This window comes from Lissotriton vulgaris, chromosome 1_1 (assembly GCF_964263255.1).
Source record: "Lissotriton vulgaris chromosome 1_1, aLisVul1.2, whole genome shotgun sequence".
NCBI lineage: Eukaryota > Metazoa > Chordata > Amphibia > Caudata > Salamandridae > Lissotriton > Lissotriton vulgaris.
This window is the reverse complement of record NC_141685.1, coordinates 252,396,081-252,468,169: the sequence shown is the minus strand read 5'-3', so window position 1 is coordinate 252,468,169 and position 72,089 is coordinate 252,396,081. Positions and strand designations below refer to the sequence as shown.

Below are 72,089 nucleotides of genomic sequence, written 5' to 3'. Positions count from 1 at the left end.
TCAAAACGAAATCCTACAAAACAATATACTACTGGCCGGCAGCAATTCATACCCGGACAACGTAGGGACGGGCTACTAGTACTAATATAATAAAGAGAGAGCCCAAACCTTTGAGGCGGGTAATCTCAGGAACCACAGCACCAATCACAACACCCAATACAGCGTTGGAAAGGGCAGTTGCAGCACCAGTACATAGGCTATGCAGAGCCCCAACATATACATTTAAAAGGTAAAAGAACTGTGCCAGCACGGTAGTCCCTTGTGGGCGTGTCTGCGTTGTGCTGTGGGCATGTGCTGGGGGCGTGATAAACGCTGGGGGCGTGTGGTACATTCCGCCCTTCATGCCATGTCTCATATTGTGTGCTAATCTCACCCTGTTCCCTTTAAATACCCCTGCACCACATAATCATAACCCACCCTTACTCGTTAAAATACCCCAACACCCTTAAACACTAACCCATCTTAACCCTATCAATACCCCTGTACCTCAAAACCCAAACCTACCCCTGAACCCTAAAAATACCCCTGTACCCCAAAACTCAAACCTAGCCCTGAACCCTAAAAATACCCCTGTACCCCAAAACGCAAACCTACCCCTGAACCCTAAAAATACCCCTGTACCCCAAAACCCAAACCTAACCCTGAACCCTAAAAATACCCAGGTACCCCAAAACCCAAACCTACCCCTGAACCCTAAAATACCCATGTACCCCAAAACGCAAACCTAGCCCTGAACCCTAAAAATACCCTTGTACCTCAAAACCCAAACCTAGCCCTGAACCCTTAAAATACCCCTTTTCCCCTAAAACCCAAACCTACCCCGTAACCCTAAAAATACCCCTATACCCCAAAACCCTAACCTAGCCCTGAACCCTAAAAATACCCCTGTACCCCAAAACCCATACCTATCCCTAAACCCTAAAACTACCCCTGTACCCCATAACCCAAAACTATATCTCAACCCTTAAAATACCCAAACACCCCACAACATATACCTCAGTACCCCAAAACATATACCCCTATACCTATACTTACCTTATCCAAACATTAAAAAAACATGCTATTACCATTCATGCATTTACAATGAATTTCGTTGTAAATGTATGCGTGGTAAAAGCATATAAAATGTAATGCTATACGTTATAATGGCATTGCGGAGTCATGGTACTTTCGTAATTAAAGTATGCGGAGTGATGGTATGCGGAAAGAAAGTTGCGGAATAATGGGTGTTTACCCTCCCCGGGTAGGTACATTGGTGGCACGGCGGCACACATCTCCAGCAACGTACTCATATTTTTTCACCACCCATTTGAAAAATGCACAGGTCTCTCTCATTGAAGGCCACCACCGACATACACTTTTAGACACACCTCCCGCCACAAGTTCTAGAATTGTGAACTTTAGAGCTGGGGAGCTACGTTCGACTCTTGGCATCAGCTCAACATCATGTGATTCCAGGCAAATCACTTCGTCTTCTCGTGCATACCACAAATGAATGTCTTCTTCTGTAATGTAAATTGTGCTCATGCCATGTTGTCGAGTTCGCGCTATATAAAATTGCAAGGAAAAATAAATTTGGGAAACTCGAGTTCACACACTACTGAATGCACACTCTTAAGTGCATCAGCAGTGCACTGTGAATCGGAGCATTTCACAGGCCTGTCACAGATAAGAAATGCTATCAAAACGAAATCCTACAAAACAATATACTACTGGCCGGCAGCATTCATACCCGGACAACGTCGGGACGGGCTGTTAGGTATCCATATAAAATAATTGCGCGAGGCAGTTTCAGTGACAGTTCAGTTGTGAGTCTGAAAACATCCCTTTTCAAAATGGAGGGATGAGGAGTTACAGTTAAAACGCACTTCCTCTCTCAAGATGACGCACACACTGAACTGCTTCAGCTATACAATCAATCTATCAGACAATTTGTAAAGCACGCTACTCACCCAGTAGGGTCTAAAGGCGCTGGGGGGGGGGTCCGTTATTGCGCGAAAAGCCAGGTCTTGAGTTGCTCCCTGAAGGAGAGGTGGTCCTGGGTCAGCCGTAGGTGGGTGGGGAGGGAGTTCCATGTCTTGGCCGCCAGGTAGGAGAAGGATCTTCCTCCAGCGGTGGCTCTGCGAATGTGTGGTAAAGCGGCGAGGGCGAGGCTGGCGGATCGTAGCTGGCGGGTGGGGGTGTAGACGGTGAGGCGGCTGTTGCGGTACTTCGGGCCCATGCCGTGGAGAGCCTTGTGTGCGTGGGTGAGGAGTCTGAACGTGATCCTCTTATTGACAAGGAGCCAGTGCAGGTCTCTCAGGTGAGTCGAGATGTGGCTGTGGCGAGGGATATCCAGGATGAGTCGTGCGGAGGCGTTCTGTATGCGCTGGAGTCTTTCCTGTAGTTTGGCCGTGGTTCCCGCGTAGAGGGTGTTGCCGTAGTCCAGTTGGCTGGTGGCGAGTGCCTGGGTGACTGTCTTCCTGGTTTTGGTGGGGATCCAGCGGAAGATCTTACGGAGCATGCGCAGGGTGTTGAAGCACGATGATGATACGGCGTTGACTTGTCTGGTCGTTGAGATGGAGGATTCAAAGATAAAGCCCAGGTTTCGTGCGTGGTCCGTTGGCTTGCGGGTGGTGGCCAGGGCAGGGGGCCACCAGGAGTCGTCCCAGGCAGAGGGTGATGATCTCAGGATGAGGACTTCTGTCTTGTCTGAGTTCAGTTTCAGGCGGCTGTTCTTCGTCCACTCGGCGACGTCTTTCATCGCTTAGTGAAGGCTGGCTCTGGCGGTGGCGGGTCGGTGGTGAGGGAGAGGATCGGCTGGGTGTCGTCGGCATAGGAGATGATGTTGAGGTTGTGTTGGCGTGCGACAGCTGCGAGGGGGCTCATGTAGACGTTGAAGAGGGTGGGGCTGAGTGAGGATCCTAGTGGTACGCCGCAGATGACCTCGGTGGCCTCGGACCTGTAAGCGGGGAGGCGGACTCTCTGGGCTCTTCCGGCGAGGAACGAGATGATCCACTCCAGAGCCTTCCCTTGTATCCCAATGTTGTTGAGGCGCTGTACTAGGGTGCAGTGGCAGACAGTGTCGAACGCCGCAGATAGGTCCAGGAGGATGAGGGCCGCTGTTTCGCCGTTGTCGAGCAGGGATCTGATGTCGTCAGTGGCTGCGATGAGGGCGGTCTCGGTGCTGTGGTTGGCTCGGAAGCCTGACAGCGAAGGGTCGAGGGATCCGTTTGTCTCGAGGAAGGCGGCGAGCTGTCTGTTGATGATCTTCTTGATGACTTTGGCAGGAAAAGGGAGGAGCCAGATGGGGCGGAAGTTCTTGAGGTCGTGGGGTCCGCTGTTGGTTTCTTCAGGAGGGCGCTGAGTTCGGCGTGCTTCCAGCTCCAGTTGGGGTGCGATGATGGAGTTGGCCTTGTTGAAGATGTGGTGGGGGCAGGGTTCGGTTGGTGATCCGGAGTGGATGGTGTCTTCGGTGCTGGCCGGGGTCTAGTTGCAGAGGGTGGTGGTGGGGGGCGTGGTTCGGTGGTTGGGTGCGTGGTCTGTGCGCCGAAGCTCTTGTGTATGTCGGCAATCTTGCGGTGGCAGAAGGTGGCGAGTGAGTCGCAGAGGTCTTGCGAGGGTGTGATGTCGTTGTTTCCGACGTTGGGGTTGGAGAACTCTTTGACGATGCTGAAGAGTTCCTTGTTGTTGCGGGTTGTTGCGGGTGTTGTTGTCCAGTCGTTCTTTGAATGTTGTCCTTTTGGTGGTGCGGATCAGCTGGTGGTGTTTGCGGGTGGCGTTCTTGAGGGCAGTCATGTTTTCTGTGATCTGGTCGTGGCGCCAGGCTTTTTCAAGGGTGCAGTAGTTTTTTTTGGATGTCTTGAGTTCGTCGGTGAACTAGGAGGCTTTCTTGCTGCCTGGTCTGCTGGGAGGGTTCTTCAGTGGAGCGAGGTCATCGGCGCAGTTGGTGAGCCACTGTGTGAAGTTGCGGGCTGCTTTGATGGGGTCTGTTGCGCTGGCGGAAGGGTTCAGGCTGAGGGAGGTGGTGAGCTGGTCAGCGGTGATCTTGCTCCAGCTCCTGCGAGGAACCTGTTGCAGGTGGTGGTGGGTCGTGGTTCTTCTGAAACTGAAGTGGACGCAGCTGTGATCCGTCCAATGGAGTCCGGTGGAGTGGCTGAAGGAGATGTGCTTGCTGGAGGAGAAGACGAGGTCCAGCGTGTGGCCGGCATAGTGGGTGGAGGTGTTCACCAGTTGCTTGAGTCCGAGGTTGGCGAGGTTGTTCAGCAGGGAGGTGGTGTTGGTGTTGTTGTTTTTTTCCAGTTGGAAGTTAAGGTCCCCTAGGAGGATGTAGGAGGATGTGGAGGGAGTTCTTTCTATCACTTTGCTCTCTTTGCTCACTTCCGGCGGAACGGGGAGCGCTCTAGTTTACAGACTGCCGCCTCCCTACTTAACGCAGGAGCCAGCGCAGGCTTCAGTCCTACTGATTGAGGGTACGTGTGCTGCAGCACTATTGAGACCACAGCCATTATTGCGCCAGTTTATCTTTTCCAAGGGGCACGAGTTAGGTGTTCACACTGCTGCGTGTATTTTAAAAATTGTTATTTGCTACTGGCAGGGGGCACGAGTTAGGTGCTCACACTGCTGCATGTACTGTAAAAAAAGTATTTGCTACTGGCAGGGGGCACGAGCTAGGTGCTCGTACTGCGGCTAAACTTTTAAACTGTTCCCTTGTGCAATACCTGTTCCTGTCTCTGGCGCTGCTGCTGTGAGAGAGCAGTAAGCACGATCTCAGGTGCCCGCACTGCGCTTATTTTAAAAAAACCTCACTTGCCCGAAATTCAACTCACCTATCAGTCACTGGATTCGCCTGTGTACCTCCCACTCCCCGTTCCACCCCAAGCCGAGCTCGTTGTGTGGAGGGAGTTATTTCTATCACTTTGCTCTCTTTGCTCACTTCCGGCGGAAGGGGGGAGCGCTCTAGTTTCCAGACTGCCGCCTCCCTACTTAACGATGTGTTGGGCGACGTGCAGCAGGCGCGACGGTGGCGCGCCGGAGTCGTGCCAGAGTCCTGCCCGTCTGCGCCCGTCCGCGACAGGCCGGGAACAGGGGCCAATCCCTCGCCCGTTAAACATCTTATGGTAACTCTTACATACTCTAGAGATGCTCTATTAAGCCTTAGGCCACCACATTGCCTACGGAGCCCACCCCTGTGTTGTTATCAGGCTCCAACCACTTGCCCAGACTGCAACCTTTCCCTCTTATCTCTCCCTTCCCAAATCAACATAGCCACATGTGACTTTCCGCAGCGTCAGTTAATGTTTAAACATCTAGATCCCCTTCAAGAATTTTCTTTTGTCAGCTTAAATTGTAGGTCATTACCCAAACATAAGAGAGACATCTTTGACCTACTCACTTCCTCCCAACCAGCTGCTCTATTTCTCACAGAGACTTGGCTAAATGACAGCTCCGGCCCCTACATAGCATCTGCCCTCCCAGATAACTATACCTATATAGGTAAAAATCGAGTGGGAAAAGAGGGTGGTGGGATAGCTATAGTCTTCAACAGAACATATTCTTGTAAATGGGAGGATCTGGATATGCCAAACAGTGAAGCTGGCTTGTTTAAACTCTTCATATCTCCTAACTTCACCCTCTCTGGTGTTCTCATCTACCGCCCACCTGGCCCAGCCTGTACCTGGGCCACTGCCTTCCCTGAGCACATAGCACCTTTACTCCTGAATGCCAGCAACTTCTTGATAGTAGGGGATTTGAATATACATTTGAACGATACATCCTGCTCCATTAGCATCAATCTTATGCAGGACTTAGCAGCACTGAACATCACTCTACATAACTCTGGCCCTTCTCACAAGGCTGGGAACCTACTGGACCCTATATTCTCCAACTTAGAAACCATAACATGTAGGCCGTCCTTACCCATCTCATGGTCAGAAAACTATAGGGTAGATTTTTCCGTTACTACTGATCGTTTTTCTAAAAACACAGTAATCCCCACTGAACCAAAAATATCCAGAAACTGGAAAAAATTGGATGTTACTAAATTTAACTCCTGTCTTGAGGACACTAGGCCCCTCACAAATGTTACCAGTATCAAGGAGGAGGCTGTCATTCATGATTGGTTAACTTCTGCTGCTAACGCGTGTCTACCTCAGCGTAAGCATAAGTATAATCTGCACCACCCACCTGCCCCATGGTTTACAGACTCGCTGACAAAGGAGAAAACCACCTGCAAAAACCTTGAGCGCAAGTGGCGTATACATTATGACGCAGATTCTAAGCAGATTTATAAAACTGCCTTAGCCAAATATCACTCACTCTGCTATACAGCCAAAGCCGAATATGTTAACTTAACTATACTCAAGGCACAAAATCGCCCAAAAGCGCTTTTTAAGGTTGTACAGGAACTTTCGGGCACATCATGTCAACCCAAAGCCCCATGCCTTGACAAATCACAATGCAACTCCATGGCAGAATTTTTCATTTCCAAAATTGACACCATTTATACTGATTTTGGAGGCCCGATCCCCCTCCACCCTTCCTTTTTGTCGCCGGATCCTGCAATCTCCTCTGTATCCGAGTCATCAGAGAACACACACCCCTCAGAGCAGATATGTACCTGGGACCCCCTTACTAGCATTACACTTCTTGACATTATTGGTAATATCAAATCTGGCTCCCCACTGGATCCTTTCCCCCCACAAATTCTACAAATCTTGGACACTTCCTCTTTTAACCTCATCCTGGAAATACTCAATACCTCTCTCAGCGAAGCCATAGTGCCCTCTGCATGGAAACATGCGATGATAGTGCCCCTATTAAAAAAGGCGAATGCTGACCCTAATAATCCATTCAACTTTCGTCCCATTTCACTCCTTTCGATTTTCTCAAAAATTTTGGAGAAACACATTAACACACAGCTTACTCATCATGTGGAATCTAATAACTTTCTTCACTACTCCCAGTCCGGCTTTAGGTCTGGCTTCTCGACAGAATCAACTTTGTTGGGGGTCTCTGAGACCATTCGATGCCGAGTGGACAAAGGGGAAACCGTGGCACTTATATTGCTAGACTTAAGTGCCGCGTTTGACACGGTTTCCCATCCCATCCCTTTGAAAGCTCATCTGGCATCAATGGCTCAGCCCTCAACTGGCTTGCGAGCTTTCTTTCATACCGCACTTTTCAAGTTTTTTCTTCTTCATCGGCTTCTCAAATTCATAAATCTGCTCATGGCGTCCCTCAAGGCTCTATTTTGAGCCCCTTACTTTTTAACCTATATGTCAGACCACTGGCCACCATCGCGGAGCAAGCTGGGCTCTCCATTTACTCGTATGCCGATGACACTCAGATCATCTACTCTCTTTCTATGGGTCATCACTCCTCTTCATCATCCCTCTGTGTAGGACTCAGCAACATCGCCACATGGATGCATGAAAACAAATTAAAATTGAACGGGGGTAAAACAGAGCTTCTTCTGTTTGGCCACAATACTTCCTTATGGGGTCCCCACCACTGGCCGGCGCAAATGGGCCCACCACCTGTCCCTTCTAGAACAGTACGAAATCTCGGCATCATCTTTGACGATCAACTGTCCATGAAGCAGCATGTGATCAAAACCTCTTCTACTTGCGTCACTATCATCAAGTGAATTAGAAAGATTATCTGGATGCTCCCTCAGGAGACTCAGAAAACCGTGGTCCAGGCCTTAATTACTTCCAGACCGAACTACAGCAACGTTCTCTTCCTGGGGGCATGTAAGGAAGTGACCCGTAAACTACAGACAGTCCAGAATATGGCGGTCCGACTGCTCTGCAAACTTCCTAACAAATTTCCCACTTCCACTTCTCTTCGAAGCCTGCATTGGCTCCGTATAGAAAGCCGCTCCAAATTTAAGGCCCTCTGTTTTATGCATAGAATCAATGCTGGCAGGGCTCCACTCTATCTGAGATTACTAGTTCACCAGTACTGCCCGCCCCGCACCCTTCGTTCATCCAATCAGCAAAGATTCCAGGTCCCTCGGATAAAAAGAGTCAGAATGGGTGGCCGCTCCTTCTCCTGCTTGGCCCCTTCCTTATGGAACTCCCTTCCTCTTGCCCTGCGAACTGAACTCTGCTATCTTAAGTTTCGCAGGGACGTTAAAACTTGGCTATTTAACCAATAATCTGCTCTCTTCTTGAGTCTCTTGGCTGGTACACTCACCTATTAGGTCCCTAGCGCCGGGAAACCTCCGGGTAACTGTGCGCTCTATAAATTTAAATATAATAATAATAATAATAATAATAGTCAGCGGAGTGGAGGGCATGCTGGCTGATGAAGCCTGCGATGTCTTCGCTGAATTGGGTGTGTGGTCACGGGGGTCTGTAGATGAGGGTGCCTCTGAGGGTGGTTTTGGGGTCGGTGTGTATCTGGAAGTGAAGGTGCTCGGTGGCGGTGAAGGTGTCGTCGGAATTGGTCGTGATGCGGATGGTGTTCCTGTGGACGATGGCGATGCCTCCTCCGGTCTGGTTGACGTGGTCCCTCCGGGTGATCTTGTATCCGTCCAGGATGGCTAAGGCGATGTCGGGCACTGAGGAGGCGTTCATCCAGGTTTCCGTGAGGAAGGCGTCGTCTGGTGATGTTGTGTCAAGCAGGTCCCAGAGTTCAACGGCGTGTCTGTGGACGGAACGGGTGTTGAGCAGGATGCTCTTGAGGTGGTTGTTGCTGGGGCCTGGCCTTTTGGGTGCGGTGCAGGTCCGGAGGCAGGTGAACTTGCAGGCTTGGCAGGTGAAGGGTCCGTGGGTGCGTTTCGGGGTGGCTTGGTAGCAGGCGGGGTTCCGGTCGGGTTTAAGTGCGTTGATGGTGGTGGCGTCGTAGGTACATCGTGTGGGCTGACATTGTCGGGAGCCAGGGGTCCTGGCGCTGGGCGCGGTCCAGGCGCGGACGGGCGCAGACGGGCTTGCCTTTGGTGTGCCTTCGGTGCACAATCGGCACGCCCACTGCGCGTGACCACTGCGCGTGCGCGCAGGCTCCATATGAGGCGAAGTGGGAGGGAGGAGCAGCTGGGAGGCGGGAGAGGGGGGCCAATGGGGTAGCGGAGGCGAACAGGGGGCGGGGCTGCGAGAGATCGGCGGCGAGAAGCAGGAGGGGTCGCACCAGGGGGGTAAGCTAGCGGGCACAACTAGGACCTAAATGGCAGAGTAACAAAAAACACAGTTACAAGGCAGCAAAACACAGTCACAAGGCAGCATAACAAGAATACAAGGGGCGACATGAGAGAACAGCGGAATCACGTGGGCAACAGCGGGGAAAGAAGGGCAGCAGCGAGGGGCACCAGGCGGCACCAGGCGTGGCGATGGGCTACTGCTGGAGAGCCGTGCGGCGTGGGGGGTGTCCTGGGACACAGAGTGGTTTTACGCCGTAAGTCAGCTAATCCTCGTTAGTATAGTGGTCAGTATCCCCGCCTGTCACGCGGGAGACCGGAGTTCAATTCCCCGACGGGGAGAGCAATGTTTTATTTTTTAAAATCTCATGTACGTTTTAAAAGTGCTCTTGTATATATTACTAGCAGCCCGTCCCGACATTGTCCGGGTATGAATTGCTGCCGGCCTGTAGTATATTGTTTTGTAGGATTTCGTTTTGATAGCATTTCTTATCTGTGACAGGCCTGTGAAACGCTCCGATTCACAGTGCACTGCTGATGCACTTAAGAGTGCGCGTTCAGTCGTGTGTGAACTCGAGTTTCCCTACTTTATTTTCCTTGCAATATTATATAGCGCGAACTCGACAACATGGCATGAGCACAATTTACATTACAGAAGAACACATTAATTTGTGGTAGGCACGGGGAGACAAAGCAATTTGCCTGGAATCACAGGATGTTGACCTGATGCCGAGATTCGAACGTAGCTCCCCAGCTCTAAAGTTCGCAATTCTAGAACTTGTGGCGGGAGGTGTCTAAAAGTGTACGTCGGTGCTGGCCATCAATGAGAGGGACCTGTGCATTTTTCAAATCGGTGGTGAAAAAATATGAGTATGTTGCTGGAGATGTGGGCCACCGTGCCACCAATGTACTTACCGGGGAAGGGTAAACACCCATTATTCCGCAACTCTCTTTCCGCAGACCATCACTCCGCATACTTTCATTATGAAAGTACCATGACTCCGCAATGCCATTATAACGCATGGCATTACATTGTATATGCTTTTACCACACATACATTTACAACGAAATTCATTGTAAATGCATGAATGGTAAAAGCATGTTTTTTTAATGTTTGGATAAGGTAAGTATGGGTATAGGGGTAAATGTTTTGGGGTACTGAGGCATATGTTTTGGGGTGTGTGGGTATTTTAAGGGTTCAGATATAGTTTTGGGTTATGGGGTACAGGGGTAGTTTCAGGGTTTAGGGATAGGTATGGGTTTTGGGGTACAGGTGTATTTTTAGGGCTCAGGGCTAGGTTTTAGTTTTGTGGTGTAGGGGTGTTTTTAGGGTTCAGGGGTAGTTTTGGGTTTTGGGGTACAGGGGTATTTTAAGGGTTTAGGGCTAGGTTTGGGTTTTGGGGTACAGGGGTATTTTTAGGGGTCAGGGCTAGGTTTGGGTTTTGGGGTACAGGGGTATTTTAGGGTTCAGGGGTAGGTTTGGGTTTGGGGGTACAGGGTTATTTTTATGGTTCAGGGCTAGGTTTGGGTTTTGGGGTGCAGGGGTATTTTTAGGGTTCAGGGGTAGGTTTGGGTTTTGGGGTACAGGGGTATTTTAAGGGTTCAGGGCTAGGTTTTGGTTTTGAGGATACAGGGGTATTTTAGGGTTCAGGGGTAGGTTTGGTTTTTGGGGTATGGGGGTATTTTTAGGATTTAGGTATAGGTTTGGATTTTGGGGTATAGGGTATATTTATAGGGTTAAGATGGGTTAGTGTTTAAGGGTGTTGGGGTATTTTAAGGAGTAAGGGTGGGTTTTGATTATGGGGTGCAGGGGTATTTAAAGGGAGCAGGGTGGAAACCCCGAACTGGAATATACAGAAACTGGAAAGAAAAAACAATTAAATATTTGACACAACGCGCGCCCGCACACGTCCACAACCCCAGCAGACGTTATGAGACATGTCATGAAGGGCAGAATTTGAAAACAACAGTTGATGGACAGAATGCAGAACAATGTCATACATTCACCCCAATTCAGAGATCTGGGTCTAAATCCATCAATATTTTTTGCACTCCACACCACTGCAGTTCAGACATGGCCATATGCAAATCAGCCTTGGCTCTGTGCCTCATGGGAACATTCCAGGCTGAACTGCCAAGCCATGCCTTTCCTGGACCGGACTCAAGCATCCTAGGACCGATTTGTGGCTATCAACCGTCTTCACCCAGGATAGCTTGACTCCAGTGGTGTGAAGAGCATGGGACTCACGTCTGAGCATATCCATCCCACTCGGGGTGACAAATGCAAAAACAACAGTTGATGGACAGAATGCGGAACAATGTCATACATTGACCCCAGTACAGAAATCTGGGCATGAATACATCTTTTTGTGCACTCCACACCACCCCATTTCAGACATGGCCATATGCAAATCAGCCTTGACCCTGTGCCGCATGGGAACAGTCCAGCCCGAAGGGTGGGACGTACCACACGCCCCCAGCATTTGTCCCCCCCCCAGCACAAACCCACAGCACAACGCAGACACGCCCACAAGGGACTACTTTTCTGGCATGGATCTTTTACTTTTTAAATGTATATGGTGGGCGTCTGCATAGCCTATGCCCTTCTGCTGCAACTGCCCTTTCCAACGCTGTATTGGGTGTTGTGATTGGTGCTGTGGTTCCTGAGATTACCCGCCTCAAAGGTTTGGTCTCTCTCTTTATTATATTAGTATAGATTTTAAACACACTCTATAATATGAAAAGTAGAAATTGGTATAGGAATATCAGAATTTGCAGTTCCAATCGAAATGAATTCCTCATCCAAACATGATTTAAGGTTTGTTTATTGGTTTAGTTACAGACATTAGAAGAATCCAGCGGAGAAACACAAGCCCTGGAAAGTGTTGAGATCTTCTGTGGTTATATTTTTGTGTTCTTGTGTGTTCATCTGCTTAGCATGTTTTTTTAATATGAAGTTGTATTCTTGCACCAATTGTTGAAGTGTCTGACTGCTGTTCACCGATCACCTCTTCATACCTGCGGTGACTTGTTCGTTTAATTCCTAGTTTATTTTGGTGGTTGTGTTTGTCGCACCTGCTTTCCTTATTTTTAATCACTCTGAGTATGTCTCTGCCCACGGCTTGTGTTGTTCTTCTCTCATGGAAGATTCCAACAGGTTGGTTCCCACTGATCAGTGGACCTGCATTGACAAGACAATTTAACCTTTACTTGCTACAAAACATGTAACCACTTCACAAAAATCAGCTCTGTGCCAGCTACACTCTCTTTTAGTTGTCAGCTTGCCCCAGCCACTCTCTCACACCCATCCATTACATGCACCTGGGTGTATTATTTATGCATGGTGGCCTAGGGCACTACCACATCACATTCCCCACAGCTGGAGGTGATGTTACAGCTTCTGCACCACTTGCATTGCACAGACTTGGTGGCACAGAATACACTGCGTCTTTCGGTTCACTGAGGTAGGGGCACCTTAAGTGCAGAGCAGGTTTGCGGCCTGCGATGATGCGCTGTCCTGACGGTCTAGACTGCTAAGGATTTGTGTGTGCCCTGCTGGACCGCAGTGCAGGCCTGAGCCAGCAGGCTGCACATGCTAACCGCCACAGAGTTAGTGGCACCTATAGGGCTGAGCGGCTGTGCAGCCTGCGATGATGCCGCCTGTACTGATATGTTCTCTGCCATTGCGGAATCAAGTCCCAGAATCACGTGTGTGACCTTGTGGCCCACGGTGCAGTGCTGCATGATGTGGAGGGTGCCAAGGTCACGGGCCACGGGCTTCGTGCTTTCAGCGCATGTGGTGGGCCCTCTTGGAGACACGCCAGTGGCAAAAGGTGAGCAGTGAGGCCTGTGTGCGCAGGGGTGGGCAATCACCGCTGGGCGGCGGGAGGAGCTGGGATGCACCAGCTTGCGTGCGCTGGGGCGGGCAAGCGATGATGGCGGGTGCAATTATGTGAACTCTGCCATTCATATATCTGGACTCTGCTTCAGGTGAGGGGCCTGGTGGACTGCAGTGTATCCCGGCACAAGGTTGGAGACATACCGGTGGCAGCAGGTGAGCAGTGCGGCCTGGGTCTGCAGTGTCGGCACTCTCTTTCTTTCTCCCTCTCTTCCTCTTCCGCTCACTCTTCCTCTCAATCTCTCTTTCTTTCTTTCTTTCTTTCTTTCTTTCTTTCTTTTTTCTTTCTTTCTTTTTCTTTCTTTCTTTCTTTCTTTCTCTCTCTCTCTCCCTCGCCCTCTCTTCCTTTCCCTCTCTCTCTCCCCCTCTCTTCCTTTGCCCCTCTCTCTCTCTCTCCATTTCGTTCTCTCTTTCTCTCTCTCTTTCTCTCTCTCACTCTCTCCCTTTCTTTCTCCCTTTCACCCTACTTTTTTTTCTATTTCTCTCTCTCTCTGTCCTTTGATGGGCGCATGACACACCTTCTTTTCTTGTATTTTGTCTTGCAGGCTGTGACTTACAGATTGTCTAGTGAAGACCCGTCATGACTCTTCGAAATATTTGTTTTGAGTTGAATTTCAATAAAATGATTTGTTTGGAAATTAAAAGTTGAATGAATTGTTCTCCTTGTTCTGATCACACATGAATGTTGATTTTTGTCATTGTGCGATATCATGTGAATTCTTTTGTTCATGATTCTGTAAGGTAAAGGCAAAATATTTTTGTCCTTGTGCCCATGGGAGGGCCCCAGGGGGGTGGTCCTGTGGGTGTTGTGGCCCTCTTTGGTGTTCGAGCTGCATGATCAGTAGCTCCATGGCATCTGTTGTTCTTCTGGTGTGGCTCTGGGCTGGGCTCCCTTTCATGGTGCAAGTTGTCGTCCGACTTTACACCAGGTGGTCAGAGCAGGTGTTAAATCCCTGCTGTTTTGGGATCCTATCACCAATCGGGCTGGTTGTTGAGAATGTTGCGAAGTGGTGTTGTCGTGGCTTTTTGCACGGGAATGCCTACTTATTAGCGTTAGTTGCCGGTGTCATCTGTGGCGATGTTTTTTGCGGCTGCTATCGCAGAGAAAATGGTGAAATCGGCTTTTAGCACTGGTTTGTGAATGAGGCGCAGCATAGGGCTAATCCCCCTGACTCAAACAGGCTTTCGCCCAGGAATGGGCACCCTCACCAACTTATCTGCAATAACCCTACTAGAAAAAGGGCAATCGACAACTCTAACTCGCTGTATACTTATTTTTTGGACTTAAAAGCGGCCTTTGATAAAGTGCCAAGATCCAAACTCTGGGCCAAAATGAAAGCCTAGGGCGCGCCGCCAAAGCTAATGGGAGCAATCATAGAGCTGTATTCAAAGACCTGGGTCCAAGTGAAAAAAGGAGACGGCCGATGCCTGACAAAGAAATTCTGCACACTCAACGGCTTAAAACAAGGCTGCTTATTGGCCCCCTGCCTTTTCAACATTTACACCGCGGATCTGGAAAGCGATCTACACTCTATTCAGGGAGATCCACCAAAATTGGGTAACTTACCCAGAATGAGTCTACAATACGCAGACGACATTGTCCTTTTGTCACAAACTCCTCTCGCCTACAACGTATGATCTCTAAGCTTGCGTCATACCTCTCGAATGCACAACTGACAATAAACCTTAAAAAACAAATGTTTTATGCTTCTCTGGCTCTCGCAAGAAAAGAAAAAAATTTGTCTGGAAGATAAACTCCAGCATACTAACTCAGGTAGACCAATACAAATACCTGGGCATCCCACTGGATCATCAATTAAAATATAAACAGCACTTGGAACAGGGGAAATCAAAAGTCAAACAGCTCCATTCGCCTTTAAAACAGTCCAAAAACATCTATGCGGAAATTCCACTGCCCACATTTTAAAGATCGTAGCCGCCAAATTCTTGCCTTCCCTCACATATGGTTCTGAGATGATGGCAACCCGGGACTCCACAGCGCTAAACCTCGCCCAATCTCGCCTCTTTAAAAATCTTTTTTCAATCCTGCGCTATATTTCGCAATCTCAAATACGTTTGGAATACGGTCTCACAAATCAGCTCCCGGCAAGACAAGGAGCCCTTGTCAAATACTACTGGCGAATGAGGGATGCAGAAGATCACTCCCAGGCTCATCTGCCCTCAGGCAAGCGCTTCAATCATTAGCACTGGAAGAATCCTGGCTTGCACCCATGACTTACACTGCTTTCAAACTGCGAACTAACAATGCAATCAAACAAGCGTCACTATTAATGGACAAAGCTGCAGTGGCGGGCAAAAGCCACGCCTGGATTGTTCTGCCATCATACATCCACATGAAGCCCCATCCATATTTGCAAGACTGCTTCAGGGACCATTACAAAAGGAAATTAAGCTTGTTAAGGTTGGGCTGCTTTGTGAGTAAAGATCTCACTCCCAAATGGCTACAGTCGTGGTCAACTTCCGACTGCCGCCTTTGTAACAACGGCGCAGAGTCATTACTGCATCTAATATGTATATGCCCTGCACTGCAGAAACTAAGGAAAGTGCTTCTACTATCACTCTTAAGAGTCGCCCAGGTGAGAACCTGCAGGGCGGCCGTCATCACATGCCTCAGTGGGACTTGGATAAAACTATCTTGCAACACTATAACATTTCTGGAGCATGATGCTCAAGAGCTGGGAAACAAGGCAGCAACCGAAGAGAACTCAGGATAACAGGCCTGCACACAGCCAGCCATGGACTCACTTTTATTTTCCCAACGGACTCTCTTGTTTCCATCCCCTAGCACTTCATTTCATGTCATAAAAGTGTACCCTGATCCAATCCGCTTTGCTTCCCCAAGTTTTACTTTCCCCCTTACACCACTTTTTGAAAAGTCTGTGTAATTTCATGTCACAAAAGTGTCCCCTGACCAACTCATAACACCTTTCTAAGTTTTAATTTTCGCCTTAGACCACCTTCCTGAAAAGCTTGTGTAATTTAATATTCTCTTTGCTTTTCCTATTCTTTTTGTTTTATCTTGACCTGAAGTTGATTTTGTGTTGTTTTAAAGATGTAAATATTGACCAAATGGTGGTAAGCTCCACCCTTTTATGATTTTATTATAAATCAAATAAAAGTATTACTCTCTCTCTCTCTGTTGCTGCACTTTGGAAATGCCATTCATTCAGGAAGAAAGTACAGACCAGGCAGATCTTGCGATACTTCTGATGCAGTCCCTCAGTTAATGACTAGAGGTCCAGCGAAAGTAGGGTGATAGCATCATTACAATATACCAGGGTGCAGTACCACAGCTCATCACTGGGCGTCTCCAATCAAGTCAGCCAGGCACCACACTGTAAAGACACCAGGGGTCTCTCACCAACACAGCCAAGCACCTCATTGAATAGGCATCAGGGGTGCAGTACCACTGGTTGTCTATAGGGGTCCCTAATCACATCAGCCAGGCACCACACTGTATAGACAGTAGACACCTAGGGGCAGATTTATGAGGCCCTTGCGCCACGTTTACGCCGCTGTTGCGTCATGCAAGGCGGCTTAAACGTGGCGCATCCCTACGAACGATTTACAACGTGTTGCATCTAGGCAGATGCGTCACGTTGTAAAGCCCTGCGCCGGTTGTGGGCGTTCCAGTGCAGGGTGGGCGTTCCGGGGCAGGTGTGCCTCGCAAAAGTGGCTGAGTGAAATCTATGAGATTTCACTCAGTCACTTTTAAGCCAATGCTGCGTCAAAAGCCTGCGCCTGCTTGAAGCAGGCGTAGGTCTTGACGCACAAAAACAACAGAAGCCCCTGCTCTAGGATGAAAGTAATTAGAACTCAATGGTTTCTGTTAGGTGTAACAGTAGTGTTTAAAGCACATCAACCATGTTACAAAGTCAAAACGATGTGCCCAGAAAGAAATTTGCAATGAAGTAGAATCCTTGGTATGGAAAACACTTTATTGTTCCTCTTGTTGTGGCCAACACGTGTTTCATCGCAGGGAAACAAACTGCGAATCTTCAGGGCCTTTTCCGAGAAAAACCGGGATTTACTGATGTGGCCAAAAGCCCAGAAGGGCGGGAGTATGAAGAAAGCGCTTTAAGCGCGTGGTTTAGTTCGTACCTTGTTGGGCTCATAAGGGGGCCATAACCGGGAGGAGAAATGGATTGCAGCTGTTACGCTCAAAAAGAAAATCAGGCGGGTGCACCTGGTTAAGCTCGTTCCCCCTCTTGTGGTTCCCGGCGCCGTTTGTCGAAGACGGTGGCCGGGATGGTGACCGTCTTCGACAAACGACGCCGGGAACCACAAGAGGGGGAACGAGCTTAACCAGGTGCACCCGCCTGATTTTCTTTTTGAGCGTAACAGCTGCAATACATTCTCAAATATATGTGAATCAGATTGCATGCGGGAGAAAGCCACATGGAGTACCTGAATTGCAATGAAAGACATCCTAAACATAATGCTAAAGTGTACACATTATTCAAAGAATCATACTGATGCAAACAACATGCTCCATTGAGTTTGTTAGTATAGGTGTGTGTAAGTGTTCTTGGAAAAAGTAAGAATAACATGCTCATATACCACCCACAGATACAAAGCAATCTGTGAATGGTTAGTCACAAGTCTAGTCACCCAAGAAATACTGGAGCTCTTGATCAAAATTAAGACCATGCTCCACCGAACGGAGATGCGAAATCCACATGGCTTCTAGGCGTCTAAGCCTAAGTTCCCTGTTGCCACCCCGTACGTTAGATTGTGCAGTGTCAATTCCAAAAAAGGCAACCCTTTTATCCATGATCTGTTCTTGGCATGCATCCGCGTGCAACGCAACAGGATATTTGGGATCTTGCTTATGAATAGCCCTCATGTGTTCTGCTATTCTGTCCTTCAGTGGTCGATTTATGCTGCCCACGTAATACTTGCCACAGATACACTCAATAATATAGACCACGAAGTGTGTGGTGCAGTTGATGTTAGTCCTGATTGTGTAGAGGTCCCCTTTGGCACCATGAAACTGTTTAGTACCGTGTTCAGCCCATCTGCACATGGAGCAGAAACCACATTTGCAGAAACCCAGATTACGGGGTGTCAGCCAGGTAGTGGTCGTGACGCTCCGCGGAACTGTAGGGCTAAGTGTATTCTTTAGAGTTCTCCCCCTCCTGAACGTAATTTGCGGGAGCTCTGCAACGTATTCCTGAATGCTTTTATTCGCTCGAAAAATGCCCCAATGTTTGGTGAAGCTTTTACGAATAGAATGATGTAAACCATTAAAGTCAGTGATTATTCGTACTTGTGCAACATCTTGTTGTGTTTTAACGTGGGTTTTGAGTGTGTCTGACCTCTTGACCTTTTTAATTCTCTGGGTGGCCTTCTGTAGTGTGTTCTCTATGTAGCCCCTCTTACGGAATCTGTCTTTCATCTCCTGTAAGTTTTTTGTAAACTCTGCATCATCGCTGCAGTTTCTGCGTACTAAGAATTCACCATAGGGTATGGCACCTATCTGATGTGGAGGGTGCGAGCTGGTGGCGTGTAAAACAGCATTGCAAGCGGTATTTTTCCTAAATAGTTTGCTCTGTAAAATTCCATCTTTGACATAAATTTTCAAATCAAGAAATGTCACCTTAGTGGTGCTCGACTGCATCGTAAAGCTCATTTCCCATGTGTTATTGTTGAGGTGTGTGTAAAAATCCTGCAGATGTTCTTGGGTACCAGACCAGAGGAGAATGCAATCGTCAATATATCGACCCCAGAAAATTACGGAGTCAACAAAGGAGGCACCCTTGGGTCCCAATATCAAATCCCTTTCCAATGCACCCATGAATAGATTCGCGAATGATGGGGAGAATTTCGAACCAATGACCACATCCTTGATTTGCCTGTACCATGTACTATCAAACAAAAAATAGTTGTTTCTTAGGATAAGTTCCATCATTGATAGAAGCATATTCATGTGCTGCCACATAGTGGCCGGTCTGTTGTGTAGTGTTTTAGTAATCACCCGCATACCCAGATCAGTATTGATGCTGGTGTAAAGTGCTACAGAGTGGCTAAGATAGTCCCTGCTTGCCATTGTAAGTCGGCAAGTGTGTTCAGTATATGCTTCGTATCTTGAATGTAGGATGGAAGGTTCCATACAAGTGGACCCAGGAAGAGGTCTACGTATACGGCAAGTCTCTCCGTGGGTCCACCCATGCCTGATATAATAGGCCTGCCTGCTGGAAAGGGGAGGTGTTTGTGCACCTTAGGTAGTGTGTACAGCCATGGATTAGAGGGTCTAAACACTTTTAGATACAAATATTCTTCCTCATTGAGTAAACCTGCCTCCTTCCAAATGCCCAATTTCTTGTTGATCTGAGTGGCAGGCGTCTTTCTTGTTGTCAACAAGAAAGATCACAATACTTTTAAATACAAGGACAATCTCACTCAAGGTGAACGGGTGGCACTCAGCCTACTCACCAAAGATCATGACATCATCGTAAGGGAGGCGGATAACTCTAGCTCTAGACACATCTTACCTCAACTAGAAAAAGTAGCAGAATTTTATCTTGTTTAGGAACAGCTGCCACCCATTGTGTTGATCCCTAATCAAGTCAGCCAGGCACCTTTTGAATAGACACCAGGGGTGCAGTACCGTGAGCCGCCACTAGGGGTCCATAATTACATCACCCAGGCTCCACACTGTAACATACATGGGCGGGGGGTGCGGGGTCGAGGCTGCTACAGGTCCTGGTCCAGTCAAACTCCACGCTGTATGTGGACAGCGTATGACGGCAGCAAGATAAAGAGGAGTGAAATGGGCCTGCCTGTTTTATTTATTATTTTGTCTTAAGCGACGCTCTTTAGACAGGGTTTACCAGCAATCAGGGTTAAAAAATCTGAAGGACCTTCCGGCTACCCACAATGCATTGCAAAAACATACGCTACCAAAACCCAAAACAGAATACATTTCTTGTTAATAAGAGTTTATTCTAGTAGTTTGATGCGCAACATACATGTGCTTTTCCCTCCAACTTATAGTCTCAACCCCTGACAGATCGCCGCCTTAATATTCATAGATGTCTGAATTATAACAGAGTCAAGAATACATTCTGATGTTTTGTCGGAACAATTTGCTGTTAAGATCTGTCTCTGTCGTTAGTCGCGCTTTGTGTGGTGACTGATGTCAAGGATGTGAAATTTTTGGAAGATCTTTGCCAATGTGAAGATTAGAGTCTATGGTATTAAAACAGTTTCCTATTCGCGCTGTATTAGAACATTGGAATGTTGGGAGCTCCATTGAAAACAATGGAGTGCTCTGGGCTTACAATGGCTGGTATAAGCCTGGTGCTCCAACATTCCAATGTTTCTTTGTTCACAGCTCTAGCTGTGAACAAAAGCTTCAGGGAGCCTGAGGGGATTCCAATCCCTTCACGCTCCCAAAAGGCTTTGTTTTTTTTGTTAGAACATTCTGCCATCTAGTGACAGAATGTTCTAATAGCCCTTATAGCCCTTCGTAGCTCGCCTTTGGCTCTGGGCCTTTAATAGCCGGTATAGCCCTATACGGCGGGCTATAATAGATATTAGAGTTCCATTGAAAACAATGGAGTGCTCCGGGATTATAATGGCTGGTGTAAGCCTGGAACTCCAACATTCCAATCTTTCTTTGTTCACAGCTCTTGTTGTGAACTAAGGCTTCAGGGAGCCTGAGGGGATTCCAATCCCCTCACGCTTCCAAAAGGCTTTTGTCCTCTAGTGACAGAATGTTCTAATAGCCTTATAGCCCTTCATAGATGGGCTTTACCGCTATTAAAGTCCCTCTCCCTTGTTAAAGGCCCTCGCCTTTGGCTCGGGGCCTTTAACGCTGGAGAGGGCCTTTAATAGCCGATATAGCCCTCTACGGCAGGCTATAAGGCTTTATTACTTTTATAGGTACAGCTCAAAACATTTATGGGGTTGTGTTCTACAAGTGCAAAGGGTATAATTGAAAGGGCGTATTCATGTTTGATGCTTTAGTGGCGCTATTTTAATCACTTAAGGTGGATTCTAAGGCGGAATCCTCCTCTGCCTCTTAGCAAGCTTTACGCCTGCAGAGCGCTTCACAATAGAACCAAGGGGCATATTGACAAGGGGCGGCGATAATATTATCGCCGCATTAGAGCCTGTTTTCGGGTGAAAAGCGGCAATAATATTATCGCATTATCAACAAGGACACGCTAGAGTGTGTATCCTTGCAGTAGCGCCCCTTGTCAGCACGCCGCCCATCGCATCGCTAATGAGATGCAAAGGAGGTGTGCCTGACAACACTCCCTTGGGAAGATATCACTAACCCAGCTTCGTCATATTAACAACGAGGGTTAGCGATATTTAAAATCACATCAAGTATGCCTTATCGCAGGAATTTAACATCTGTTAAATTCCTGACTAAGGCATACCTAACATGGGGGTGGGGAGGGGTGGATTGTGTGGCTAAGACCACAGGCCCTATCACCAAGGATATCGCCATTTTCCATGGAACATTGCTGGAAAACCAGCGGTATTCCATGGAAAACATTGCTAACACTGGAATAATTATTGCCATTGCGCTATGCGTTGTTAAGACAGTGCTAGCATGGCGATAATTATCTGCGATAGCCGGCGATGAAAATCCTCGCGCTAAGAGCGGCTAGCGGTAATTATCGCTGCCGCTTGTTGATATGCCCCCGAGAACTTTCTGACTTTGATCTGGGGCTCTCAGCTCAGCATAAGACAGAATGACAAATAAACCCAGCAGAATAATCACCATGATGCAGCTGTGAGAAGGGGGCTAGAGGGTGCCAAAGTAGCCAAAAGCAGGGACAGAAGGAGAAGTGTACATTTGTCTCAACTTAATATAAACTTATTTTGACGTCAACTTGCGTTGGTTATATATTTATTTACTTCAGAGCCCCCAGGATATAGCTGCATGGATTCGCAAATTTAGCGGGACAAATATGGAAATTTAGCGGCACAAATATGGAAATTTAGCGGCATTTTTGCGGCACTTTCTTTTACTCATAATCATTAATTTTCAGCCTTAAATCAATGGAAACTGTTTTAGCAGAGTATTCCGCTTTGAATAGGCGACCTGGAGTATGAAACAGAGGAAGCAGCCCAAGGGTGAAGGATGTTATCCCTTGGAAATGCAATTCTCCATTTGCTTTAATATAGGTTGAGTATGTATTACAGTGATTAGAGGTACATGAGATGAATGTTTGGCTGAACCCCATAACATGGCTTGCATAGAAAATAGGCACAGAGTCAACGACTTAAACATAAGCTCTTTATCTCGCCACATGTCATTCGGGACAGGACGAGCATCGATAATAAGGATTAATGCTGAACATTTTAACTTGGCTGGCAGAGCTGCACTACAGTGCCGCAATATTGCCGTGGGCTGGGGGGCGTGGCTTGGACGCCGATCGGGATGGCGGCGTGAGCTCGCAGCTCCGCGTGGAATCCCGCTAATTCTCCTGATTCCTGCACCCTTGGCGACCCGTGGTCGACACTCCTGCCCTACGAAGTGTAGGGGGACCACTGGGCATCGGTAGGAAGTTGCTGGGGGACCGCTGGCCCCGAGGAGACCCCAATGTACGACGGCCGAGGTGTCGCCGAGAGTGAGAAGAAAATGGCGGCGGAGCGGACCGGCGGCTCCGGACATCGACATTGAGCAGCCTTGGTGCCGACTGGTGGGGGGTTCTGCAGCCGTGAGATCGATGCTGTGGGGACTGTGGCGACAGTCCTGAAGATCGGGGAACAGGGAACCCGGCACCGCTCGGACTTAGAGGACAATTGCTGGCCGCTATATCTCCTCCTTCCCTTCCTCCCCCAGACTCCTGAGGGGGCAGGCCGGACGGTGCTAACCCACTTGGCCCTTGGAGCTGCGGGCATCGGCGGTGGCACTTGATCCTGCACAATATTGGGAAGTTTGCGCCGTCCCACGAGTGCCGGGACCAGACGGGTTTCTTGGCCTGTGACGCAGTACCCTAAGATGGCGGCTACGGGAGGACCGGTGGCCGTGGAGCGCGGACAGGGGGACCTGGCTGCGCTGTCCCAGGTGGGCGAGACCCCCCCGCCGGTGTTGGACCAGGAGCAGCGACTGAATCGGCGCTTGGATGCCATACTGACGCAATCACCTCGACCAAGGAGGCGTTGCAGCAGGACATTGCGCAAGTAGCCACGGGGCTGGGGCTATTGCGAGCGGACCATGCGAAGCTGGCGGATAAGGTCAAGGACCATGATCAGCTACTATTGGACCTGAAACCGTCGGTGGTGACCGCGGAGCATAAGATCACGGACATCCTGGCCCGGTTGGATTCGCTGGAATGACGTGCGGAGGACGCCGAAGGCCGCAATAGGAGGAACAACGTGCGGGTCGTAGGCCTGCCGGAACGAATTGAGGGGGAGGATGCGGTGGCCTACATGGAGGACTGGTTTCGAACTGTGGTGGCACCGGAGGGGCTTACTCCTTTCTTTACCCTGGAACGAGCCCACAGGGTGCCGGCTCGCCCGCCAGGGCTTGGTCGCCCCCCCGACCGATGGTGGTGCGGCTCCTCCATTATAAGGACCGGGACCTCCTCATCCAGAGGGCTCGGACATCGGGCCCGTTTGAGGTGGAGAACAGCAGGGTTACGATCTTCCCGGACTACACCCAGGCGGTCAAAAAAAATAGGGCATCGTTTCTGGCGGTGAAGAAGGAGCTGCGAGAGGAGGGCATTCAATACTCCTTGCTCTTCCCGGCCAAGCTGCGGGTCATTTTGGATGAGACCACGCACTTCTTTCAGACTCCGGACGAAGCATGGCAGTGGCTGGAGTCGTACAGAGCGGGGACGGATAGGTCTCACAAAAGTAGGCGAGATCGGCCTAAACCGCCTCAGGTCAGACAATCGCAACGCATCCGGTCCCGCAATAGGCGCCAGCGGGAGAAACGGGAGGCCCAAATGGCTGCGGACAAGAGAGAAGCGCTCGCAGCGACGGCGGCCATTACGAGGTCGCAGCAGGAAAGTGAACTGGCGGAGACGGACTCTGGCGGCGAAGGCAGCAGGACGGGGGAGGACCTTTCGGAAGCGGAGAGCTCAAAGGGGCCGGTGGTGACCCCTCAGACTTCTGATGGGATATTTCACGGTTGAGGCTGTGTTGGGACTTGGACACGATCTGATGGTATGGTGGTATCCTGTTGGAGATGGGTGGGTTGCCGGGTAGGGTGCAGCGTTGGCAGGATGGGATGGGGTTCGCGGGGCGTGGGCTCCGCTAGCTGGGGTCGGCGATAACTCACCCCCCCAGGGCCCTTAAGGCCTTCTGTGGTGGCGACCACAGGTTAGGAGGATGTGTGGTTGGTTTGAGGTTTGGATCGGGGCTGACACTGGGTTTGTAGGCTCTGTCCTGGGGAGTGGGGTTTGGGGTGTTTTTCTTTTCAGAGTTTGTTTCGGGGGGGGCAACTGCTTTGGTGGGGATGTGAACTGGCATTGTTTGACCTGGACTGGTCTCTGCTGGTATGGGGACGTTACCTAGCTTAAAATGCCTAACGTGGAATGTCCGGGGGCTACGAACCATGGTCAAACGCCACAAGGTACACGCGTATCTGGTCCGAAGGGGGGTCCAGGTTGCCATGCTACAGGAGCCCCATCTGACAAAAAAGGAATGTGCTGCGTTGCAAAAAAGATGAAGGGGTCAGGTGTTCGGCACCACTTACTCAGCATATGCCAGGGGGGTATTGATATGGGTGAGAGCGGGGATACCGTTTCAGGTGCTGAACCAAGTGGTGGATCCTGAGGGCAGGTTTGTGGCGGTGGAGGGACGGTTGTATGGTAGGGATGTGGTTCTCTGCTGTGTGTATGCGCCAAATGCTGATCAGGCCCGATTCTTCAATGGCCTTTCCGGGTCCTTGGCCTCTTTCCTAGCGGGCCCGGTGATACTGGGGGGGGATTTTAACTCGATTACGGATGTGGTCTTGGACAGGTCTCACCCTCCCCTTGTTGATTCCCCGGTACGCAAGTTAGCCATGCACAGGAAGGATTGGCAGGACAGGTGGGGGTTGCTGGATGTGTGGCGGGAACAGCACAGGGACACCAGGGATTATTCCTTTTACTCAGCCCTCCATGCACTACACGTGGGAATTGATTCAGTGCTCTGTGGCGGGTCCCTGGCCCCATTGATCTCACACACGGAATACTTGGCCAGAACCATATCGGATCATAATCCCCTACTGGTACATGTCCAGTGGCAACGGGAGCGCTCGGCGATTCCAACATGGCGGCTCCGGCCAGACACGTTGGAGGACTCAGTGTTTAGTGAAGCTGTCCAGCAGGGCATCGATAATTATTTCGGTGAGAACGAGGGTACTGCCACGTGTAGGTCCACTGAGTGGGATGCGATGAAAGTGGTGGTGAGAGTGGTATGCCTGGGTCGGTTTTCGAATGCTCGTACGACTGTGTTGAATGCACTTGCGAAAGCGGAAGAGAAACTGAGAGATCTGGAGCGGCGCAGGCCGGCCAGACCGGACTTGCAGGCCCGGTTGCTGGAAGCGAAGGAGGTGGTCGCTACCGAAACGGAGCGGTTGAGGAGCTACGACTATAGGCAATACGCCATCAGAGCGCATGCTGAACGGGATAAGGTGGGCACGCTCCTGGCCAGACTTGCTAACCCTGAAATTAGGGGCTGCCCGGTCCTTAGCATCAACAACGCACTGGGGGAGACGGTATATTCTCAGGCAGCGGTGTTGGAGTGCTTTCGTGTGTACTATGAGGAATTGTACCAGAGTCAGTTGGGAGTGGAGGCCCAGGAAATTGCGGAGTACCTAGAGGCGAGGCAGCTTCCGGTCCTTGACGAGGAGGACGCGAAAGAGCTGGGCGGGCCGATCACGCTTACTGAAATAAGAGCGGCCATTAAAAATATGGCTCGGAATAAAACACCCGGTGTGGACGGGTTACCAATAGAGTTCTACCAGCAGTTTGTAGATAGCTTGGCACCCAGACTGCTGGTGGTGTACACGGAGGCTTATAAGTCAGGGGATTTGCCTGGTTCCATGAGGGAAGCTTTGATTGTGCCGCTCCTAAAACCCGGCAGGGATGCGACGGATGTGAGGTCCTATCGCCCGTTGTCCATGTTAACGGTGGACTACAAGATCCTGAGCCGGATTCTGGCCACCAGGCTGGCTCCACACATGACTGGCCTGGTGCACAGGGATCAGGCGGGGTTTATCCCCACGAGGAGCACGGCGTTGAATATCCGTCGACTGGTTGGGATAATGGACGCTGTCTTGGATGAGGATGGGACCCAGGCGGTCCTATCAGTGGACATTGAGAAGGCATTCGATAGTTTGGAGTGGGTTTTTCTGGATGGAGTGCTGAGGAGGTTTGGCATAGGTGAAGGGTTCCGCCGGTGGACGAAGGTTCTGTATTCCTCGGCGACGGCGCGAGTACGTTTGGGTGGCTTGGTGTCTGCGGCTTACCCGGTGGGTAGGGGCACGAGGCAGGGGTGCTCCCTTTCCCCCCTCCTGTTCGCCCTGGCGATGGAACCCTTGGCGGTCCATGCTATGTCGGGGGATAGATATGCGGGGATAGACAGCGGCGGGCGGCTACATCACATCTCGCTGTATGCGGATGATTTGTTGCTGTATTTCAGGTGGTGGGAGACCTGTATGTCGATGGGACTTTGGTGCCCTTCGGAGTACTTCAGGAACAGTTCGGGCTATCTGACGGGGGTTTTCTCTTGCATGCGGCGGTGGTAGCGGCTATACAGAAGCATTGGAAGGGAGGGCTCATTGAACCGGACACAACTATGGCATGCCAGTATGTGGTAATGGCAGCGGGCACCTTTAAGGCGGTGACCTGCCTCCATAACAGGATGTTGCACGAGGGACTGGAACCGCTCCAGGGGCTCAAAGCGAAATGGGAGGAGAGTGTGGGTAGGCCCATTCCGGACACGGCATGGAGCCATATTTTACGGCGCACGTGGAAAGGCACGAGGAATGCACGTTTCCAGCAAGTGCATTTCTTTGTGATACATAGGGCCTATCTGACTCCGGAAAAAATACGGCGGTACTTCCAGGTGCAGGACGCACAGTGCCCGAGGTGTTCGTCACCGGAGGCGGACATGGATCACTTGTTTTGGGGTTGCCCGCATCGGGAGTCCTATTGGGCAGAGGTGGGGGACCTTCTAAACGAAGTGACTGACAGGGAGGTGGACTTTGACATGGCGGCGTGTCTGCTACTCTGGTTCCCGCACACCAAACACACTAAGGTGACGAGCACATTTATTGACCTGGGTTTGATACTGGCACAAAGAGAGATTTCATGGCATTGGAAGTCCAGGGGTGGGCCGTCAGTAAGGAGGTGGAAGAATGAATTGCTGCGGTGGTCTGAATGCGAGAGTGTGCTCCGAATGAAGCAGGTTGTCAAGCTTGGTAATGAGAAAGCCTTGGATGCAGCGCGTGCGTGGGAATTGGTGGTGCAAGCCTTGCGTGATTCATTAGTAGAAGATGAGGACTGAGTGGATGGGACCTGTGGACACCGCGAGGCATACTAGCTCAGAGTTATCATTGACACTGTAGCGGGACCCATACTACAATTAGGAACAGGACACACACCATTAGCGGTTGCCGGGGAGGGGATACTGGGGGGTTGTTTAGTGGGCGTTCGGGGTGGGTTGGGAGCCAGGGGGTTGATTGACCGCGGTGGCGATTCTGGGCTGAGAAGGGCCTGTGGGGCGTAGGTGGTGAGCGGGAGGTAGCAGAGGGGTGTGGGTCAAGTATGGTGGGCCCCACAGAGCACGGGGGGGGGGGTTCGGAAGCGGCTTGTAGCACTGACCTGCATATGTGGGATGGCTGATGTTGTTATTGGTTGTGGGTGGGGGGGTAAAATGCAGATACGTAAAACGTTCTTTTCGACCATGGTCCCGTAGGGACACTCACCGTGATGCCTTCCTGCTATTTAGGGCACTACGCCGCCCGGCCTCCGGGATGCGGGCTGAATGGCTGTGTATGGTACACGTTCTAACGATTGACGCGGGGGGACACCATGAGTGGACTGGTTGAGCAATTGTAATCTGTGGTTTCTAATTCTGCAATAAAAACAAATTTAAAAATATATATATATATATTGCTGTGGGCTCTCTAGCGCCCCCCATTTTGTTCAGAAATTTGCAAGGTCTCATCTGAGTCCTAATTCTACTTTTACGGGAGGAACTTGCATGTTGTGAGGGCATGTGGAAAGGTACTTTGCACGAGGGAGTCTATTACAATGGACAGTGGTTGTGCTAGCGCTTCACTGAATAGCTCTATCATTATAGATGACGGGATTATATAGACTTCATATGGCACTGTCATCAGGATTCGGAATAGGCTTACCTGGTCAATGATACAGAGTCTGTTGACAGGGGACCATTTCACTATTTTGCACAGTGAGATTCTTGCCTGCCCAGGATGAATATACAGTGCATAAAAGCAAGAACCTATCCATAAAGCCTGCCTTCTAGAGTGCCACGTGGACCTTATAGGCAGGAACCGCACACTGGCTGCCTTGAAATAGCTTTCAAGTGCACTGTTAGGGTACCAGGCAATGTATTTCTCTTAATGTAGTAATATTTGAGGCCCCTCACTGTGCACCTGAAATAAAGTGTCGTTTTATTTTATCTTTCTGCCCGGGAAACAGAGGTGGGGCCTTAATTCTAGCCACAGGTGAATATAAAAATATTGTGTGAACAATTTATTCAGCCCTAGTTTCAGCCAAAAGGCCACACAATTTGACACAGTCTCAATCACAATTGTAGGCAAGGCATATACGTATACAAAGTTATATTAAGGAGGCTACACGTGCTCGTAACCATATGATTACCTTATGAGGGTCTAGCCAATTCTAAGCCGGCACAAATGGAAGGGCTTTACAGTACATACTGGCACGTCCCTTCACCTCCTTGTGAGGGCAATATATGCTGCTTTCCCTCTCCCACTGCAAGGGCATCCTCCACCCAATAAGTCTTTCCTGGAATGAGACCAGGCCAATCTCATGCCTTTGAATGGATTGAGTGGCTATTTAATGGGGCATATTATCAAGGGGGTTTATCTCCACTTTTTTTGCCTTTAAAAGCCAAGAAAGCGGAGATAAAATTATCTCCGTATTACCTAGCTGTCGCTAACACCAGTTAGCGACAGCTAGTAGGAAATAGCGACCATCTTGGGCCCCACTTCGCATGTCAGTGATATTTATCACTAATGACATGCAAAGTGGGCGTGCCAAGATGTTAGCGACTGGAAACAGTCGCCTGCATCGCTATCTCCTATTACCAACTTAAAAGCTAACACCTGCCCTGAGCAGTTCTTAGCCATGTTATCCAATGGGAGGTTGATAACATGGCTAAGAGCATTAGCTTGGTAATGCATGAATATCGTGGACTTTTCAGTGATATTCATGCATTGCGGCCGTTTTTTATCGCATTTGCAATAAACCTTGGTAATACCAAGGTTTATCTGCGATAAGAAGCGCCGCAGCTCAGCGGTAAATTTCTGTCTCTAACCAAGCAATAGCGTATCGCTATTGCTTGGTAATATGCTCCAATGTTTTTTCTCTAAGACCATTTACATTACAGGTTATGACTCCCCAGATAAGTGGAGCTCTAAGACGTCCATTATCCACTGCCATCCCAATGTGCATTTTCAACAAGTAGATCGAACATCCACACACTCACTAACCACAAAACACCTCCAGTCACACCAGCATCTGCGGAAATCCAGAAGCTCTCCAAAATAACCTGCCAACCTGCTGGTGAAATATGGAACGAAAGAGCAAGTGAGTCGTTTGTACCCACATTTTAAGACCTGACCTATGGCAGTACGGAAGAACAGGCCTTTATGGAAATAGCTTTTGAGGCCTCAGCCCAAGAAGGTATGAGCCACATACATGGTGTTGTCCTTAGGGCCACCTCAAACAACACTGTCAAAGAGAGATTGGGAAGAAAAACACCCAGAGATCGATCTGAGCTAGCCGCCATGTTATCCATGCCTAGTAGCACGAAGACTTTTAAACAAGCCTGCTGTTTTACATATCTGAAGACAATTTGATGTTTGTGAAATCTAGTATCAACTTGACGGTCGCTAACTAAGAATGCAGAAGACTTTTGCACAATTCTAATTATTGAGCCTAGCTACAGCCTGGAGGAACCATGATAATAATCCTTGTGTCCCTCTACAGAGTTGTTGAATCAGGCATTCTTCAGACATAGAAACAGCCCTGGCACAATATACACACACGTCACTAAATGTCAGACCCTCCAGGCACTTTTGTAAAAATTGCAGCATTTTTACAAAAGTGCCGATTTCGCGGGCACTTTTGTAAAAATCGTGGCATTTTTACAAAAGTGCCGATTTCGCGCCAAACCGCGAAATCGCGAAATCCTGAAGGGTCTGACTTATGTATTATTGTGTGACCTCCTCTGATGTGTCTGTAAAACATACCTTTTTTCCTGAACTGTTGTCCTGAATTTTGACCTGCTGTCTTGAATTTGTACACTCACTGTTCTAAAGTTGTCCCTGTGCCAGTTGGTCACCCTAGTGTAGGTAAAATGTCTTAAACCATCAAAGATTTTCTTACAATCAGGTTGTCGGAGACGCACTTTAACCATCAAAGACTTTCTTACAAGCAGGTTGTCGCAGAAGATTCTATTGCAGGACCGGAGACTTCGGATTATGCTTACTTTCTTTTATTTGCTACTCACAGCAGCCAATGAAAATCGTTTTGTATGCAAATAAAACTACATTTCCCATGATGCTCGTAATACATTACATCATGTACAGCCCAATAAGAGCCACAGCATCCTGTTTCTGCTCCTCTTTCTTTGCTGCTCATGCAGTAAGTTAAGTGCTCAGAACATTATATTGTGATGTATGTCTCATTTGACTATTAAATTGCCTTGGACAATATTGCAATTATGTTTGCGCTTATATCGCGCTAGGTTGAATAATTGTGTTCAGTATGTGCGCAATTATGTATTCCTTTCAGGTTGCGCTTGTTGCCATATGTTTACCCACTTTAACCTTTGCTGGCTCTATCATTATCAACCTGCGGGCGTGTTGAAGGGCTTACGCTGGGAGCGGCGGTATCTAGGGGGCGATCACGCTGGAGGTAGTGCATGTAAGTACCCCAGGCGGCCCCCTCGGACATGGTTTCATTCTTGCTGGCCTGCGAGCGCATTGACAGGCTTCCACTGTAAGGGGCCTAATCTGTGGTGGGCTCCCGCTCGGAGCAGGGCATTTTGTTTATAACTCTGGCGGTGTGGGAACAGCCTTTACAACGCCAGCATTACCACGCGCTGCCAATACTACGCTGCTTTTACAACGCAAGTCATTTCAACCACTTGCGCTGGAGGGCGCTGTTGGCAAAGGAGTAGTTTAATTTTCTATTCCAACACCTTCCCTACTATCAAAGTGGGCTGGAGTTGGAATAGAAAATTTAACTATTCCACTATCCAGCTCTTACAGCGCAAGTCATTGTAACAACTTGCGTTGTAAAAACAGTGTTGTAGTGGCACGCGTGGTAATAGCCCGCGTTGTAGTGACATACATCCCTGGCAGCGCGATCGGGCTTCGTTTCACTCCCTGCTGGCCTTATAGTACCACGCTGCTTTTTACCCGCATAGATCGTTTACATTTTAAGCAGGCACACGCCGCCATATTACTTAAATGCGCTACTCGCGCATTGTTCTTGCCTACTTTGTCTGTTCTTCACATTATTTATACTATGTCTATTAAAAAGATGTACTGCAGCAAGCCGTACAAGGGGCCTCATTTATGAGGCCTTGCGCCAGAGTTGTGCGCCTCTGATGCGTCACTTTTTGTGACGCATCGGTGGCGAAAAACATGCCTCCTGTTGCGCTCTATTTACAAAGTGACGCATCTAAGCAGATGCGTCACTTTGTAAACCCTTGCGCTACATTATACCTGCGTCAGGTATAATGTATGCAGGGGGGGCGTTCCCCCGCAAAAAGCTTCTTAAAAGTGATGCACTGAAATCTATGAGATTTCACTGCGTCACATCTAGAACACCGTTGCGTCAAAATCTTGCGCGTAAGACTGACGCAGGCCCTTTCACATGGGGCTTGCCCCATGTGAAAGGACGCATTGCTGGAGTTGCGTCACTTTTGTGACACACTGTAGCAGTGCGTCACTTTTGCGCTTACAGATACGTCAGAAATACTGACGTATCTGTAACTCCTTGCGACATGATGCGCCATACAGTAAATAACGACGAAACAGGTATGTCGCAAGGAGTGCGCATTGAGAAGTGACGCATCACTGCTTTCATGCAGCGATGCGTCATTTCCCATAAATGAGGCCCTTAGTGTTTAGCCCACTCGCTCTTCAAGGCAGAGACTCCTGCTGGGAGGCGGCAATCTCCGCAGTGCGGGTAACGGTTGGACTCAGGAAAGTGTCTTTGATTTCCTGCCTATGTCGAGATGAAAACGGACATTGCGGCCTGCTTAGCCGCTGTTATACTTAGCCCTTCTGGAAGGTTCACCCCTAAACTTTTTGCTTTTAATGGTGACCTGGTGATGGTGATTTTTGGGTTCTGCGCACTTTCACTGTGTCCAGGTGGAAAGTGCGTGCGCACTCTGAGTGAGCGGAGTAAGGTTGGCCTGCCCTCCCATAGGAATGCATGGGGAATGTATGTGACCCTGGTAGTTCCTGGTGCGTGGGGTGTACATGCTCGAGTCTGGTATGTGCGGACTCATGTGATTGAATGCTGCGAAATGATGTATGCGGCGTGTATGTGTCTAGTGTGGAAGTGCCACTTCCAGACATGGCCGTGCATGTGCTGTAAAGGTGCTGGAGCGTGATTGGCTGGAGCTGGCTGGCAAGCCTGGCCCCAGGAAGTCTGGATGGGTCTGCCCAGGAGTGAGTGGAGAGATCAGCACGAGTGATGTGAGGGAGGGCTGCACCTGGTTCCTGAATGGGGCTGGGCTTTCCCCACACAATGCTGGCTCCGCCCCCTGTGGTGCGTCTAATGACCCTACCCTCCCTAGTGAATGAAAGGGGTGGTTGAGCCATCAAGGGTGCTCCAAAACCAGCTGCGACTGGTTTCTCCCCCACCCTGCACCGACAGACAAAGGATTGTACAGTATAAGAAGGGGCTGTGTCCCCATGAATGTTGTTCTGTTCCTGGATCCTACTTGAGGAGGGCTGCTGGTGCTGGGCGCCAGCGCCAGGTGCCAGAGGAGACCGCCACTTGGGACTGCCTTCCTGCCTGGAGGGACCAGTGAGCTGGCCCCTGGGCCCAGCCTTGCCCCCACCTTGCTCTGCTGAGGGACCTTTTCCTCGACTTGTGCTGTCCTTTAGCACTGGGAGCGCGTTTACTGGCCACTGGTGCCTGGGAGCGCCTTAATTGCTAAAGCCGGTGCCCACCCGGCATTTATTTGGCCCGCATTTTGCGTGAGGAGCGGCGCGGGAGCCCACTCCGCTATTTTGCCGATTCATGCCCCTCTAGCGAGTGCCCACCTCGCGTTATATTTAAATTTGAGGGAGCCCACCCCTCTTCAGCCCCGCATCACTGCGCCGGCCCGATCCTTCGTGAGGCGCTGTCCCGCCTCCCCACCCCAGGGTCGCGCTGCTATTGGCCCGGAAGTCAGGCAGGCTGCGGCGGGACATGGCCAGGCTGCCCCGGTGAAGACGGAAGAGTTGCCAAGGAGACGGTGACGCCTGAGCCGACGTCACCTGAGCCGACGTCACCGCCACAAGCAAAGGAAACAGGAAGGAGGACGGGAGCAAACCCTGCCTCCACAGCCCAGCGCGGCCGGAGCAGACCCGGTGAGTGGCTCTAAGGGAGAGGCAGGGGCGTCGGAGCACATTACCAGTGCCCGCCCCACCCCTCCATTGCAAGTACCTGACTCTCCCTATGAGCCCCGCAGGAAGGACCCCAATGCCTGCAGAGTCCCCCGAGGATAGCCTGGTGAGTGTAGAAGGGCTGGGGGACTCCCGCAGGGTATTTGTTCATCTCGGCCTGGGAGGAGTGTGGAGCCCAGAGGGGCTCAGGTGGCATCATTCTTCGTTCGAGGCAAGAGGCTCAGGGGGCAGTTCGAGTTGCTCTGCAAAGCCCACGAGAGGCTCCAGGCGGTATTTCTCTGTTTGGCGAGCGCACAGAGGCTCTAGGGGGCATATTTGTTTTATGAGCCCTGAGAGGCTCGGGAGGGCCATTCTGTTTGTTTAGAGCCACGAGGCTCCTGTGGAGCACAAGTGCTTGGAGCAGAGCCTGGAAGGCTCCAACGTTGTCCCCACCATTGTTTTCACCAGTTGCCCAGCACTTTGTGGGCAACTGCTACGTTTAGGCGCCTGACACTGGGACACAGGGCAGCCTAGCCCTAGAGAGGCCAGTTGGCCTAGGGACAGTCACTGGTGGTGACTAATGTGATTTTTGCACAATTGTGTTCTTTGATACACCTCTGAATGTTGTTTAGGCATCATGTGTTTTCCTTCCCTGCACCTCTGAATGTGTTGTTTATGCATCATGTGCCTTGTTCCTTACACCTCTGAATGTATGTTATGCATCATGTGTTATGTGCTTATACCCCTACAGGTATTGTGATAATTAGGTGGTTGTTCTCCTAGTACAGGTGGTGCTAGGGAGGTCCTGGTTACCAGTAGTTACTGGTTGTGTGCTAAAGTGATTTTACATTCTATGTTCTATATACTGAGTGCCAGTTCTAAAAGTCCTGATTCCTGACAGTGGTCCAGGTGGCCCTGTCTTGTACATATCCCCTGTAAATTCTGCCCGTGCCTGTTGGCACATTGTAAAGTGTGTGTTTTTATCTAATGTGTTTTGGTGTAATACTCCCTTACGATGATGTCATGATCTTTGGTGAGTAGGCTGAGTGCCACCCGTTCACCTTGAGTGAGATTGTCCTTGTATTTAAAAGTATTGTGATCTTTCTTGTTGACAACAAGAAAGACGCCTGCCACTGAGATCAACAAGAAATTGGGCATTTGGAAGGAGGCAGGTTTACTCAATGAGGAAGAATATTTGTATCTAAAAGTGTTTAGACCCTCTAATCCATGGCTGTACACACTACCTAAGGTGCACAAACACCTCCCCTTTCCAGCAGGCAGGCCTATTATATCAGGCATGGGTGGACCCACGGAGAGACTTGCCGTATACGTAGACCTCTTCCTGGGTCCACTTGTATGGAACCTTCCATCCTACATTCAAGATACGAAGCATATACTGAACACACTTGCCGACTTACAATGGCAAGCAGGGACTATCTTAGCCACTCTGGATGTTGTAGCACTTTACACCAGCATCAATACTGATCTGGGTATGCGGGTGATTACTAAAACACTACACAACAGACCGGCCACTATGTGGCAGCACACGAATATGCTTCTATCAATGATGGAACTTATCCTAAGAAACAACTATTTCTTGTTTGATAATACATGGTACAGGCAAATCAAGGATGTGGCCATGGGTTCGAAATTCTCCCCATCATTCGCGAATCTATTCATGGGTGCATTGGAAAGGGATTTGATATTGGGACCCAAGGGTGCCTCCTTTGTTGACTCCGTAATTTTCTGGGGTCGATATATTGACGATTGCATTCTCCTCTGGTCTGGTACCCAAGAACATCTTCAGGATTTTTACACACACCTCAACAATAACACATGGGAAATGAGCTTTAAGATGCAGTCGAGCACCACTAAGGTGACATTTCTTGATTTGGAAATTTATGTCAAAGATGGAATTTTACAGAGCAAACTATTTAGGAAAAATACCGCTTGCAATGCTGTTTTACACGCCACCAGCTCGCACCCTCCATACCCCATAACCCAATACTATATCTGAACCCTTAAAATACTCAAACACCCCAAAACATATACCTCAGTACCCCAAAACATATACCCCTATACCCATACTTACGTTATCCAAACATTAAAAAAACATGCTTTTACCATTCATGCATTTACAACAAATTTCGTTTGCAAATGTATGCGTGGTAAAAGCATATAAAACGTAATGCCATGCGTTAAAATGGCATTGCGGAGTCATGGTACTTTCATAATGAAAGTATGCGGAGTGATGGTCTGCGGAATAATGGGTGTTTCGCCTCCCCCGGTAAGTACATTGGTGGCACGGCGGCCCACATCTCCAGCAACATACTCATATTTTTTCACCACCGATTTGAAAAATGCACAGGTCTCTCTCATTGATGGCCAGTACCGACATACACTTTTAGACACACCTCCCGCCACAAGTTCTAGAATTGGGAACTTTAGAGCTGGGGAGCTACGATCGAATCTCGGCATCAGGTCAACATCCTGTGATTCCAGGCAAATCTCTTTGTCTCCCCGTGCCTACCACAACTTAATGTGTTCTTCTGTAATGTAAATTGTGCTCATGCCATGATGTCGAGTTCGCGCTATTTAATATTGCAAGGAAAAATAAAGTAGGGAAACTCGAGTTTAAACACTACTGAATGAGCACTCTTAAGTGCAACAGCAGTGCACTGTGAATCGGAGCGTTTCACAAGCCTGTCACAGATAAGAAATGCTATCAAAATGAAATCCTACAAAACAATATACTACTGGCCGGCAGCAATTCATACCCGGACAACTTTGGGACGGGCTGCTAGTACTAATATAAGAAAGAGAGAGCCCAAACCTTTGAGACGGGTAATCTCAGGAACCACAGCACCAATCACAACACCCAATACAGCGTTGAAATGGGCAGTTGCAGCAGAAGGACATAGGGTATGCAGACACCCACCATATTACATTTCAAAGGTAAAAGAACTGTGCCAGCAAAGTAGTCCCTTGTGGGTGTGTCTGCGTTGTGCTGTAGCAGTGCGTCACTTTTGCGCTTACAGATACGTCAGAAATACTGACGTATCTGTAACTCCTTGCGACATGATGCGCCATACAGTAAATAACGACGAAACAGGTATGTCGCAAGGAGTGGGCATTGAGAAGTGACGCATCGCTGCTTTCATGCAGCGATGCGTCATTTCCCATAAATGAGGCCCTTAGTGTTTAGCCCACTCGCTCTTCAAGGCAGAGACTCCTGCTGGGAGGCGGCGATCTCCGCAGTGCGGTTAACGGTTGGACTCAGGAAAGTGTCTTTGATTTCCTGCCTATGTCGAGATGAAAACGGACATTGCGGCCTGCTTAGCCGCTGTTATACTTAGCCCTTCTGGAAGGTTCACCCCTAAACTTTTTGCTTTTAATGGTGACCTGGTGATGGTGATTTTTGGGTTCTGCGCACTTTCACTGTGTCCAGGTGGAAAGTGCGTGCGCACTCTGAGTGAGCGGAGTAAGGTTGGCCTGCCCTCCCATAGGAATGCATGGGGAATGTATGTGACCCTGGTAGTTCCTGGTGCGTGGGGTGTACAGGCTCGAGTCTGGTATATGCGGACTCATGTGATTGAATGCTGCGAAATGATGTATGCGGCGTGTATGTGTCTAGTGTGGAAGTGCCACTTCCAGACATGGCTGTGCATGTGCTGTAAAGGTGCTGGAGCGTGATTGGCTGGAGCTGGCTGGCAAGCCTGGCCCCAGGAAGTCTGGATGGGTCCGCCCAGGAGTGAGTGGAGAGATCAGCGCGAGTGATGTGAGGGAGGGCTGCACCTGGTTCCTGAATGGGGCTGGGCTTTCCCCACACAATGCTGGCTCCGCCCCCTGTGGTGCGTCTAATGACCCTACCCTCCCTAGTGAATGAAAGGGGTGGTTGAGCCATCAAGGGTGCTCCAAAACCAGCTGCGACTGGTTTCTCCCCCACCCTGCACCGACAGACAAAGGATTGTACAGTATAAGAAGGGGCTGTGTCCCCATGAATGTTGTTCTGTTCCTGGATCCTACTTGAGGAGGGCTGCTGGTGCTGGGCACCAGCGCCAGGTGCCAGAGGAGACCGCCACTTGGGACTGCCTTCCTGCCTGGAGGGACCAGTGAGCTGGCCCCTGGGCCCAGCCTTGCCCCCACCTTGCTCTGCTGAGGGACCTTTTCCCCGACTTGTGCTGTCCTTTAGCACTGGGAGCGCGTTTACTGGCCACTGGTGCCTGGGAGCGCCTTAATTGCTAAAGCCGGTGCCCACCCGGCATTTATTTGGCCCGCATTTTGCGTGAGGAGCGGCGCGGGAGCCCACTCCGCTATTTTGCCGATTCATGCCCCTCTAGCGAGTGCCCACCTCGCGTTATATTTAAATTTGAGGGAGCCCACCCCTCTTCAGCCCCGCATCACTGCGCCGGCCCGATCCTTCGTGAGGCGCTGTCCCGCCTCCCCACCCCAGGGTCGCTCTGCTATTGGCCCGGAAGTCAGGCAGGCTGCGGCGGGACATGGCCAGGATGCCCCGGTGAAGACGGAAGAGTTGCCAAGGTGACGGTGACGCCTTAGCCGACGTCACCTGAGCCGACGTCACCGCCACAAGCAAAGGAAGCAGGAAGGAGGACGGGAGCAAACCCTGCCTCCACAGCCCAGCGCGGCCGGAGCAGACCCGGTGAGTGGCTCTAAGGGAGAGGCAGGGGCGTCGGAGCACATTACCGGTGCCCGCCCCACCCCTCCATTGCAAGTACCTGACTCTCCCTATGAGCCCCGCAGGAAGGACCCCAATGCCTGCAGAGTCCCCCGAGGATAGCCTGGTGAGTGTAGAAGGGCTGGGGTACTCCCGTGGGGTATTTGTTCATCTCGGACTGGGAGGAGTGTGGAGCCCAGTGGGGCTCAGGTGGCATCATTCTTCGTTCGAGGCAAGAGGCTCAGGGGGCAGTTCGAGTTGCTCTGCAAAGCCCACGAGAGGCTCCAGGCGGTATTTCTCTGTTTGGCGAGCGCACAGAGGCTCTAGGGGGCATATTTGTTTTATGAGCCCTGAGAGGCTCGGGAGGGCCATTCTGTTTGTTTAGAGCCACGAGGCTCCTGTGGGGCACAAGTGCTTGGAGCAGAGCCTGGAAGGCTCCAACGTTGTCCCCACCATTGTTTTCACCAGTTGCCCAGCACTTTGTGGGCAACTGCTACGTTTAGGCGCCTGACACTGGGACACAGGGCAGCCTAGCCCTAGAGAGGCCAGTTGGCCTAGGGACAGTCACAGCTGGTGACTAATGTGATTTTTGCACAATTGTGTTCTTTGATACACCTCTGAATGTTGTTTAGGCATCATGTGTTTTCCTTCCCTGCACCTCTGAATGTGTTGTTTATGCATCATGTGCCTTGTTCCTTACACCTCTGAATGTATGTTATGCATCATGTGTTATGTGCTTATACCCCTACAGGTATTGTGATAATTAGGTGGTTGTTCTCCTAGTACAGGTGGTGCTAGGGAGGTCCTGGTTACCAGTAGTTACTGGTTGTGTGCTAAAGTGATTTTACATTCTATGTTCTATATACTGAGTGCCAGTTCTAAAAGTCCTGATTCCTGACAGTGGTCCAGGTGGCCCTGTCTTGTACATATCCCCTGTAAATTCTGCCCATGCCTGTTGGCACATTGTAAAGTGTGTGTTTTTATCTAATGTGTTTTGGTGTAATACAAAAGCTATTTTTATACATAACCTTGTGTGGAGTTCCTTTGTGGTGGGTCTTGGGTGTTGTTGCTGGGGTGCGTGCGCAAATACTTAACTCACATCGCCTCCAAGTTTAGCCTTGCTGCTCGCGCCACGTTACCTAGAGGGTGAGCAGGGGTTATCTTGACGTGTAACTCCCTTGCCCTGACTTGGGAGTAGTGGTCTCTGACTGACTTTGGCGCAAGCCCTGGCCAGCCAGGGATCCCATTTCTAACAGCCACCTTCATTCATGCTCCGCTTGGAGTCCTAGTACCACACTGCCTCCGGCAGCGATCATTGGGTGATTTTAACTCACTGAGGCTCCCCTCATTGGCCAGACATGTCCTGAGCCTGCTTATTCTAAGTATTTTTATATGCATTGATGCACTGATTGGTTCCAGGCTCGATTACTCTAATATACTATATCTGGGCCTTCCGTAGTACCTTCTTGCACGCCTCCAGACAGTTCAGAATTCAGCAACGAGGGCCATTTTTGGCCTCAGCCACAGGGCTCATACCTCAGCTCTCCTCGATTCACTTCATTGGCTGCCGGTGCGGAAGCGTATTCATTGTAAAACTCTGACCATGGCCTTCAAATCATTGCACTGTATTGGTGCTGTTTACTTAAGGAATAGAGTTCAATTCTATATCCCTTCCAGATCTCTTCGCTCGGCCTCACAAGCTTTGGCCATTATCCCAACCATCAAACGTGCTCGTATTAGCGGACGTTCCTACAGATTGCTGGCCCCTCAACTTTGGAACAAACTTCCCTTGTCTCTTAGGAAGCTAGACAATCTGTTGTCCTTTCGAAAAGAACTTAAGACTTGGCTCTTTGGCTTATAGTCGTCTATGTTCCTGGCCTCTCCTCTACAGATCTGTATAGCGCCGGGACACTCTGCCCGAGTAGCCGTGCGCTTTACAAGACACCCATTTAACATAACATAACATAACATATAACAGCATAGTCCTATTGGGTTACTGTTTAGTAAGATTGGGCTACATATTTCTAAAGCACTTAATAGGCATTTTGTGTGCACAGACGCGATCCCGCTTGACGCGCTTCGTAACTTCAATACATAGTAGATGTGTTCCTCAGAGGCCTAGTGGATAATGCACAGGCCTTCTAAGCCAGTGCTGGTGGGTTGAGTCCCAATTGAAATGCACAGTAATATCCTCCTTCTTAATGCCTTAATGCGTATTAGCGCTACGTAGTTTTGCCCCGGGAACAGCATGATGAGGCTCCCATGGGAGTGGAGATGCGCAATGGCATTACACGGATTTGCCCGGCTGGGCACAAAATCAAGACGCTCCCTCGACAACGGGTATATCACGCTGTTGCCAACAGTGTTCCTAACGTATCCCGGTGATGGAGTGGTTGAGGTATCTGACTCAGATTCCAAAGGTTATGTTTTTAAACCCTAGTGTTTTTCAATAATATTGTTTCTGAAGTAAAACATTCCTAGGTAAGTATATATGTCAGGAATATTTTATGTTCACTGAAATCAGGCAAAGGCTTAGTGCCAATATCGGCCCCACTCACCAGCCCTCATGAAGCAATATACATTTCACATAAATAAACAGACAAGACAACTGTTGACGGGAAAAAATTGCTGCAGGTTTATTAGCATACCAACTATACCAACATGGTGGGTTATCTTACAGACGATCCAAAGGCAAGCCGCCCCTCGGAGCCTACCACCTGATGGGCCAACTTGCATCGTGGCCTTGGCCAAAGGGTGCTTAGCGGTTGTGGGGCGGAGCGTTCAAGCGACCCCCCAGGATGTACATGTTTCCAACCGTCTGTAGGATAGATGGGGCGCCGTCGCACCCCAGGGTTCACCGCACAGACTTCCTGGGGATATTAGGCCTCAGCATCCTTTGTGCTGGTGAAGAGGGTACCTCTGAGTACCTTTCCGCCTCTGGATCATCCTATAACTCCGCCTGCAACACAAATAAAGAGTATTAGGGGAACATCCCCCCACCACCACCCTGAAACGCCAGTACAGGGTGAAAGGCCAAAGAGGCCACCTAACCCAGAGAGGTCCCTGGACAGTAGGCTGTCCAGTGAGCCATCTTCTAGCTCTAAGGAGGCCACCCTCTTATGAGGGTCCCCTGCCGGAATAAAGATCCAAGATGCTGTTACCAAATTGGGTTATATATATACTAGCAGCCTGTCCCGACGTTGTCCGGGTATGAATTGCTGCAGGTATATTGTTTTGTAGGATTTCGTTTTGATGTGATTTCTTATCTGTGACAGGCCTGTGAAACGCTCCGATTCACAGTGCACTGCTGATGCACTTAAGAGTGCGCGTTCAGTAGTGTGTGAACTCGAGTTTCCCTACTTTATTTTTCCTTGCAATATTATATAGCGTGAACTCGACAACATGGCATGAGCACAATTTACATTACAGAAGAACACATTCATTTGTTAAGCGCGGGGAGACAAAGCGATTTGCCTGCAATCACAGGATGTTGAGCTGATGCTAAGATTCGAACGTAGGTTCCCAGCTCTAAAGTTTGCAATTCTAGAAATTGTGTCGGGAGGTGTGTCTAAAAGTGTATGTCAGTGCTGGCCATCAATGAGAGAGACCTGTGCATTTTTCAAATCTGTGGTGAAAAAATCTGAGTATGTTGCTGTAGATGTGGGCCGCCGTGCCACCAATGTATTTACCAGGGAGGGTAAACACCCATTATTCTGCAACTTTCTTTCCGCATACCATCACTCCGCATACTTTCATTACGAAAGTACCATGACTCCGCAATGCCATTATAACGCATGGCATTACATTTTATATGCTTTTACCACGCATGGGTATAGGGGTATATATTTTGGGGTACTGAGGTATATGTTTTGGGGTGTTTGGGTATTTTAAGTGTTCAGATATAGTTTGGGTTATGGGGTACAGGGGTAGTTTTAGGGTTTAGGGATAGGTATGGGTTTTGGGGTACAGGGGTATTTTTAGGGTTCAGGGCTAGGTTTGGGTTTTGAGGTACAGGGGTATTTTTTGGGTTCGGGGGTACATTTGGGTTTTGAGGTACAGGGGTATTTATAGGGTTCATGGCTAGGTTCGGGTATTCAGGTACAGGGGTATTTTTAGGGTTTAGGGATAGGTTTGGGTTTTGGGGTACAGGGTATATTTATAGGGTTAAGATGGGTTAGTGTTTGAGAGTGTTGGGGTATTTTAAGGAGTAAGGGTGGGTTATGATTATGGGGTGCAGGGGTATTTAAAGGGAGCAGGGTGGACACCCGGAGCTGGAATGTACAGAACCTGGGAAGAAAAAACAATGAAATATTTGGCACAACGCTCACTTTTTTTCCCCGTAATCCCGCGCCCCGCACACGATATGAGACATGGTATGAAGGGTGAAACGTAAAAACAACAGTTGATGGACAGAATGCAGAACAATGTCATACATTCCCCCCGTACAGAGATCTGGGTTTAAATCCATCGGTTTTTTTGCAGTTCAGACATGGCCATATGCAAATCAGCCTTGACCCTGTGCCTCATGGGAACAGTCCAGCCCAAACTGCCAAACCATGTCTTTCCTGGACCGGAATCAAGCATCTTAGAACTGGTTTCTGGCTATCAGCCATCTTCAGCAAGGATAGCTTGACTCCAGTGGTATGGAGAGCATGGGACTCATGTCTGAGCATACCCATCCCACTCGGGGTGACAAATGCAAAAACAACAGTTGATGGACAGAATGCAGAACAATGTCATACATTCACCCCAGTACAGCGATCTGGGCATAAATCTATCGTTTTTTTGCACTCCACACCACCCCAGTTCAGACATGGCCATATGCAAATCAGCCTTGACCCTGTGCCTCATGTGAACAGTCCAGCCCGAAGGGTGGAACTACCACACGCCGTCAGCGTTTGTCACGTCCCGAGCACAAGCCCACAGCACAACGCAGACACACCCACAAGGGACTACTTTGCTGGCACAGTTCTTTTACCTTTGAAATGTAATATGGTGGGTGTCTGCATACCCTATGTCCTTCTGCTGCAACTGCCCATTCCAACGCTGTATTGGGTGTTGTGATTGGTGCTGTGGTTCCTGAGATTACCCGCCTCAAAGGTTTGGGCTCTCTCTTTCTTATATTAGTACTAGCAGCCCGTCCCGACGTTGTACGGGTATGAATTGCTGCCGGCCAGTAGTATATTGTTTTGTAGGATTTCGTTTTGATAGCATTTCTTATCTGTGGCAGGCCTGTGAAACGCTCCGATTCACAGTGCACTGCTGATGCACTTAAGAGTGCGCATTCAGTAGTGTGTGAACGCGAGCTTCCCTACTTTATTTTTCCTTGCAATATTAAATAGCGCAAACTCGACATCATGGCATGAGCACAATTTACATTACAGAAGAACACATTAAGTTGTGGTAGGCACGGGGAGACAAAGCAATTTGCCTGGAATCACAGGATGTTGACCTGATGCCGAGATTCTATCTTAGCTCCCCAGCTCTAAAGTTCGCAATTCTAGAACTTGTGGCTGGAGGTTTGTCTAAAAGTGTATGTCGGTACTGGCCATCAATGAGAGAGACCTGTGCATTTTTCAAATCTGTGGTGAAAAAATCTGAGTATGTTGCTGGAGATGTGGGCCGCCGTGCCACCAATGTATTTACCAGGGAGGGTAAACACCCATAATTCTGCAATTTTCTTTCCGCATACCATCACTCCGCATACTTTCATTACGAAAGTACCATGACTCCGCAATGCCATTATAACGCATGGCATTACATTTTATATGCTTTTACCACGCATACATTTAAAATTCGTTGTAAATGCATGAATGGTAAAAGCATGTTTTTTATGTTTGGATCGGGTAAGTATGGGTATAGGGGTATATATTTTGGGGTACTGAGGTATATGTTTTGGGGTCTTTGGGTATTTTAAGTGTTCAGATATAATTTGGGTTATGGGGTACAGGGGTAGTTTTAGGGTTTGGGGATAGGTATGGGTTTTGGGGTACAGGGGTATTTTTAGGGTTCAGGGCTAGGTTTGGGTTTTGAGGTATAGGGGTATTTTAGGGTTATGGGGTAGGTTTGGGTTTTGGGGTACAGGGGTATTTTAAGGGTTCAAGTCTAGGTTTAGGTTTTGGGGTACAAGGGTATTTTTAGGGTTCAGGGCTAGGTTTGGGTTTTGGGGTACTGGGGTATTTTAGGGTTCAGGGGTAGGTTTGAGTTTTGGGGTACAGGGGTATTTTTAGGGTTCGGGTCTAGGTTTGGGTTTTGGGGTACAGGGGTATTTTTAGGGTTCGGGGGTACATTTGGGTTTTGAGGTACAGGGGTATTTATAGGGTTCAGGGCTAGGTTCGGGTATTCAGGTACAGGGGTATTTTTAGGGTTTAGGGATAGGTTTGGGTTTTGGGGTACAGGGTATATTTATAGGGTTAAGATGGGTTAGTGTTTAAGAGTGTTGGGGTATTTTAAGGAGTAAGGGTGGGTTATGATTATGGGGTGCAGGGGTATTTAAAGGGAGCAGGGTGGACACCCGGAGCTGGAATGTACAGAACCTGGGAAGAAAAAACAATGAAATATTTGGCACAACGCTCACTTTTTTTCCCCGTAATCCCGCGCCCCGCACACGATATGAGACATGGTATGAAGGGTGAAACGTAAAAACAACAGTTGATGGACAGAATGCAGAACAATGGCATACATTCCCCCCATACAGAGATCTGGGTTTAAATCCATCGTTTTTTTTGCAGTTCAGACATGGCCATATGGAAATCAGCCTTGACCCTGTGCCTCATGTGAACAGTCCAGCCCGAAGGGTGGAACTACCACACGCCCTCAGCGTTTGTCAGGTCCCGAGCACAAGCCCACAGCACAACGCAGACACACCCACAAGGGACTACTTTGCTGGCACAGTTCTTTTACCTTTGAAATGTAATATGGTGGGTGTATGCATACCCTATGTCCTTCTGCTGCAACTGCCCATTTGTAATGGCTGGATTTTCTGTTTAGATGGGATCAGCCCCCAGGGGCCCCTATGACCCAGCCAAAACGTACTCACCTTCCGTCCTCAGGACCACCTATCCAGGCACCTGGTACCTACCTGAGGATAGGGAACTCGCAATATACAAGCTCATATTATCAAAAACACCACTAAATCTATAGGGATACTAAGAATACTCACTGATTACTAGGGATATCCATACCCTACACCACACTTATTTACATCAGTTGGTCTCGCGGCCACCCTGACCCAGACCGTTCTACCCTAGGGCAGATCTGACACACAATCTGGTGCGTCTACACACGTGGGTCTGCAGCCCCCGTGCTCTCCTTTTCCAAGCGTTCGCGATCCTGCGAAACATCCACGGCAGTGTCCCTCCTGCCGCTCTCACTTAGTCTTTTACCACAATCCGGTGGCTTTACACACTGGTTTGACACTCCAGTGCTCTCATTAACGCCGCATGTCAAACGACGACCACATTCCTATGAACACCTATACATATATATATATATTGGGATATTATCTCCGCTGTCTACTCGGGATGAAACTACAATAATAACTTTAGATGTGGGTCCAGATTATTGTGTATTACCGGCTCTTGGCATCAAAGGTCCACTCACTCCCTGTTTATGTGATCACCACTCACCTGATTGGGATTACTCATCCATTCATGCGCCTAGCAAACACCTAGAAGTGCCATTTACCTTTAGTGAACAAGAATAGGGACTACACGCCAGTTAGTTATAAACTGGGGACATTTATTACAATAATATAAACATTTATGCAAATCTAACAAAGACTATATAGGTAGAACACACCGCTTGAAAGAGAAAAGATTACACATAACAGGAACACTCCGCTGAAAGGGAAAAGATTAAGTGTAGCTAATGTGATGAAAACAATATCACCTGATTAGTGTGAAGTCTTGTTCTAGCTGTCATCTGGGTTCCTCTCTCGTCTGTGCCTTGGCTCATCTCATGCTCTCTCTCCTCTCCTGCACTCTTGGGTACACCTCTGCGCTGATCGCTCTGTCTCTGGACTCCTCTCCCCCGCTCTGACTGTCTCTCCACTTTGCGTCTTCACTCTTTAATGGTTCCTGCCGCTCTGATCACCGTTCATTCTACTATCTTAGTCGCTCTTTCTCTGCGCCAATGTCCAATTCCATCTGCTCCCATAGGTTAATCCACGAGCTCTCCTCTATCTCTTCTAAAAGGCATTACTTCAGACTCCAGCTATTCACACTTCCTCCTGATAAACAACTGCTTCTGACTGCTTCCTTCAGTTCCAGCTCACTATTCAACTCAGCTCTTCTCCAGATTTAACCCTCTCTCTCTCTCTGCCAACTCCACTCCACTGCTCTCCTCTATCTCTGCTGGACTCTCTCCTCGACTGACTCCTCGACTCCCCTCTGCTTGACTCCTCTTCGACTGACTGACTCCGCCTCTGCACTTCACAAATATAGAATGCTGTTTCCTCATGGAAAGTTCCATCCATCAGCCCTCCGCTTACCAGGTCTCTGCATCACCTCGCATCAAGGACACACACCAGCCGGCCGGCCTTTTGTTGTGTCTTCTACACAGAGAATAATACAGCCTACCGATAAGGGCTGGCCCAGACCGGTTCTCTCCAAGTGGAAAACAGCCTTAACTATAAACTTCGCCTTTGCCCTGAAAAGCCTCCCTGCTTCCATCAAGATGGAGTCTCTCTAGCTTTAGGCCTGAAAGGGGTGAAATGCTCCTTAGCTCTGTCAGAATACCTACATAAACCATACCAATATGTCTAATATGTCAAAGCCAATAGGCAATAGACAGGTTAAAGTCAAGAATAAAGGCATATTAAGCAGCTATCCTCTTCTAGGTCTGGAAAAAGGGCTTAAAAGGGCCAACACAGGCTAAGAATACCTATACTAGATGCGAGCAAGAATAATGATCTATTATCACTGCTAAATAAAGCCACAAACACTGCCATTACACTCCACCCTTAGATCCTTATCTTGCGAGCATCTTATAAACAACAACAACCATCTAAACAAACATCAACATAATCTATCCAACATAGGCTAAAAATACCTATCCTAGATGTGAGCAAGATTAAGATCTATATCACTGCTAAATAAAGCCCAAGGGGCCTACCACCCTTAGATCCTTATCTTGCGAACATTTGACAAACAATAACATCTAAATAAACAAACATCAACACAATCTATCAACAAATCAAAACCTAAAAAACTCCCTAAAAACAATGACAACTCAAGAAAATTCCACCTAAAACTCAATTGTAGGGAATAGAAACCTAAAAACAAATCAAAGCACCCTTGACTCGAATGCTGAAACATATCTGAGATTGGATCTGATAACAACAGAAACTAACCAAAGCATCCTTAAACTAAATGTGCCTCAACTTCTAAAGATAACTGGTGAAATCTAATGATGTAGGGACTTATGTGTTGAATAAAAACAGCAAGGGGCCTAAATGGGCCTACTTCGGACAACTTAAGGCTAAATAAGGCCTACCTACAGTTGTGAACTTAAAAACTAAATGTGTTTCAACTTCTAATGAGAAAACAAGAAAGGGCCTAAATGAGCCTTACGTACTATAGGCAACTTAAGCTAATGATGACTCATGAAACTATTGGTGTAGGTGCTAATATGTGAGATGAAAATAACAATAGGCCTAAATGAGGCCTACCTGCTGACATTAGTCAATTTAAGGTGAAATCTGAGAAATGAACATGACAAACTGTTGCAAGGTCTGGATAAACATTAACACATAATCATACTAAAAGACACACCACCCAGAACCATCTAAATTGTAAGGTAACCACCCTTTGATCAATTAAGGTGAAAATGCAAGAACAGTAAAAAAACTACAACCCCAGTCTACAAGATTACTAGTGTAACATCAAGCTTAAATCACACAGTGGAGCACATGTGTGCGCCATCATTCAAAAAAGAATCCTTCATGTGGAAAAACTATAATAGGTGACATATATTTTTTTTTAAAGTGGGGCCTGCTTGTACAAGGGATTATGAATCAAGTCCTTTTACAATCCTGTAACAAAATAAAACATGTTTGGGTTTCATTTCTTTTTAAAAGTGGGGCCTGCTTGTACAAGGTATTATGAATCAAGTCCTTTTACAATCCTGTAACAAATAAAACATGTTTGGGTTTCATTTCTTTTTAAAAGTGGGGCCTGCTTGTCCAAGGGATTATTCAATGTCCAAATTCTTTTATAATACTGTTACAAATAAAACATTTTTTTTTCTTGTTCTTTAAAAGTGGGGCCTGATTGTCCAAGGGATTATTTAATGTCCAAATTCTTCAGTGTAGGCCACCACCCTGCATCCTCGGTACTTCCTCCAATGCGGCCATCCATCACCCGGTCTGGTCTGGTCTGGTCTGGTCTGGTTCCATCATCCAAAACAATAAACTAAAATAATAACATGAAAATAAAAAGCTAAAACAAATAAAGGGAGTGGGCAGATGCACGCACGCACCCCAACTGCAGCAATCCTAGAAACCAGAGAAAAAGTATCATTATTCTTGTAAAATAAAATTTTCCATTTAAAAAGCACCCCGGGTGCCTTTCATTATTGAAAAGAAAATATCCTAATTAATTAAAAACATTCAAAATTTAACTTTTAATAACATTGAGTGGGGCCTAACATACCCTAATCCTAACTAAGCCAGTCTCACCCTTCTGGGCAAGAGTCATGCTACAGTGTGAAAAAAAAAAAAATTTGAAATACTGCCAAATGATGACAGCATCAGCAGGGCACTGCAAGCCTCCCAATTTCCATGGTCAGAGAAGCCCAGGCCACCCCGCCCTTAAATAAACAAGCCGTGCGCGGAAGAAAATTGAACTGTAGCCAATCATAACACACTGGGACGTGATCGAAACTTGCAGAATGAAAAAAAAGTTCGTCTGCGCAGACCAGCTGGGCTGCCAAGGTCAAAAAACAAATTCCTTTTGCCTGTTCTCATGGCCTGATTCTCAAACTAACGGAGGCTAATATTAAGAAAGAAAAAGAAAAAAAAAAAAACAATTCTGTTACAGTGTATTGCCAATTAAAAAAGATCCAATTTTTTTTTTAAAAAGACGTTTGTCCACAAAACATTTAAAAATATGAGCACTTATTTAAAAGGGGCAACTATCTTTTGCACACCAAATTATATACATTCTGTATTTGAGAAACGAATTAACATGGCCCATTTGTCAAAAAGAAATAATTTGTAAAACAGCATAAAATGCATATTCATTTCAACATTATATTTAAGTTCACATTTTTTGATGACACATTTATAAAAGCATACATTTTAATTCACATTTGGGAAAATAATAATGTCACATTTTAACTCTTTTCATTTAAAAGCACATGGTTGCCTCACACTAATTAAAAGCACATGTTACCACGCACTGTCGGGCAAGATTTATTATACTAAACCTATTATTATTGCAACCATCACATTCCTGTCTAGATGGAAACCCCTCACAGAAATTATTAATGAAAACAGCTCGTAGCGTGCACTGTAACGGGCTATCTTTTTAACATTTCACTCATTTTAAAAGAACACAGCTTTCTCCGTAAGGTTGATTTATAACCACATCAATTCCAAGGTGAACCCACACAAATTCGTAGACGCATTTCAAAAGGAATATGAAATGAACAGAACCCTTCTCAAAACACAAGATGTTACCTTTCCGTCAAGAAACTGACAAAGCACGTAGGCTGACCAAGGAACCAAAAAAAAGTCAAAATCAAACCATCAAAAATCCTTAAAATAATTCACTGACTTTTATAGTCAGGTCAAATAACCATGCATGTTGACAGCATGTAAAAAATAAAGGCTGCCACCTCAACTCAAGATATTAACCCTTTGGCAGCTCAAATGGAAACATTTCCCAACGTCCATTTATACATGGGAAAATCATTAGCACATTTCTTCACGTTTACAAATGACACGTACATATTTTCAAAAACGTTATCCCCAAGCACCCGAGAAAGATCCAGCTCTCTCCTGCCAAACGTAATGAGAACATGTCCTGTCCAAGCCATGACCACATGGCGCTATTCACAAGCCATATTTACAAGACAAGCCTTTCACAAACAACATTTCCAAGGCGCAATGCACAAGGAACACAACTTATTAACATAAGAACATGCACCTCACAAACCACATTAAAATGGCGCTATTCTAAAGCCATATTTACAAGACAGTAAACAAACTCAAAAAACAACACGCTTTTCACAAAGAATATATCCAAAGCACCATTCACAAGCAACACAACAGATCAACATGAGAACCTGCACCTCACAAGCCACATTAAAATGGCGCTATTCTAAAGCCATATTTACAAGACAGTAAACAAACTCAAAAAACAACACGCTTTTCACAAAGAATATATCCAAAGCACCATTCACAAGCAACACAACAGATCAACCTGAGAACATGCACCTCACAAGGCACATTAAAATGGCGCTATTTATAAGTCATATTTACAAGGAGCTATATTCTAAAAACTCCACAGATCATATTAAAATGAACACATTTCATATTGCACAGCATAAGCAGATGCAGCAAGCAATTTAATGGGCAATTTAAAAGCATTTTTACACACATTTATACAATTGGACCATCACATAGATGTAACTGACTTCCTCATGTAATGCCATCCTTCAACTCTGACAGTTTAAACACCAAGATGAAAACCATTCCTTCCACCCTGAATAAACCAAATGCCATGATGTAATACAATCTCCTCACGCTGCAACTGTTCAAGCCAATAGGTCTAACAGGCTACATAAACTGCAACATTACGCCAGATGGAACTAGCGTTCAGGGCATTCCCTCAGAACACATGGGCAACTCTCTAAGCACATGGCCAGGCACACAGAGTTCGTAAACTGTCCGACTACGCCAAAATGTAATTGGCGTTCAGGGCACTCCCACACAACACATGGGAGACAATCTAAACACATGGCCAGGCACACAGAGTTCGTAAGATGCCGACTACGCCAAAATGTAATTGGCGTTCATGGCACTCACTAACAACACATGGGAGACAATCTAAACACATGGCCAGGCACACAGAGTTCGTAAGATGCCGACTACGCCAAAATGTAATGGCTGGATTTTCTGTTTAGATGGGATCAGCCCCCAGGGGCCCCTATGACCCAGCCAAAACGTACTCACCTTCCGTCCTCAGGACCACCTATCCAGGCACCTGGTACCTACCTGAGGATAGGGAACTCGCAATATACAAGCTCATATTATCAAAAACACCACTAAATCTATAGGGATACTAAGAATACTCACTGATTACTAGGGATATCCATACCCTACACCACACTTATTTACATCAGTTGGTCTCGCGGCCACCCTGACCCAGACCGTTCTACCCTAGGGCAGATCTGACACACAATCTGGTGCGTCTACACACGTGGGTCTGCAGCCCCCGTGCTCTCCTTTTCCAAGCGTTCGCGATCCTGCGAAACATCCACGGCAGTGTCCCTCCTGCCGCTCTCACTTAGTCTTTTACCACAATCCGGTGGCTTTACACACTGGTTTGACACTCCAGTGCTCTCATTAACGCCGCATGTCAAACGACGACCACATTCCTATGAACACCTATACATATATATATATATTGGGATATTATCTCCGCTGTCTACTCGGGATGAAACTACAATAATAACTTTAGATGTGGGTCCAGATTATTGTGTATTACCGGCTCTTGGCATCAAAGGTCCACTCACTCCCTGTTTATGTGATCACCACTCACCTGATTGGGATTACTCATCCATTCATGCGCCTAGCAAACACCTAGAAGTGCCATTTACCTTTAGTGAACAAGAATAGGGACTACACGCCAGTTAGTTATAAACTGGGGACATTTATTACAATAATATAAACATTTATGCAAATCTAACAAAGACTATATAGGTAGAACACACCGCTTGAAAGAGAAAAGATTACACATAACAGGAACACTCCGCTGAAAGGGAAAAGATTAAGTGTAGCTAATGTGATGAAAACAATATCACCTGATTAGTGTGAAGTCTTGTTCTAGCTGTCATCTGGGTTCCTCTCTCGTCTGTGCCTTGGCTCATCTCATGCTCTCTCTCCTCTCCTGCACTCTTGGGTACACCTCTGCGCTGATCGCTCTGTCTCTGGACTCCTCTCCCCCGCTCTGACTGTCTCTCCACTTTGCGTCTTCACTCTTTAATGGTTCCTGCCGCTCTGATCACCGTTCATTCTACTATCTTAGTCGCTCTTTCTCTGCGCCAATGTCCAATTCCATCTGCTCCCATAGGTTAATCCACGAGCTCTCCTCTATCTCTTCTAAAAGGCATTACTTCAGACTCCAGCTATTCACACTTCCTCCTGATAAACAACTGCTTCTGACTGCTTCCTTCAGTTCCAGCTCACTATTCAACTCAGCTCTTCTCCAGATTGAACCCTCTCTCTCTCTCTGCCAACTCCACTCCACTGCTCTCCTCTATCTCTGCTGGACTCTCTCCTCGACTGACTCCTCGACTCCCCTCTGCTTGACTCCTCTTCGACTGACTGACTCCGCCTCTGCACTTCACAAATATAGAATGCTGTTTCCTCATGGAAAGTTCCATCCATCAGCCCTCCGCTTACCAGGTCTCTGCATCACCTCGCATCAAGGACACACACCAGCCGGCCGGCCTTTTGTTGTGTCTTCTACACAGAGAATAATACAGCCTACCGATAAGGGCTGGCCCAGACCGGTTCTCTCCAAGTGGAAAACAGCCTTAACTATAAACTTCGCCTTTGCCCTGAAAAGCCTCCCTGCTTCCATCAAGATGGAGTCTCTCTAGCTTTAGGCCTGAAAGGGGTGAAATGCTCCTTAGCTCTGTCAGAATACCTACATAAACCATACCAATATGTCTAATATGTCAAAGCCAATAGGCAATAGACAGGTTAAAGTCAAGAATAAAGGCATATTAAGCAGCTATCCTCTTCTAGGTCTGGAAAAAGGGCTTAAAAGGGCCAACACAGGCTAAGAATACCTATACTAGATGCGAGCAAGAATAATGATCTATTATCACTGCTAAATAAAGCCACAAACACTGCCATTACACCATTCCAACGCTGTATTGGGTGTTGTGATTGGTGCTGTGGTTCCTGAGATTACCCGCCTCAAAGGTTTGGGCTCTCTCTTTCTTATATTAGTACTAGCAGCCCGTCCCGACGTTGTCCGGGTATGAATTGCTGCCAACCAGTAGTATATTGTTTTGTAGGATTTCATTTTGATAGCATTTCTTATCTGTGACAGGCTTGTGAAACGCTCCAATTCACAGTGCACTGCTGATGCACTTAAGAGTGCTCCTTCAGTAGTGTTTGAACTCGAGTTTCCCTACTTTATTTTTCCTTGCAATATTAAATAGCGCGAACTCGACATCATGGCATGAGCACAATTTACATTACAGAAGAACACATTAAGTTGTGGTAGGCACGGGGAGACAAAGCAATTTGCCTGGAATCACAGGATGTTGACCTGATGCCGAGATTCGATCGTAGCTCCCCAGCTCTAAAGTTCGCAATTCTAGAACTTGTGGCGGGAGGTGTGTCTAAAAGTGTATGTCGGTACTGGCCATCAATGAGAGAGACCTGTGCATTTTTCAAATCGGTGGTGAAAAAATATGAGTATGTTGCTGGAGATGTGGGCCGCCGTGCCACCAATGTACTTACCGGGGGAGGGTAAACACCCATTATTCCGCAACTTTCTTTCCGCAGACCATCACTCTGCATACTTTCACTATGAAAGTACCATGACTCCGCAATGCCTTTATAAAGCATGGCATTACATTTTATATGCTTTTACCACGCATACATTTAAAATTCGTTGTAAATGCATGAATGGTAAAAGCATGTTTTTTATGTTTGGATAAGGTAAGTATGGGTATAGGGGTATATGTTTTGGGGTACTGGGGTATATGCTTTGGGGTGTTTGAGTATTTTAAGGGTTCAGATATAGTTTTGGGTTATGGGATACAGGGGTAGTTTTAGCGTTTAGGGATAGGTATGGGTTTTGGAGTACAGGCGTATTTTTAGAGTTCAGGGCTAGGTTTAGGTTTTGGGGTATTTTTAGGGTTCAGCGGTAGTTTTGGGGTTTAGGGTACAGGGGTATTTTAAGGGTTCAGGGCAAGGTTTGGGTTTTGGGGTACAAGGGTATTTTTAGTGTTCAGGGCAAGGTTTGGATTTGGCGTACAGAGGTATTTTAGGGTTCAGGGGTAGGTTTTGGTTTTGGGGTACAGGGTTATTTTTATGGTTCAGGGCTAGGTTTGGGTTTTGGGGTGCAGGGGTATTTTTAGGGTTCAGGGGTAGGTTTGGGTTTTGGGGTACAGGGGTATTTTAAGGGTTCAGGGCTAGGTTTAGGTTTTGGGTTACAGGGGTATTTTAGGGTTCAGGGCTAGGTTTGGGTTTTGGGGTACAGGGGTATTTTTAGGATTTAGGTATAGGTTTGGGTTTTGGGGTACAGGGTATATTTATAGGGTTAAAATGGGTTAGTGTTTAAGGGTGTTTGGGTGTTTTAAGGAGTAAGGGTGGGTTTTGATTATGGGGTGCAGGGGTATTTAAAGGGAGCAGGGTGGACACCCGGAGCAGAAATGACACAACACGCAGAATGTAAAAACAACAGTTGATGGACAGAATGCAGAACAAAGTCATACAGTCATTCCAATGCAGAGATCTGGACCTAAATCCATCAATTTTTTATGCACTCAACACCACCACCAGCTCAGACATGGTCATATGCAAATCAGCCTTGACCCTGTGCCTCATGGGAACATTCCAGGCCAACCTTCCAATCCATGTGTTTCTTGGATTGGACTCAAGCATTCTAGGAGTTATTTCTGGCTATCAGACGTATTCCGCCAGAATAGCTTGACTCCTGTGGTTTGGAGAACATGGGACTCACGTCTGAGCATACCCATCCCACTCGGGGTGACAAATGCAAAAACAACAGTTGATGGACAGAATGCAGAACAATGTCATACATTCACCCCAGTACAGAGATCTGGGCCTAAATCCATCGTTTTTTTGCACTCCACACCCCAGTTCAGACATGGCCATATGCAAATCAGCCTTGACCCTGTGCCTCATGGGAACAGTCCAGCCCGAAGGGCGGAACGTACCACATGCCCCCAGCATTTGTCACGTCCCCCCAGCACAAGCCCACAGCACAACGCAGACACGCCCACAAGGGACTACTTTGATGGCACGGTTCTTTTACTTTTTAAATGTATATGGTGGGCGTCTGCATAGCCTATGTCCTTCTGCTGTAACTGCCCTTTCCAACGCTGTATTGGGTGTTGTGATTGGTGCTGTGGTCCTGAGATTACCCACCTCAAAGGTTTGTGCTATCTCTTTATTATATTAGTATGGATTCACAAAAGTGAACTTTGACACTCAAGAAAACATTAGGCAATGAGAGAAGTGATGATTTTGGGGTCACCTCTTACCAAGGGGGAGGGCACGCAGATGCCTTGAACACAAAGAGCATATCATGCTGAATGATTCAGTGGTGGTCCCATCCTCCTAGGAACACCCCAAGCAAAGCTATGTGCAAAAATACAATGTGTCAGCATAGCCTATGTCCTTCTGCTACAACTGCCCTTTCCAACGCTGTATTGGGTGTTGTGATTGGTGCTGTGGTTCCTGAGATTACCCGCCTCAAAGGTTTGGGCTCTCTCTTTATTATATTAGTATGGATTACTGGTCCTTAATGCATAGCCAAATGGGTTACACTTTTAATTAGATGTATTTGACCTTTCACCTCTTAGGCCCAGATTACGATGCGGTTAGGAAAGCATTCCCACTTAGAGCCTGATTATGATACAATTAGGAAGGCCTCATAATGGCATTTACCCCTTCCGAATTGGATCGGGAACGTGTGTTCCCGACTGATAGCCTGATTAGGATGGGGATAGGAACTTAGATTCCCATTGAAGTCAATGGGAATCCAATCAAATCGTTTCTGGAAATATCCAGATGCATCGTACGCAGTCAATCAGACTCTCCCGATTGGAGTTGGTCGGAAACCATTTCCGAACCGATTCAGTTGGGAAGGTTTCCTAACCGTATCATAAACAGGCCCTTAGGGCCCGATTCTGATATGGTATGGAAAGCTTCCCGACCGAATGGGGTTGGGAATGGTTTCCTACTGATTCGAATTGGGAGAGTCCAGCTGACCCAGCACGATGCATCCGGATACTTCCAGATACAATTTGGTTAGACTCCTATTGACTTCAATGGGAGCCTATGTTCCTAACCGCATCGTAATCTGGCCCTAGGTGGGTATGCTTTCCAAATCGCATCAGAATCAGGCCCAAAGTCACAAAGAAAGACCCATTGGCTAACCAGTGGTAAGAGCTTTGCCCAGAGCTGGATCAAAGGAGTCCAGAAATCGTACTTGTTTTGTGATAATAATTTCTGTTTTGTCAGAATTTAATTTCAATTGATTGCTGTTCATCCAGTCATGGATCTACAGTATTGTGCTTTGGAAAGCTTCCTTTAATTCTGGGGAGTTGTCAATGGTGAAGAGTAGTTGCTTGTCATCAACGTAGTTATCGTTTCTGACATTCATTTTTTTCAAGGTGCGTGCGCGAGGGGGTGGATATACAAGTTAAAAAGATGAAGGGACAGGGAGGATCCCGGGGTTACTCCACAATTCAACTGAACATTGAGTGAAGTGAAGGGAGCCACGGGACAGATTGTGAGTTATGCTATGTTAAATAAAGTGTGACGACTACTTGGAGGCATCTAGGCGCTGCAGTGATACAGAGGGATGTATACTCTATTAGAATTTTAAAAATCCAGGCTTTCTGAGCCTTTCGGAAGGATAAAAGTTGCAGCAGTGATTTGATATACGGGGGGAAGGAAGTTACGGAGTTTAGAAGCTCCAACTTGAAACTTTTCCCACCCCAGGAATAGAGTCTGAACTTAGGAACCATGGGCCCGATTCACAGAATGAACTTAAGACTCAATCCTAAACTTACTACTATTTTGGTATTCACAGATGCACTTACTACTTTTGGCATTCACAGAATGAATTTACTACTTTTGGCATTCACAGAATGAACTTACTACTTATGGTATTCACAGAAGTTAGTATTTTGTCTCAAGTTTGTCTTAAGACAAACTTAAGACAGATTTAAGACCTACTTAAGACAGACTTAAGACAGACTTAAGACAAAATTAAGACAGACTTAAGACGGACTTAAGACAGACTTCAGACAAAATCATAACTTAAGTCTGTCTTAAGTCTCTCTTAAGTTTGTCTTAAGACAAACTTAAGACAAAATCCTAACTTCTGTTAATACCAAAAGTAGTAAGTTCATTCTGTGAATACCAAAACTAGTAAGTGCATTCTGTGAATGCCAAAAGTAGTAGGTGCATTCTGTGAATACCAAAATAGTAGTAAGTTTAGGATTGAGTCTTAAGTTAGTTCTGTTTATCGGACCCCATGACATTACTGGCAATACTTTAGCATAGTGCTCTCCAGGTTGGTATCATCTGAGCCTGTCTTTGCAAAATTTGGGGCCGGGTCGTATAAGGCTCTAAATGTGATACACAGAGCTTTCAAACTCACTCTTTGTTTTACTGGAAGCTATTGCCATTTCAGGATTTTCAAAAGCAGCCTGGCCACTGCATTTTGGAGGGTCTGGTGCTTAATTGCATACTGCATTCTCCAGTTAAGGTATAGACTGTTGCAGTACTCAAATTTTGCTAAAACTGGGGCCATGACCACAGCCGTTTGTAAGATGGGGGATGTATGATTTAAAAAAATCATTATCTTGAGTGTGTAAAACGATGTAGATATGATTGCATTCACTTGGTCTCCAAATGTCAGTTTATTGGCCATAATAATTCCCAATGTCTTTCCTTTGCTGGCTGGAGAATGATAGGTAGGCTAGCACGGAAGGCCAACAAGATGGAGTCCAGAAAGAAGCATCCGTCCAGAAAGAAGGGCCCCTGTCTTTCTAGAATGGAATTTAAGGCAGTTAAGGTCCATCCAGTCACTTATAGCTAGCATACAGTTGTAGAAATTCTGACAGGTGTTATAGAGAGTATCGGAGAAGGACACAACTGTTAGCGTATCATTGGCGTAAGACATTAACGTCTTTCTCTTCCTTCTTCTTTTCCTATTTCATGTCGTTCTCTCTATTGCTCTGGATCAACGTCTGTTGAGGAAACATAAGTACTGGTTCATAAAAATGAATACCAATAGGTCCCATCAGAAAGCTATGGCTCAAATGAGGCAGTAGCTATAAGAAGCCATATTCCACCCTTGCGCTATGCGTATGGGGGGAATACGCAACAATTTAAAGCTTTGTGAGGAAGCATGTCCCTTTTTTCTAACTAATCTGTGTGTCAGCCTACACAGGTAATGGATTAGTATTCATATTTGACACTCAAAACCTATTTCTGTATTTTTCCATATATAAAAATAAATACAGACAGTAAAATAGAAAAAAATATCAGTAAAAATGGGAAAATTGGAGCACAAAATATACACGGCAAAGTTTTTTGTGAGGAATTTAATTGATTTAGGGCCGGGCTCTATGACAGAGTTATGTTTTTATTTTTGGTCATCTGTGTGCTTCAACCATAGAAAAGGGGACTATTGCTGATATTAATAGATTTTGCCTAAACGTTTGGCCTTTTAGAACTGGAAAAGCATAGGGGGGCATATTTACAAAAGAATGTCGGAGGGCTGTGCTATGCCAAATTTGGTTACGTTGTGCTCCAACTTTTTTTACACGCAGGGATGCCCTGTATTCACATAAGATGGTGCACTCCTGAGTTTTCTCTAGCGATGGCACAAAAAAAGCTGCCTAGTGCCAGCGCAGGCACCCTGCCGCCATGTTGCAAGGGTGCTTGAGCTGCAGGGTTGATTGTTTATGAGCAAGAAGGGACACCTTATTGCTCATACGCAATCGATAATGGTGATTTGCTCTTTTTATGTGAGCTGCAGAATGTAGCACACATAGAAAGAGCAAAACATTAGGTGAAATTAATAATTTATCCTCGTATCTCCGTAGTAAGACCAGGTATTCCCTGATGTTTTTTTGGGGGGCGCTACCTCAGCCTTAAATCTGGGGAGGCGTCAAAAAGTAATGGGTGTTGCAGTGGAAAGCCAACTGCAACACCCATTGCAAGCCCTGTTGCTGCAGAGCAGTGGGCCGGAAAGATGCATATTTACAAGGCGGCGTTAAGCCATGTTAAGTATAAAAGAGCGATCCTCCGGTGGCGAATTGGGCTGGTATGGGTGTGTTGGCAATGTCAATAAAAATGTTTGAAGGTCCCTGGTGACAGTGAGTGTTCAGGGGAAAATAGAGAGAGGGGGAAATTAAGTAACATGGCTAAGGGATATGGCCCAAACACGTGAATTCGGGGATTTAACAGAATCACTGATGAATGAGGAAATGGTGTATAAATTATCTAAAAACCCAAGGAAAAGTATTGGCAAATAGTTCTAACGTGAAAGAAACAATGTTCATAGCAGAGGACATGAAATGCAACCCAAGCTGGACAAAGGAAGTGAAGAGATGTGGTGATAAAAATGCACATGAAATCAAGGAGATGGTAGCAAAAGGTGAGCAAAGGGTTGGTTATGGAAGAGGCAGAAGCAAAGAGAAGCACAAGAGTTAGTAAGGAGTGTAAGTGCCAAAGAAAGTAAACAGAAATGCATCCTCTGAGGAAATGTGGGACAAACTTTGACCTGGGCTCCTTGTTTTACAAGGAACCCATTTTCTAAGAAGTGTGGAAAGTGAGGGACTATGCTACAGACCTGGAAGAGTGAGCATGGGCATCAAACAGAAGATACGGATGCTGATGTGGAAAAGCACATTTTACAAGTGTGCAAGACCGAGGAGAAGGGGATCAAAAGTGATGGGAGGAAAAGAATTGGATTGGAGGACTCAGGTCACCATTGAATTGACAGAAGAAGGAACCTGGGAAAAATATTGGAGGAGCCCCACATTAATCCAGGCGATTATGGAAAGTCTCTGGATATATGAAGTCTTTGGGCAGATGGTTCTAAGATGTCTATCACTGGTCGCTAGTGTCGTGTGACCTAGGACTCTGGCTCAGGTCTACAAAGGTTGACTCTATTACCCATGGGATCAGGGACTGAGTTCAGAGCCCCGTCTGACTGAACAGGGGAGTCCAGGTTTTTCTAACCCCACAACCACTGAGCATTTCAAGTGATTGGTGTGGTATCCGAGCTTTTTAGGTGACTAACAGTTCCATAGAGGGTTCAGGGACACAGTGGCAATCTAAAGGATCTCACACTAATGAGCAGGGGCAGTGTGTGGGGCAAGCTGCAGTTGCCTCCTGATGAGAGCCTTGGTGCCTATTTTTTTTTACAAATTAAGCACTGCCTTACTAAAAAATTTAGGTCTTTTTAACACCACTGTGGAATGTTATTTCTCCTGACGTTTGATGGCCTCATGCTTATCATTGACCGCACTATATCTCATGTACGTCTAAAAAACATAGTTGCCTCTGTTATTCAAGCCCCTCTCCATACATCATAATTCTATGAAATTGGTCAATGCCCCCACGCCATGCTGCCAGGAGTGGCGGCCGCTGCCTACCAAAAGTGGTAGGCTGCGTGCGGGAATGGATAGGGGTTTGGGGGAGAGAAATAATATAAAATAAAAGACTTATCTGCTGCTCCGCTCCACTCCTGCTGACGGCAGCCTTGCTGCTCCTCTCATTGGCCCGGAAGGGGATGGCTCCACACCCAATCCAGGCGATGCTCTTATAAGATGAGAGCAGCGCCAGGATTGGTTTGAGCGGCCTTGTTTGCTGCTCAGACAGCGAATAGGAGCCTGTGTCTTTTCTCTAACCCGGCTGTGTCACAAAGCTGGATTTGAGAAACATAGGTGCTCATGAGTTTTTGGCCGGTCTAGGACAGCCGTCCCTACACACCCGCATACTTATAAGTGCACACAACTCCTCCTCTCTGACATGCCCGCCATGCCTTATACTTATTGTGAGGTTCAGACAGGCAGCATAAATAATAAATACCATTATAATAATGTTGTGTTATTATAATTGTATTTCTCACCTGCTGCCGCGGGCTATGGGTCGACGCTCCTTGCCTACACCTTATGAACAGGACTCATGAGTCCTGCACGCCGATCAGCGTGCTTCATGTGGAACTGTTTAAAGGGCAGAGGTGGGTGGCTGGGTACAGCAACAGTAGAGAGGTCAAATTCAACAGAGCGTGGTGGGAAAGGGAGGGCAGCAACTCAGATAAAGTGAAAATTGTTTAGTTATTTTATAACCCGGCGTGCCTCGATTGAAGTGTAAATTCCAAAGAAACCCTGATCAATCACTCAAAAGAAATTCCACCCAAATACATCAGAACCAAATAAAGATAAGCCGTAAGAAATACATAATATAAAGAATTGCTCCCATCAGTACAAAACAAACGGCAAAGTCTTCTGACACCCGCACCTAGGTACATAATTCTCTACAAAAACCCAGATCAAGTTGTCCATTAGCCAATATTATTGATTTTGGAGTTTGAATGGCATTGATAAACCCCTCCAGCTTTGGTCGCGTGGTTGTCACGTCACCAAAATCCTATGATGGCCTTATAAAGCTGCAAGGCGGGATTATGAGTAGGCGGTTATAGTTATCCCTACATATGATTTATAAAAAGAGATTCACTAACTCAACAGGCTCTTCACGCTCTAGTGATTTTCGTGGCAGTACAGTGCACACACCACTGGTCTGTCCATTGCCCAGCGAGATGCACGCAAAATGGGCAATAAAGATAACCTGTGTGGGATATGTGGCATAAAGTATATTTTCCAGTGTTTCTAAGCACTTTACATGGCTTGCACTAGAGTTAGTACTTCCTGCTTTTCTCGTACTCATTTTATAACCCTCAGATACATAAAATTCTGTACTACCCAAATCAGGGATAATCGTTTGATCAAGTTCATGAGAATAAAAGAGTGAGTCTTCCAAAACTGGAATCAGACCTTTGACCTGGCGGCTTTCATATTGCTCTCTGCAACTGACGCATCAGAATACTGACCTATCCTACTGGGAACGGTAGCTGAGACCCATAAGTGACAAATAGCCTTAATGTAGCGAACTATCATGAAAAGGATAGAATCAGGCCACGAGCCTTAAACAAAGAAGTAGGGGTACTAACCAAGTTAGGCAGTATGCAAGTGAGATCATGATGTGTGACATCACGGAGCGTGACATTAGAGTGTGACATCGCACATGGCAACACAGGAAGTGGCATCACAAACCATGACCTCACGAAAAGTGACATCGGACAAAGTGGCACATATGTTTAGCGGTACGTTTTAGATTACAATATTCAACAAATTCGATTTTGGGCCGAGGTTGAAACTAAAAGGTAATGCAACCCCAAAACAAAATCGGGCCTATATTCATCTATACTAATATAATAAAGAGAGAGCCCAAACCTTTGAGGCGGGTAATCTCAGGAACCACAGCACCAATCACAACACCCAATACAGCGTTGGAAAGGGCAGTTGCAGCAGAAGGATATAGGCTATGCAGACGCCCACCATATACATTTAAAAAATAAAAGATCCATGCCAGAAAAGTAGTCCCTTGTGGGCGTGTCTGCGTTGTGCTGTGGGTTTGTGCTAGGGGGGCGTGACAAATGCTGGGGGCGTGTGGTACTTCCCGCCCTTCGGGCTGGACTGTTCCCATGAGGCACAGGCTCAAGGCTGATTTGCATATGGCCATGTCTGAACTGGGGTGGTGTGGAGTGCAAAAAAAGATGTATTTATGCCCAGATCTCTGTACTGGGGTGAATGTATGACATTGTTCTGCATTCTGTCCATCAACTGTTGTTTTTGCATTTGTCACCCCGAGTGGATTGGGTATGCTCAGACGTGAGTCCCATGCTCTCCACACCACTGGAGTCAAGCTATTCTGAGTGAAGACGGCTGATAGCCAGAAATTGGTCCTAGGATGCTTGAGTCCGGTCCAGGAAAGCCATGTCTTGGCAGTTCAGCCTGGAAAGAGGCACAGGGCCAAGGCTGATTTGCATATGGCTATGTCTGAACTGCAGTGGTGTGGAGTGCAAAAAAATTTAGAGATTTAGGCCCAGATCTCTGTATTGGGGTGAATGTATGACATTGTTCTGCATTCTGTCCATCAACTGTTGTTTTTACATTCAGCCCTTCATGACATGTCTCATATCGTGTGCTGGGGTGTGGGCGTGTGCGGGGCGCGCATTGTGTCAAATATTTAATTGTTTTTTCTTCCCAGTTTCTGTATATTCCAGTTCGGGGTTTCCACCCTGCTCCCTTTAAATACCCCTGCACCCCATAATCAAAACCCACCCTTACTCCTTAAAATACCCCAACACCCTTAAACACTAACCCATCTTAACCCTATAAATATACCCTATACCCCAAAATCCAAAACCTATACCTAAATCCTTAAAATACCCCTGTACCCCAAAACCCAAACCTACCCCTGAACCCTAAAAATACCCCTGCACCCCAAAACCCAAACCTAGCCCTGAACCATAAAAATAACCCTGTACCCCAAAACCCAAACCTACCCCTGAACCCTAAAATACCCCTGAACCCCAAAACCCAAACCTAGCCCTGAACCCTAAAAATACCCCTGTACCCCAAAACCCAAACCTAGCCCTAAACCCTAAAAATACACCTGTACCCCAAAACCCATACCTATCCCTAAACGCTAAAACTACCCCTGTACCCCATAACCCAAAACTATATCTGAACCCTTAAAATACCCAAACGCCCCAAAACATATACCTCAGTACCCCAAAACATATACCCCTATACCCATACTTACCTTATCCAAACATTAAAAAAAAACATGCTTTTACCATTCATGCATTTACAACGAATTTCGATGTAAATGTATGCGTGGTAAAAGCATATACAATGTAATGCCATGCGTTATAATGGCATTGCGGAGTCATGGTACTTTCATAATGAAAGTATGCGGAGTGATGTTAGGCGGAAAGAAAGTTGCGGAATAATGGGTGTTTACCCTCCCCCGGTAAGTACATTGGTGGCACGGCGGCCCACATCTCCAGCAACATACTCATATTTTTTCACCACCGATTTGAAAAATGCACAGGTCTCTCTCATTGATGGCCAGCACCGACATTCACTTTTAGACACACCTCCCGTCACAAGTTATAGAATTGCGAACTTTAGAGCTGGGGAGCTACGTTCGAATCTCGGCATTAGGTCAACATCATGTGATTCCAGGCAAATTGCTTTGTCTCCCCGTGCCTACCACAAATTAATGTGTTCTTCTGTAATGTAAATTGTGCTCTTGCCATGCTGTCGAGTTCGCGCTATATAATATTGCAAGGAAAAATAAAGTAGGGAAAATCGAGTTTCTCACACTACTGAATGCGCACTCTTAAGTGCATCAGCAGTGCACTGTGAATCGGAGCGTTTCACAGGCCTGTCACAGATAAGAAATGCTATCAAAACGAAACCCTACAAAACAATATACTACAGGCCCGCAGCAATTCATACCCGGACAACGTCGGGACGGGCTGCTAGTCCTTTATATTTTGAGAAATTTGCAGCAAGGAAATTGGCAACAAGGAGAAACATTGGTGTAAATCTGTTCTGCTTATTTGGTTCCAAAGTCAGTTTTTCAAAAACATCTGACAGGTTAAGGCACCTGCTTCATAGATCTTTGGATGCCCAGTAAATGTCCGCGAAGATTAATAATTGTAAGATAACTCTGAGGTTAATGCACTTGCTGGAGAAATCCGTATTTTTTCTAGTCCCTGCTTTGAATGTAAGTAGCATTGAGGGTTAATATATTCCTTTTTCACCCCGCATATGTGTTTTTTTTTACCACTTTCGGAATCGAATTAGCCCCTATCCTGCGCATGCGCATCTCCCATAAACCTAGCGCGCTGGGCAGAAGCAGAACGTTCACGCACTGCGGTTAAAAACGCGTGGTTATATCTATCTTCTTTACAAATAGTGAGACTTGCGACACGTTTGAATAGTTTAGTAATAACTGCTCTCGTGGTCCAGAGTTCCCATAGTCGGTGAGCGTGCAAGCGGCTGCTCGCCCTGAAGGCGGGCCATGGAGCGGTGCATGCTGGGTACTTGCAGCAGTTTCACCAGATAGAGAAATCCTTCATTGTACTGCATGTGCTTAGAAGCGGTGAGAAGGTTAACGCAGTTGGGAGCCTTAGTCAGTTCAGAGTTACCACTAAATCTCATTACAGGCTGCTAATCTTCAACATGTGTATTTAATTATTTTCATAATCCTTGCATGTGTGCATAAAAGAACATTACTATAATATGATTAAAAAGTATATAGTGTCCATATAAAATAATTACGCGAGTCAGTTTCAGTGACAGTTCAGTTGTGAGTCTGAAAACATCCCTTTTCATGATGTAGGGCTGAGGAGTTACAGTTAAAACGCACTTCCTCTCTCAAGATGACGCACACACTGCTTCAGCTATACAGAGTGGTTTTGGCCCATGGCAGTCAGCTAATCCTTGTTAGTATAGTGGTCAGTATCCCTGCCTGTCACGCGGGAGACCGGGTTTCAATTCCCCGACGAGGAGAGCAATGTTTTATTTTTTTAATTCACATGTACGTTTTAAAAGTGTTCTTGTATATAATACTAGCAGCCCGTCCCGATGTTGTCCGGGTTGGAATTGCTGCCGGCCAGTAGTATATTGTTTTGTAGGATTTCGTTTTGATAGCATTTCTTATCTGTGACAGGCCTGTGAAACGCTCCGATTCACAGTGCACTGCTGATGCACTTAAGAGTGCGCATTCAGTAGTGTGTGAACTCGAGTTTCCCTACTTTATTTTTCCTTGCAATATTATATAGCGCGAACTCGACAACATGGCATGAGCACAATTTACATTACAGAAGAACACATTAATTTGCGGTAGGCACGGGGAGACAAAGCAATTTGCCTGGAATCACAGGATGTTCACCTGATGCGGAGATTCGAACGTAGCTCCCCAGCTCTAAAGTTCGCAATTCTAGAACTTGTGGCGGGAGGTGTGTCTAAAAGTGTATGTCGGTGCTGGCCATCAATGAGAGAGACCTGTGCATTTTCAAATCGGTGGTGAAAAAAATTTGAGTATGTTGCTGGAGATGTGGGCCGCCGTGCCACCAATGTACTTACCCGGGGAGGGTAAACACCCATTATTCTGCAACTTTCTTTCCGCATACCATCACTTCGCATACTTTCATTATGAAAGTACCATGACTCCGCAATGCCATTATAACGCATGGCATTACATTTTATATGCTTTTACCACGCATACATTTACAACGAAATTTGTTGTAAATGCAAGAATGGTAAAAGCATGTTTTTTTTTAATGTTTGGATAAGGTAAGTATGGGTATAGGGGTATATAATTTGGGGTGTTTGAGTAATTTAAGGGTTCAGATATAATTTTGGGTTATGGGTTACAGGGGTAGTTTTAGCGTTTAGGGATAGGTATGGGTTTTGGGGGACAGGCGTGTTTTTAAGGTTCAGGGCTAGGTTTGGGTTTTGGGGTATAGGGGTATTTTTAGGGTTCAGGGGTAGTTTTGGGTTTTGGGGTACAGGGGTATTTTAGGGGTTCAGGGCTAGGTTTGGGTTTGGGGTACAGGGGTATATTTAGGGTTCAGGGCTAGGTTTGGGTTTTGGTGTACAGGGGTATTTTAGGGTTCAGGGGTAGGTTTGGGGTACATGGTTATTTTTATGGTTCAGGGCTAGGTTTGTGTTTTGGGGTGCAGGGGTATTTTTAGGGTTCAGGGGTAGGTTTGGGTTTTGTGGTACAGGGGTATTTTAAGGGTTCAGGGCTAGGTTTAGGTTATGGGGTACAGGGGTATTTTAGGGTTCAGGGGTAGGTTTGGTTTTTGGGGTATTTTTAGGATTTAGGTATAGGTTTGGGGTTTAGAGTACAGGGTTTATGTATAGGGTTAAGATGGGTTAGTGTTTAAGGGTGTTGGGGTATTTTAAGGAGTAAGGGTGGGTTTTGATTATGGGGTGCAGGGGTATTTATAGGGAGCAGGGTGGACACGCGTAGCTGGAATGTACAGAACCTGGGAAGAAAAAACAATGAAATATTTGACACAACGCGTGCCCCGCACACGCCCACACCCCCAGCACACAATATGAGACATTGCATGAAGGGCAGAATGTAAAAACAACAGTTGATGGACAGAATGCAGAACAATGCCATAAATTCACCCCAATAGAGACATCTTGGCCTAATCCATCAAGTTTTTTGCACTCCACGTCCCCCCAGTTCAGACACAGCCATGAGCAAGTCTGCCTTGACCCTGTGCCTCGTGAAAACATTCCATATCGAACTGCCAAGCCACTTCTTTCACCAATTTCTGGCTCTCAGCCGTCTTCAGCCAGGATAGCTTGACTCCAGTGGTGTTGAGAGCATGGGACTCACGTCTCAGCATACCCATCCCACTCGGGGTGATAAATGTAAAAACAACAGTTGATGGACAGAATGCAGAACAATGTCATACATTCACCCCAGTACAGAGATCTGGGCCTAAATCCATCGTTTTTTTGCACTCGACATCACCCCAGTTCAGACATGGCCATATGCAAATCAGTCCCACCATCAAGAGAATCAAGTGACAAACTGTTTTTGAGATGGCAATAGCAGACAAGATGTAAACACTTTGCAAGCATTTTTTTGCGGGTATTACAATTTTTATAATAAAAGCAAAAGATGTTGCTACTACAAAAGCCTCAGCCGATCCAAGAAAATAGTGTCATGTTCAACCTTTAATTAGGGAGGTAGAGAAATGCCGAGCTGGGAAAAAAATTAGTCCGGTTGAAAATTACTGCCATAAAATAATCTGCATCTCAGACATGCTGTTCTCCTCCTCTAGGACGCACATTTCCTTAATAAACCAACTTTGTTGAAAATGTTTCTATATTACATTCTTCCCTGTGTGCACATTTGAAAGCTGCTTTCCCTTTCCCTGTGCAGAAATGGTTTCCTGACTTTTCTCATATGTACCAGTGCAATCAGTGAAATCATGAAATTCCCTTGTTGCAAAGGTGCTGAGAAGTGCCAGAAATCTCCCTACTAAAGCAAAAAAATTGCAGGTAACCGGTATCAGACAGGACCTGCCCATTAAAAAAGCTTCAATTAGAACATCTGTGTGCTCTTACCTCAAAACATGATTAACATTAACATTAACATTAACATAGTGGCATCCCAGTTGATTGCCGGGATATTGCCTTCAGTCCATCATTAGAGCAGTTGCCTTTGTATATATGGGATGATATAGACCAGTGATTACCAAAGTGTGTGCTGCGCCCCGGTGATCCCCCCCCCCCACCACCACCCCCTCCACCGGTAAAAAAATGGTGGGGAGCCACGGCCAACTGCCAATTAGGTCAAGGGAGACATGGGTCAAAAAAGTTTGGGAACCACTGTTCTACAGCCTGGCCTCCCATGGGTCATGGCGCTACCGCGTGATCTCTGGTCCTCGCGGTGCTGCCTGTCAGCTCCTAGTCCCACACCCCCAGTGGTGCTTCATTCTTCGTGCCTGGCTAGTCATGTTTGCTTTTGTCTTTGCCTTTACTTGACTTCCTATTATTTTCATGCAGGTGCTGTAGAGATGCCTCTGTCATTCCTTGCATCTTGTACGTCCTTCTTGAATCAGCTCTGGCTGTTCTTTCCTTCTTGAATCAGCTCTGGCTGATCTCTCCTTCTTGAATCAGCTCTGGCTGATCCCTCCTTCTTGAATCAGCTCAGGCTGATCTCTCCTTCTTGAATCAGCTCAGGCTGTTCTTTCCTTCTTGAATCAGCTCTGGCTGATCTCTCCTTCTTGAATCAGCTCTGGCTGATCCCTCCTTCTTGAATCAGCTCTGGCTGATCTCTCCTTCTTGAATCAGCTCAGGCTGATCTCTCCTTCTTGAATCAGCTCTGGCTGATCTCTCCTTCTTGATCTGTCTGATCTCCCCTTCTTGAATCAGCTCTGGCTGATTTCTCCTTCTTGAATCAGCTCTGGCTGATCTCTCCTTCTTGAATCAGCTCAGGCTGATCTCTCCTTCTTGAATCAGCTCTGGCTGATCTCTCCTTGGATCAGTTCTGGAGATCTCTCCTTCTTGAGTCAGTTTTCGTAATTTGCTGTCATCCATCTCTTCATCGCTGGACCTTTCAACAACTTCTCCCAGCGGATTAGGCCTTCTGAGGAGCCTGCCCTGCTTCGTCGTAGGCAGGTATTCTCAGTGGTCAACAGTCCAGCGGTGTCTTCGGTTGTAAATATATTGGGGCAGATTTATGTTAACTGGTGCATCCCCAGGGATGCACCAGTTAACGTGCGCCACAGTGCGCCACAGCTCCGCCACCCATGGTGCGCCGCATTTACAATGCGGCACACCATGGTGCAAGGCAGGGAAGATGCGTGACGCATCTTTTGGCGTACGGGCGGCGCATTGCTGGAGTCATGTCGCAAACATGACTCCTGCAATGCACAGGGGCCACCCCTACATTGCATGGTGCATCACCCTTATGCCTGCTTCAAGCAGGCGTAACGAATTGATGTAGAATGTGACTCAGTGAAATCTTATAGATTTCACTGAGTCACTTTCCAGGGGCGTTCCTGCGACGGAACGCCCCCCCCCCCCCCTTTGTAAATGGGTCGCAACTTTTATGGCGCCGCTTTGTCACAAAAGTGATGCAACGGCGGGGCAAAAGAGGCGCAAGGGGCTTGTAAATCTGCGATGCAACGGCGGGGCAAAAGAGGCGCAAGGGGCTTGTAAATCTGCCCCTAAGTGAAGAAAAGTATATAATTGTTGGTTAATAGATTCAAATGCAGGCCTCCTTTTCCATAATTAATAGGGGAATGAGTTAGTACATGAACCAGTAACTAAATAAATAATTATATAATGCTTCAAGGCATATAGAGAGTTTTAGACTAATAGTTTAGGGATGTAGGATGAACAATGCATCTTTTATTTGAAAATATCACATCATTATTTCAATGACTAAAACATACCAAGGTTTGAGTGTGCGCTAATTTTGGGGGTCCAGTGCGGGCCCCTTTATGTTTCTTCTGGAAAAGCAATTGATTATCTCACAAGTGTGTCAGATTCTAAGCACACCTTTACTCGCTTCACTCTTGTATCTCATACCTCAGAGAGGTGGGTGGGATCTACCTTTCAATTTTCCTTTGATTCTAAGGTCCAAATTTCCTACAAAGGTGAAGGAAATCTACCTGGTGTGACGCCCCCAGAAATAGGGAGCAGATTTACAAGGAACTGACGCATCTGCATAGATGCGTCCGTTTCCTTGCGTCACCTCCAAATGTCCTTGCGCCACCATGGATGCGCTGTATCTGCAATACAGTGCACCATGGCGCAAGGAATTACAGATGCGTCAGAAACTCTGATGCATCTGTTGGAGGAAAAGTGACGCATTGTTGGAGCTTCTCACAAAAGTGACGCAACTCCAGCAATGCACCCGAAAACATAGGTAGATCCCATGTAAAAGGCCCTGCGTCAATTCTTACGCCAGGTCTGAGCAGGCGTATGGATTTTGACGAAGTAAAGGCGTGGAGTGACGCAGTGAAATGTTGTAAATTTCACTGCGCCAGTTCTACGTGGCTTTTTGCATGGGAACGCCTACGCGGCATACATTATACCTGGCGCAGGTATAATGTGACGCAGGGATTTACAACGTGACGCATCTTGCTAGATGCGTCACATTCTAAATGGGTCGCAACTTTTACGCCGCCACTTTGTCACAAAAGTAATGCAACGGCGGGGCAAAAGCGACGCAAGGGGCTTGTAAATCTGCTCCTAGATTTCACCTTAAAGATATAAGAGGAGAAGAGGAACCCTTGACTCTTATTGTGATGTTCTTGCCCTTATCTGAGTTCGAAGAATTGATTCCTATCATCGGCTGGTGAAAGAAGAAACAATGTAAAGTTAACAGAGATATTTGATGGGAGTGGCAGGGGATGGATAAGTGCTTACTAGTGGGTTTCCATCTCTGACTGAGTTATCTAAATTGCTTAAAATAAAGCACTCCTTGTCTTATATCCATACTAATATAATAAAGAGAGAGTCCAAACCTTTGAGGCGGGTAATCTCAGGAACCACAGCACCAATCACAACACCCAATACAGCGTTGGAAAGGGCAGTTGCACCAGAAGGACATAGGCTATGCAGACGCCCACCATATACATTCAAAAGGTAAAAGAACCGTGCCAGCAAAGTAGTCCCTTGTGGGCGTGTCTGCGTTGTGCTGTGGGAATGTGCTGGGAGCGTGACAAATGCTGGGGGCGTGTGGTACGTTCCGCCCCTTCGGGCTGGACTGTTCCCATGAGGCACATGGTCAAGGCTGAATTGCATTTGGCCATGTCTGAACTGGGGTGGCGTGGAGGGCAAAAAAACGATGGATTTAGGCCCAGATCTCTGTACTGTGGTGAATGTATTGTTCTGCATTTTTTCCATCAACTATTGTTTTTGCGTTTGTCACCCGAGTGGGATGGGTATGCTTAGACGTGAGTCCCATCCTCTCCACACCACTGGAGTCAAGTTATCCTGGTTGAAGATGGCCGAT

At 47.2% G+C, this 72,089-nt stretch overlaps 1 long non-coding RNA gene across 1 annotated transcript; it reads right to left on the bottom strand.

Moving 5' to 3' along the window:
- Nucleotides 1–46,213: 46,213 nt before the first annotated feature.
- Nucleotides 46,214–53,581, bottom strand: LOC147746809 (uncharacterized). Its single transcript, XR_015307493.1, has 2 exons — nt 52,523–53,581; nt 46,214–48,989 (listed from the first exon to the last, which is right to left on the bottom strand). It is a non-coding gene; the product is annotated as an uncharacterized LOC147746809 (long non-coding RNA).
- Nucleotides 53,582–72,089: the final 18,508 nt, after the last annotated feature.